Source organism: Trematomus bernacchii, unplaced genomic scaffold (assembly GCF_902827165.1).
Source record: "Trematomus bernacchii unplaced genomic scaffold, fTreBer1.1, whole genome shotgun sequence".
Lineage (NCBI taxonomy): Eukaryota > Metazoa > Chordata > Actinopteri > Perciformes > Nototheniidae > Trematomus > Trematomus bernacchii.
This window is the reverse complement of record NW_022987733.1, coordinates 453,485-514,432: the sequence shown is the minus strand read 5'-3', so window position 1 is coordinate 514,432 and position 60,948 is coordinate 453,485. Positions and strand designations below refer to the sequence as shown.

Below are 60,948 nucleotides of genomic sequence, written 5' to 3'. Positions count from 1 at the left end.
ATTTTAATTAGCATAATGTTGAAAACAGTGAAATATTCACTTAAATTTCAATTTTCAGTTTTTCAACACCAAACTTCGTATACAGCATCGGTGGAGGGTCAGACACATTACCATAGAAAATGAGCATGTTAGGACGATAAATATTGCCGCTGTCAATCAAAACGTACTCGCAAAAAGGCGGGGCTTAGAAAGAAATGCTCATAACTCATCAACAATGTATCAACCAAACATCTCAGATTTTGGTGGATAGGTTCAGTCTGTCTTGGGGAATAGGCACACCAAAGCATTTTCATTTTGGACAATAGGGGGCGCCAAAAACACCACCAATTTATAACTCAAGAGTGGATGGACGAATTTTTTTTTTTTTTTTTTACACATACTCTGGGGGTGATAACAAACTGAGATTTAAAGTGTCGCAACAAATGCAGAATGTGGGCGTGGCCTATACATTTTTTTAAATTGCGATAGCATAAAATGAGCTTCGGACGCAAAACTTGGGACACACGTCAGAGCCCACCACCTTTTCGAGAATGTAAAAAAAAAACGTAATTTTTCAAAAAAACTGCTCACTAGCGCCCCCTATAGTAGTCACATGATGATGATGCGCCGATGAAGATGGCCGCATCGTCTATGTGCTCCTCTCCAACTTTGCCCATTTTCGTGTTTTGTACATATTTCTTTTACTTTTGCCGTTTTACTTTTAACATGGTTCGCAACATGCTAGCCGACCGCACCTACTCTGCCATACAATATAGCAGAGAGGAACTTCTCCAATTGCGAAACTTCGTGGACAATAATAACCCTCCGACAAACAATGGACATTCACCATGGCTACCTGTTGCTGTTCTACCTGAGAGACGCAAGAAGAGGACAAAGCGGGGATCCCGGGCCGGGTTGCTGGTCAGATTGAGGAAACGAGAGAATCGGCCCCCTCTTCCGAGTATTCTTCTGGCTAATGTTCAATCCATTGAAAATAAGCTAGATGAACTCAGAAGCCGGATTGCTTTTCAACGGGACATTAAGAACTGTAACGTGTTAATTCTCACTGAGACTTGGCTCAACCCCGCTATCCCGGACTCCGCTATTGTCCCTGATGGATTCTCTATTTTTCGTCAGGACCGGACTGCTAACTCGGGGAAAAGTAAGGGAGGCGGTGTGTGTGTAATGACTAACAACAACTGGTGCTCAGATGTGAAGATTATTTCATCGGACTGTTCCGCACAGCTAGAGCACCTCATGATCTCATGTCGGGCCTTCCATCTGCCGAGGGAATTCACATCTGTTGTGATAACAGCAGTGTATATCCCGCCGCAGCCACTCGCCGACAACAACACGGCACTCGATCAGCTGTTTGGGATTATTGATAAAACCGAGACTTCACGGCCAGATGCGGCGTTCGTTGTGGCCGGAGATTTCAACACCGCCAACATGAAGAAGGTTTTGCCAAAATATTACCAACACATCAACTTCCCGACGCGCGGGGGAAACATACTGGACCATGTTTATTCCCCTTTCCGGAATGGATATAAGGCTCTCCCTCACCCTCCCTTCGGCAAATCAGACCATATCTCACTACTGTTGTTGCCTGCGTACAAGCAGAAACTTAAAAGGGACAGACCGGTAACAAGGACAGTACAGCGATGGAGCGTGGAGTCAGATGAGGCACTGCAGGATTGCTTTGCATCCACGGATTGGAGTGTGTTTGAGGACAATAACATCAACACACACACGGACACTGTCATCTGCTACATTGGGAAATGCATCGATGACGTGGTACCGAAGGTTTCTGTACGGACATTCCCAAATCAAAAGCCCTGGGTAAACGGTGAGGTGCGCGGCAAACTGAAAGCGTGCACTCTCGCGCACACAGCGGGAGATTTGGAGGAGTACAGGAAGTCTAGGTATGATCTCCGGAGAGCAATTAAAAATGCAAAGAGACAGTACAAAGACAAGGTGGAATCTGACTTCAAAGGCTGTAACACTAGGAATATGTGGGCGGGACTAAGGACAATGACTGACTACAAAGGAGCAGCGGGGGGGTGCTGCGGGAGTGTCTGCGTGCGCATCTCTCCCAGATGAGCTAAACAGTTTTTTTGCACGCTTTGAGAGCAGCCAGGCTGTGGAGGTACAGAGGGACCAGGAGCTACACTGCCCTTTTGTTTTAAATAGGGCAGATGTGTGTAAATCCTTTAAAAGAGTTAACCCACACAAGGCTCCTGGACCTGATGGCATCCCTGGCCGTGTTCTCAGGGTGTGTGCAGTTCAGCTGGCAGAGGTGTTCACAGACATCTTCAACAGGTCCCTGCTGCAGTCTGTAGTCCCCACATGTTTTAAACACTCCACCATCATTCCTGTCCCCAAAAAGACAATCATCACCTGCCCCAACGACTACCGCCCAGTAGCACTCACCTCCATCATAATGAAGTGCTTTGAGCGGTTAGTCAAATTATTCATCACCTCCTCCCTCCCTGAATCTCTGGACCCCCTGCAGTTTGCCTACAGAGCAAACAGGTCCACAGACGACGCCATAGCCCTCACCCTCCACACTGCCCTCTCACACCTGGACCCGAAGAACAGGAACACATATGTGAGAATGCTGTTCATTGACTACAGTTCAGCATTCAATACCATTGTGCCCTCCAAGCTGGCCATCAAGCTCAGAGACCTCGGGCTCAACAGTGCCCTCTGTGACTGGATCCTGAACTTCCTGACGGGCAGACCCCAGGCAGTGCGGGTGGGAAACATCACATCCTCCACCCTGATTCTAAACACCGGTGCCCCTCAAGGCTGCGTGCTCAGCCCTCTCCTCTACTCCCTGTTCACCCACGACTGCGTGGCCACACACAGCTCCAACACCATCGTGAAGTTTGCTGATGACACGACCGTCATCGGCCAGATCACAGACGATGACGAGACGGCGTACAGAGAGGAGGTCGAAAACCTGACATCTTGGTGCCAGGATAACAACCTCCATCTCAACATCAGCAAAACAAAGGAGCTGATTGTGGACTACAGGAAGCAGCAGGGAGAGGGACACGCCCCCATCGCCATCAATGGGACTACGGTGGAGAGAGTCAAAAGCTTCAGGTTCCTTGGGGTCCACATCACTGAGGACCTGACATGGTCTCTTCACACCACCACCATCACCAAGAAAGCTCGACAGCGGCTCTTCTTCCTCCGCAGGTTGAGGAGGTTCAAAATGGATTCCAGGATACTCTGCAACTTCTACAGGTGCACGATAGAGAGTATCCTCACTGGCAGCATGACGGCCTGGTACGGCAGCTGCACCGACCTCGATCGTAAGGCTTTACAGAGGGTGGTGAAAACTGCACAGCACATCACCAGGACGGAGCTGCCATCCATGGAGGACCTTTACTCCCAGCGGCTCAGGAAAAAATCACTACGGATTATCAAAGACCCCCATCACCCCAGCCACAAACTGTTCTTTCTGTTGCCGTCTGGCAGACGTTACCGCAGCATCCTGGCAAGGACAAGAAGATTCAGAGACAGTTTCTTCCCGCGGGCAGTGAGACTGTTAAAAAATTGAACTGTTGAAACAACATCAAACATTCATCTGCTACTCAGTAGTATGTATCTAATACCTAATATATATATATCATTCCAATAACTTGTATATAGACTCATACTGCACTATTCCACATCATAACTTTATTTCATTTTTATAACTATTATTATTTTTGTATTGCTCATGCTCTTATTGTTATTATGTTATGTTATTATGTTGCATTGTTGGAGAAGCCTGTGACATAAGATTTTCAACTGCATAATTACTCTGTAGCTATGTCAGATTGACAATAAAGAACCTTGAACCTTGAACCTTGAACATATAGTTTCTCAGAACTTCACGAATGTTGGCACAGACATTTCTAATGGAATTGCAGACATATTTGTAGATAGCTTCCATTAGCCCCGCCCCCCAGGAAGTCGGCCATTTTGAAAAATGTGCGTTTTTCATGCATTTTAAGCACATTCTTGTGAACTCCTCCTAGGGGAATGATCGGAAAAAATCCAATCCAGGACAAGTTCAGCCCCTATCCAATATGATACTTAATTGCGGAGCACATTTTTGAAAAATCACTCGTGGAGGTCGTAAGCTAACAGCGAATACACCATTTTTGACGATTTACATGTCGCAAATTGCTCCAAACTGCTCGCATATAGTTTTTCCGATATTCATGAAACGCTGTATACATATTGCTATTATGATTGCACACATATTTCAAATTGCTTTTCAATAGCCCCGCCCCCCAGAAAGTCGGCCATTTGGAAAAATGTGCGTTTTTCATGCATTTTAAGCACATTTTTGCTAATTCGTCATAGGGAAATGATCGGAAAAATTCCAATCTAGGACAACTTAAGCGCATATCCAATGTGATGCTACATTGTGAAGGAATAGTTGATCGCTTGAACATGGAGCTCGTAAGCTAACGGAGAATGTACCATTTTTTACCATTTATATGTCAGATACTACCTTAACCTGTTCCACTCTGAGCCTGTTTTTCAGGTCTCAGGCTCGAAAATGACATTCCCAGAACAAATGACCATATCTTCCCTTCTAAAAGGGTTAAATTAATAATCTTTGTTCTCAAAGTAATGATAAACCTGTGAGTTGGATGTAGAAGTGTCAGAATCAATATAAATGTTTTTTATTTTAAAGAAAATTCAGATTTTACATAGTAAAAAACTGTAAATTATAGTGTCCGTCCAAAAATTATTTTTTACAGATAGTGAAAACTACCCTTGGATGATGGGTTAGTAGACTAAAAGCTTTAGGAATCCAAAGTACAACATATAATAAGTACCCTGTATCAAGATTGATGCAAAACAAGTGAAATTTGACCTTTTTAGAGAGATTTAGCCAAAAACTGGGCCATCTGGGGTCATTTGGGTGGATTTGACCTATCTCTGGCCCCCCTTGCTCGATTTGGTTGGTTGACATACCCTTGTGACCGTTAGAGCCAATAGAATCGAAGGGGAGGCTCCCACCCAGACACGTTGTAAAGAAAAAATGTGGTTGCTTCGCGTGTGGAAAACGAAACCAAACTGGAGGAATGTCTCCTTCTGGAGTTTGGAAACTAAAACGCAGTTGTATTGCTTATGGATTATCAGAAATAATTTCAAAGAAGGCACAGACACATAGGATGAACCTATGGATTAACTGCAGCATCGTTTTTTTATCGTTTTAATGCCATTGAAGACCACTTTTGACCAAGGTAAGCCATATTTACGTGTTTAGCTTCTTAGCTCCACATGTGATGATGTACGCTTTCGTTTAGAGCGTCGCGAATGTTTATCACTGAGTGTTGAGGAGGGCACCGGTAGATTCAGTGTCTCCAGGACACCAAAAAAGAGTGGTTGGTTGTGCATCTAGGATAAGTAATAAGGGAGTTAGAGTGAGTTTAGTTGCCTTAGTATGTTACGTTTTTTTCGCTTGAGGCTAATTCAGAGGCTGAGTGCTAGCAATGTGGGTTTTTTTTGAAAAAAAAAATTAAAAAGATCAGTTAGCTGAGTTTCTTCCCGTTACATGGATATAACACATTCATAGTTTTATTCAATATTAAGATTCCTTAGACGTTGTTTCCTGCAAATGACGCGTTTATCCGCCCGGTACCGGGGGGAAGGTGTGAAACAGGTTAAGCTACTGAGACCCGCCTGTCTGCCCGGCACATCAACTCTCACACACACACACAAAAACACACACACACACACACACACACACACACACACACACACACACACACACACACACACACACACACACACACACACACACACACACACACACACACACACACACAACACACACACACACACACACACACACACACACACACACACACACACACACACACACACACACACACACACACACACCACACACACACACACACACACACACACACACACACACACACACACACACACACACACACACACACACACACACACACACACCACACACACACACACACACACACACACACACACACACACACACACACACACACACACACACACACACACACACACACACATCACACACACACACACACACACACACACACACACACACACACACACACACAACACACACACACACACACACACACACACACACACACACACACACACACACACACACACACACACAACCCACCACACACACACACAGTTTGTCCAACAACGCCCTTTGCTGGCGGCATATTCATTACAACAGACACCTATACACTCCATAACCCTACTGTTTATTTGTAGATATCTCCTAAAGCCTACAAATAAAGTGTGAAATGTAGGCCTGTTACATATATTATTGAGCGATATATATTATACACACTGTTCTGCTTTCTGCACTGACCTCAGCAGCTGTTCTCACTGTAAACACCGCGTCTGAATGAAAGCAGTTGTATCAAAAACAAATAGCCTAACATCCAGGGAGATGTGATTAGTGAGTAAACAAACGGTAAAGGGCAGAAAGTGTGATGCACATTTGATCATCTTCAATAACTTATAATCACAACGGGAACAGTTTGCAGAGCTGTGCTTCGTTGACATAAGTCAAAAATTATACAAATGACAAACTGCTCATTTCCGAGGACTCGCGCGCGTCTGCTTGACGCCGGGACGACCGGCCGCCCTCCCCGACAGGCGCACGGACGCGAGGGCCCGCTCATCACTGCGCGCACTTCTGCGACCGCAGTTTTAATTTTATTTTTGTTGTTCATTCATATCTTATTTTACCTAGTTACAATTTATTTATGCATATTTTTGTATCTCTCAAGTTTTAAACGATATTTTTGGTTTACTGTCCTATAGTATACATTGAAATGATTTCAAACCTTTTTATCCCAATAATTATAAAAGGAGTGCCTTGGAAATATTTGTTTACATAAATTGCATTTATCTCTCTTGCTCGATCCCACGCCCACTTTGCCTGTGAGCTGCGGACGCCTGATAAGCCAACACCCCCCACTTTCATCACTTACAGCACCCATCGTACAGAGCAAATGAAAAGTGTAACCGGGGTGAAAAGGGTGTTACATTTACTTAATTATGAATGTTGTTACATCAAGGCTGAAAATTAGGATGAGCGCAAACAGTCAAAAATGTTTTTTTCCCTCCCAGAACTGCCAGCGCAGCGCCCCCCCAGATCTGGCGCCCTAGACGACCGCCTATGTCGCCTATGCCAAAAACCGGGCCTGTACACCATGCTAAATGTATGTCTGCATAAAGCTGAGTTATGATCGGTCATAATAACACAGAATTTGGTGATGATTAAATAGTTTACAGTGAGATTTACTCCCATACTTTTGGCCATACTCACGCAGCCCTACAAATGAATTGCAAGTTTAGCTTTAGCAAGTTTGCAGAGCAGTGTTGATTTAAAAAAACAATTTGAAGGTTGGATATTGGTAAACCTTTTTTTGTGAATATATATTAATAAATTAAGATGTAAATGAATTCCAGTTTATTTGTAGTACTTTCTATTTTTATTGTGACATTTGGTGGCATCAATGTGTGCATTTGATACAGATAATGGAGCAGTTGCTTTAGGGCCACAGTGTATATCCCTTAAGGTCAAATAATGAGATCCTCGACCTCCGCCCCCCTCTCGCACCTCCACACAGAGCCCCCCTACATATCAAATCCCAACTTAACCCCTGACTACACCCCTGCTCACGAAACAAATCACCACTTAATTTCGGGTTAAAAAGTGTTTTAACCCGAAATGATATTTGGGTAATATAATACCCAAATGTCATTAGTAATGTGTTACATAACTGCGTTACAAAAAAAAGTAATACATTACTGTAACTTCATTACTTTTGTAACGCGTTACACCCAACACTGTTAACAAACAGCTTAAAAATACATATTGCCCAAGTGGTCGAATAATTTTTGGAGTTATAGTTGGTATTTATCAATATTTTTGCAATTTAAAACCATTTTATGCCACTGATACAATGATAATATAATTGCCTATTGAAATATCCTTAAATAATGTTGGCTTACTGTACTCTACTGCATTTTTTCTGGACTATACTGTGCACATTATATTATTAAAGAATAGTTTAAATGATCAAATTACATAAAAACAGAATCCTCTTCAGGTCAGTTCACAGTAGAAACAGACTCTTACTTTGTGTCTGAGGGTCCAGGTTCATTACTGAAGTTTAGAGTGTCCCCTTTGGACCGGTCACTCTTCAGAGACAGACAGCTGGGGACTGGAGACTCTGCTCTCTGTCTGTGGAAACAACAAATGTTTAACACATATCATTAGTTCATTCAAAGAGCAGCTTTTGACTTCTGTCTGTTCACCTGATTAAACATTTTTAGACTTGTTCTTAACTTTCAGTTTTTGAGTCATGCTTGTGGGTTTCTGCTTCTACAATTCATTTGAGAGTGAGATGTTTTACATGTTTGTGTTTCATTTGGTGAACCCAACACAAAGTCCAACGTGTCCAGTGTGAGAATGTTTTCACTGTAGTAGATTATTTACTATCGCTGATGATGCCAAGGACTTAAGCGCATATCCAATGTGATGCTACATTGCGAAGGAATAGTTGATCGCTTGAACATGGAGCTCGTAAGCTAACGGAGAATGTACCATTTATATGTCAGATACTACCTTAAGCTACTGAGACCCGCCTGTCTGCCCGGCACATCGGCACATCAAAACACACACACACACACACACACACACACACACACACACACACACACACACACACACACACACACACACACACACACACACACACACACACACACACACACACACACACACACACACACACACACACACACACACACACACACACACACACACACACACACACACACACACACACACACATACACACACACACACACACCACACACACACACACACACACACACACACACACACACACACACACACACACACACACACACACACACACACACACACACACACACACACACACACACACACACACACACACACACACACACACACACACACACACACACACACACACACACACACACACACACACACACACACACACACACACACACACACACACACACACACACACACACACACAGTTTGTCCAACAACGCCCTTTGCTGGCGGCATATTCATTACAACAGACACCTATACACTCCATAACCCTACTGTTTATTTGTAGATATCTCCTAAAGCCTACAAATAAAGTGTGAAATGTAGGCCTGTTACATATATTATTGAGCGATATATATTATACACACTGTTCTGCTTTCTGCACTGACCTCAGCAGCTGTTCTCACTGTAAACACTGCGTCTGAATGAAAGCAGTTGTATCAAAAACAAATAGCCTAACATCCAGGGGAGATGTGATTAGTGAGTAAACAAACGGTAAAGGGCAGAAAGTGTGATGCACATTTGATCATCTTCAATAACTTATAATCACAACGGGAACAGTTTGCAGAGCTGTGCTTCGTTGACATAAGTAAAAAATTATACAAATGACAAACTGCTCATTTCCGAGGACTCGCGCGCGTCTGCTTGACGCCGGGACGACCGGCCGCCCTCCCCGACAGGCGCACGGACACGAGGGCCCGCTCATCACTGCGCGCACTTCTGCGACCGCAGTTTTAATTTTATTTTTGTTGTTCATTCATATCTTATTTTACCTAGTTACAATTTATTTATGCATATTTTTGTATCTCTCAAGTTTTAAACGATATTTTTGGTTTACTGTCCTATAGTATACATTGAAATGATTTCAAACCTTTTTATCCCAATAATTATAAAAGGAGTGCCTTGGAAATATTTGTTTACATAAATTGCATTTATCTCTCTTGCTCGATCCCACGCCCACTTTGGCTGTGAGCTGCGGACGCCTGATAAGCCAACACCCCCCACTTTCATCACTTACAGCACCCATCGTACAGAGCAAATGAAAAGTGTAACCGGGGTGAAAAGGGTGTTACATTTACTTAATTATGAATGTTGTTACATCAAGGCTGAAAATTAGGATGAGCGCAAACAGTCAAAAATGTTTTTTTCCCTCCCAGAACTGCCAGCGCAGCGCCCCCCCCAGATCTGGCGCCCTAGACGACCGCCTATGTCGCCTATGCCAAAAACCGGGCCTGTACACCATGCTAAATGTATGTGTGCATAAAGCTGAGTTATGATCGGTCATAATAACACAGAATTTGGTGATGATTAAATAGTTTACAGTGAGATTTACTCCCATACTTTTGGCCATACTCACGCAGCCCTACAAATGAATTGAGATTTCCACACAAATGTTCTTTAGCAAGTTTGCAGAGCAGTGTTGATTTAAAAAAACAATTTGAAGGTTGGATATTGGTAAACCTTTTTTTGTGAATATATATTAATAAATTAAGATGTAAATGAATTCCAGTTTATTTGTAGTACTTTCTATTTTTATTGTGACATTTGGTGGCATCAATGTGTGCATTTGATACAGATAATGGAGCAGTTGCTTTAGGGCCACAGTGTATATCCCTTAAGGTCAAATAATGAGATCCTCGACCTCCGCCCCCCTCTCGCACCTCCACACAGAGCCCCCCTACATATCAAATCCCAACTTAACCCCTGACTACACCCCTGCTCGCGAAACAAATCACCACTTAATTTCGGGTTAAAAAGTGTTTTAACCCGAAATCATATTTGGGTAATATAATACCCAAATGTCATTAGTAATGTGTTACATAACTGCGTTACAAAAAAAAGTAATACATTACTGTAACTTCATTACTTTTGTAACGCGTTACACCCAACACTGTTAACAAACAGCTTAAAAATACATATTGCCCAAGTGGTCGAATAATTTTTGGAGTTATAGTTGGTATTTATCAATATTTTTGCAATTTAAAACCATTTTATGCCACTGATACAATGATAATATAATTGCCTATTGAAATATCCTTAAATAATGTTAGCTTACTGTACTCTACTGCATTTTTCTGGACTATACTGTGCACATTATATTATTAAAGAATAGTTTAAATGATCAAATTACATAAAAACAGAATCCTCTTCAGGTCAGTTCACAGTAGAAACAGACTCTTACTTTGTGTCTGAGGGTCCAGGTTCATTACTGAAGTTTAGAGGGTCCCCTTTGGACCGGTCACTCTTCAGAGACAGACAGCTGGGGACTGGAGACTCTGCTCTCTGTCTGTGGAAACAACAAATGTTTTACACATATCATTAGTTCATTCAAAGAGCAGCTTTTGACTTCTGTCTGTTCACCTGATTAAACATTTTTAGACTTGTTCTTAACTTTCAGTTTTTGAGTCATGCTTGTGGGTTTCTGCTTCTACAATTCATTTGAGAGTGAGATGTTTTACATGTTTGTGTTTCATTTGGTGAAGCCAACACAAAGTCCAACGTGTCCAGTGTGAGAATGTTTTCACTGTAGTAGATTATTTACTATCGCTGATGATGCCAAGGAGCACAGGAAGAGTTCAATTAAACGTTGTTACTGTACTCTACTAAGTTTCTTAACTGCGATCATTTAAGGTTTAGATTATCAGATAACATAAAAACTGAATCCTCTTCAGGTCAGTTTACAGTATAAACCGACTCTTACTTTGTGTCTGATGGTCCAGGGTCATTACTGAAGAGTAGAGGATGCTCTTTAGACCGGTCACTCTTCAGAGACAGACAGCTGGAGACTGAAGATTTGTCCTCTTCCTCCTCTTTCAAATCACTCATCTTCTCCAGTCTGAGAGATCAACCATTAACACTGGGAGACACACACACACATATTATAATAACACACTTGTTTCAATCAAAACCATCATAATAATAACTGGTACATTTTCAACAAATCAGTCAGACTTCAAACAGGCCGTTCTCCATTTTGTCTGTGCTGGGCTGTTACATGTCATGTAACTATGATGAATCAGAAACCAGGAAATACAAAAAGTGTACAACATTTGCAGGAGTCTCATTGGACTGTAGGACACCGATTTGTAATCAATAAGTAATGTTCTGACGTCCAGTATAACAGAATAAATAGTTAATACACTCACCCTGTTTCCTTCCTCCCGCTCTGTCGAGGTGTAAAATGGAGTCTGGCAGTCTGACTTCCTACTTTCACTTTAACGTCCTCATCTGTCTGCAGTTCCTGCCCTTGTTTTCATAACCACATGTATCAGCTGAACAGGAACACATACAGGGATTATTTTCAGTAAAATATAATTAGACATGCAGCTAAAAACAAACTCGACAAAGTTATTGAGATAAAATAATAATACCATAGTGTGAAACTAACCCAGTAACAGGAAACACCATGCATTCAAAACATGAAGTTAAAGTGTGTGATATGTAAGTGTGAAGGAGGGGGGAGGGGTAGAATTTATGGAGAGGGGAAGGATTCTTTTAAATCAGGTAGAGAGCAAAAGTGGGTAATCAAGGAGCCAACTCCTCAAGTTTAAGTTTTTAACAAAATAATGTGTTCAGGAGAACATAAAAACTTTACTAAGAAACTAAAATCAGAGGTGTCTAAAATATAATTTCAGTAAAAAGATAGTCTGAAACTATTTTTAAAATATAATTAAACCCACTTAAAACAATACAACAATTCAAATGGCTCCAGGAGTGGCAACTCAGTGTCAATCAGCACGGCAGAAGGGGTTCAAATCCGATCCAAACATTTCAAATTAAAAGCATGCAGCAGGAAGTAAAACCAGTTAAAAAGCAAACACATTTCAGAGTAAAAGCACACAATAAAAAGGATATAAAACACACTTAAAAACCTATAGTGTTAAAGGTGGGGTAGGTAAATTTGAGAAACCGGCTCGAGATACACTTTTTGTTATATTCCATGGAATGCTCTTAACATCCCGATAGCAATGAATATCTTAAGTGCTTTGACAAAAAATCCATAACAAAATGTCATCTGTGGAAGCCGTACTGTAAAAAGGACGACCAATCATTTTAGCCGGCCCGGCTAAAATAACTGGATGGCCTACCTGCCTGTCAGCCTTCCATCTGTGCACAAACTTATCTCGTGCCCTCATTGGTCATGTGCGCGTTCGTGTGTGTTGGAGGAGGGGCTCTGTAAGGAAGTGGCAGATTTTCTCCGGTTGTGTATTTTCAAATTCTAGCGATCTCGAGCCGGTTTCTCCGAAATTACCTACCCCACCTTTAAGTTTCAAGGCGTTCAGGTGATTACCAAACACTAATTCCTACATTTTCCCAACACCATTGTATCACTTGCGCTTTGATTTCATTGCATTAGTTTATTTCTCTTAACTTTTATGTTAAGTATATTGCATATTACACTTTAGGAGGAGCCTAAGACCTAACATTTTAATGTTTTATAACTACACTGTAGCTATTACAAATTATAATAAAACCTTAAAGAGGTGTAATGCACTTCACAGCCACTAGATGCTGCTAATGAGACTTTTTATCAAATGTACTTTTTTTACAAATGTTTAATATATTTAGACTCTGAATAAAAACAACATACCATCTGTTCTTGCCTCTGGTTGAGGGCTCCACGTTTTAAAACTACATTAATAAATTACCTTTTCTTTGTTATTCCTTCATACACTTAGTTTCTCTTCATTCTGTGTGGCCTTAGTCCCTTCAGCTGATTAACGAACACTAATGCCTGTATTTTTCCTGCACCATTGTGTCACTTGCACTATTTTTACTTGCACTATTTTATGTATTTGTCTTGTAATGTTAACTATATGGCTTGTTGCATTGTTATAGGAGCCTGGGACTTAACCCACTGTAGCTTGTGTATATCTGACAGTAAACCCTTTGGATTTTTGAATCATTTTTGATCCAACAAGGTGTAATTTACTTTATTTTGTACAAATGTTGTTGTTTTAATGTATTTGGACACAACATGAAATAACCCTCTCTTATAGTCTCTACTCTCTGGTTGTGGCTTTAAAGCTTTAATAATAGACCATTAAATCACTTTTCCTTCACATATAGTTTCTCTTCTATTCACTGCTCTCTAAGTTCTTTGGATTTGTGAATCATTTTTTATCCAACTAGTTTGTATTGAGATGTGTAATTCACATCACCGCCACTAGATGCTGCTAATGGGACTTTTTATAAAACATACTTTTTTACAAATGTTTAATATATTTAGACTCTGAATAAAAACAACATACCATCTGTTCTTGCCTCTGGTTGAGGGCTCCACGTTTTAAAACTACATTAATAAATCACCTTTTTCTTTGTTATTCCTTCATACACTTAGTTTCTCTTCATTCTGTGTGGCCTTAGTCCCTTCAGCTGATTACCAAACACTAATTCCTGTATTTTTCCTGCCCCATTGTGTCACTATTTTTACTTGCACTATTTTATGTATTTTTCTTGTAATGTTAACTATGTGGATTGTTGCATTGTTATAGGAGCCTGGGACTTAACCCACTGTAGCTTTTGTATATCTGATAGTAAAACCTTTGGATTTTTGAATCATTTTTGATCCAACAAGGTGTGATTCACATCACTGCCACTAGAAGCTTTTATTTGTATGCATTCTTTTTTTTACAAATGTTGTTGTTTTAAAGGTGGGGTAGGTAAGTTTGAGAAACCGGCTCGAGATACACTTTTTGTTATATTCCATGGAATGCTCTTAACATCCCGATAGCAATGAATATCTGAAGTGCTTTGACAAAAAATCCATAAAAAAATATCATCTGTGGAAGCCGTAATACTGTAAAAAGTACGACCAATCATCTGAGCCGGCCCGGCTAAAATAACTGGATGGCCTACCTGCCTGTCAGCCTTCCATCTGTGCACAAACTTATCTCGTGCCCTCATTGGTCATGTGCGCGTTCGTGTGTGTTGGAGGAGGGGCTCTGGAAGGAAGTGGCAGATTTTTTCCGGCTGTGTATTTTCAAATTCCAGCGATCTCGAGCTGGTTTCTCCAAAATTACCTACCCCACCTTTAATGTATCAGTCTATGATTTGGACACAACATGAAATAACCCTCTCTATAGTCTCTACTCTCTGGTTGTGGCTCCAAAGCTTTAAAAATAGACCATTAAATCACTTTTTCTTCACATTTAGTTTCTCTTCTATTCACTGCTCTCTCAGTTCTTTGAATTGTGTGAATCATTTGTTCTCCAACAAGTTTGATTTGAGATGTGTAATTCACATCACAGCCACCAGATGCTGCTAATGAGACTTTTTATAAAAACGTACTTTTTTACAAATGTTTACTGTATTTAGACACTGAATAAAAACAAACCATCTCTTCTCGTCTCTTGTTGAGGCTTTCAGGTAAAACTAGATAAATAAATCACATGCTCCTTGTTGTTTCTTCATACTTTTAGTTTCTCTTGTATTATTCTATCTCTGCTCAGTCTCAGGTGATTTCCTCACACATCGTCGCGTTGCAGCTTTCTGTTTCTAAAGAGGAAGAAGAGCGACTCATCATGTGACTCTTTCTTCATAACTAACAAACCAGGAAAACCTGTCAGTGTTCAACAGAGAAGCAGCGATGAGACACACCGATCAAGGCGAGTTTTACACTTTTCATCATTTAGTTTAAGCTTTTATCAAAACATAATACGTTTTATATGAATGATATAATGATATAAAAACCCTCAGTTGGCTTTTCTTCTACTTTCGTTTCTATGTTTGTGACGAGTTTCTTTGTGTTCATGCTGCAGGTGAGGTTATCAAAGTGACGATGAATAACAAACCAGTAGTTAAATATCTGTAAGGTTATTAAACTGTGGTTTAGTGAGTCTGTGGTGATTTAAAAGGACTTTGTAGCTCAGGTTGTTATGGTATTTGAAAACTATAAATGGATGTACTTTTTGCTGCAGTTTCCCCTTTAAAACATGAATTATGTATTTTTGTAAAGAGTGATTTTGGAAGTAATATAAGATAAACAAAAGAGACCATTCAACGAAATCTTCTTTGGATAACTTGGACACACTTAAAACTCACAACAGTATAACAATGACTTCACTGAGAGTTTTTATATTAATGACTTGATCTGCACAAAAGATATGACGTATTTTACTTTAGTTTTACGAAGAGTTTATTTTATGTTCAGGTGTTTATAATAAGATAGTAGGCCTACTTTATTGATCCCGATTTCGGAAACAAAAGTACCAGTCCAGTAGAAAACACAAATAGCAGTAAAGTAGCACTACCAAAACTATTAAACTAGTAGTAACTTTAAAGTGTACTTTGTTTAAGCTTAAGAGACAGCTAGAAGTAACAACTACTACACATTATACCAAGAAGTTCACTTATAATATAGTCACATTAAATAATACAATTTGTGTGCTTTACTCCTACACTCAAACTATACTTGGAAGTATATTGTTGTACAAAAGATTTGGCCAATTTAGTCCCAAGAAGTATTAAATTGATATATGAGTTGATGAGAAAATGAGTGTCCTTGGTAAATACACTTGAACTCTACTTAAGTTAATTATAAAATGTTTTTGAATAATTCTTCTTTTGAGCTTAATGTTAGTGGCTTAAGTGTCTACAGTTCAGATTAAAGTGAACTATCACAAATATTTAAGGAGTAGATTAAAGGTTATATGACATTTTGCTTTTATAACTATTAGTTGTTAAGTGCGTCCGTCAGGTATCAGGTGACACTTGTAATCTATTTTAAGAATAGATTCATCTAGATTTGTATCCTCTACTTATTTTAAAGTGTTCATCATTCTCCAGTAAATCAGATGAAAAGAACCGATACTGACCAATGTTACTGATTAAAACAAATGATTTCTTTGACTTATGTTTACTGCTTTTTAGTTCCTTTTTAAATTGAGGAATCATCGCTCTCGCTGCACACACTTCCCATCATCTGAAGCTGCTGAACAACATTCTCTACATGGTTTTGATTAAACAACAACTGATGTCGATGCGTTTGAAAACATATCTTGCTTGTTTATTAGTTCCAGTTCTGCTAGTTCAATAGCTTTAAATTAAGAGAAGTAATACATAGACTGCTGCTGACCTAACCCTAACCACAAACACGTAAGATACATTTAAGCAGAAGTTACATATTAATAGTCTGTGTGCATTATCAGATTGTCTTAAACCTCCTGATACAACATCAGCGTTATCACAGCCACAAATATATTGGTGAAGAAGCTGAACATCATGAGCTTCACAGTTTGATGTTTTGTTAGATTGTATTAGCGTAAACTTAAGCATAAGGTAGAACAATAAGCGAGTTACCCACTTAATCTAACAGACAGATTTATAATTGATAGTGTTTTAGTTAACACACAAAACATACGATTAAAACAAGTAATATTTATTGGTTAACTTGCTTGTTAATTGCTGAAAAGTGCCAGATTTAAAGAGCCAAAATGCTATATACAGTTCCTGGATATGTGTTACATAGAGTCACACACGACTAGCATGAAATAGACACAATTAACACTTAAACTAGTTGTATTCAAAGCGTTGGACAGGTAAGAATTTAAGTCCAACCTTAAATGACATACAATTATTCGTGAAAGGTATACAGGTGATGTGTCAAGGCCTTGAATAAACAAATAACATGTTAAAAACTACGCAATTTCACAAAGTTTGTTGTTAACTTTTGACTTTTGAATTGACATTAAGGCATAAGACATGACATAAACACAAATAAAACTTGTTTTAATAGAATAGGAGAGGTATAAAATACAAAAATAAAATGTACAGTGCAGTGTAAATTATGAATAGTTGTTTAAATAAAAAAGTGAATGTACTGTTATTATGCTGCGACATACTTCTACCATGGTTGGTTACTTATTTCATTTTATTCAAAGTGTATTGGCCTATTTTGTTCAATATTTTAACTGTTGTCTTTCATTTGCACTGTCTGTTACTGCTTTATTTCTAATGTTGTGTTTCCCCGCTGTGAGAAGAATAACTGAAAAACACGTTGATCCTCTGCGTGTGGTTGTTTTGAAGCGAACACCGCTCGCCTGTTTGTGACTCAAAGGTTTGTTTTCTCGGCAAGAAAAGGTCACACGACATCCTGACTGTGTGTGTGTGTGTGTGTGTGTGTGTGTGTGTGTGTGTGTGTGTGTGTGTGTGTGTGTGTGTGTGTGTGTGTGTGTGTGTGTGTGTGTGTGTGTGTGTGTGTGTGTGTGTGTGTGCGTGTGCGTGTGTGCGTGTGCGTGTGTGTGTGTGCAGGTCTGATGTTGGGGAGCCTTCTGCTCGTCTTCCTGTGTGTCGGCGCGGCGGCCAAGTTTGAAAGCCAGCTGGACGACCTCTGGGAGCTGTGGAAGAAGACGCACGAGAAGAAGTACACAGATGAGGTAAACTCAAAAGAAAAAAGGGATGTAAATGTGTTTGTGGGCGCAAAATCCATAATGTAGCAGTCTTTGACCTTACGCTCTCTTACTGTATATGTCTTTGTTTTGAGGTGGAGGATATGCACCGCCGGGAATTGTGGGAGAAAAACGTGATGCTCATTAGCATGCACAACCTGGAGGCCTCCATGGGGCTGCACACCTACGATCTGAGCATGAACCACATGGGAGACTTGGTGAGAAACTAGTGTTTATAATGAAGGGGAAAAGGTTTAGGGAACTGTTTTTATGATAAGCACATTTATTCATTCATCTAACAACAGTTTTTATAATGGTTAAAGGTCAGAAAGATGCAGCTTATGATTGGTTTTGAACTTTGATTCTCAACAGTTATTCATTATAATAATGTTTTATATATTACTTTTTGAAATATGCTGGAAATTAGCAGGCAACTGGATCTCAAAATCAGTATGTTGACATAATGATATGAATGGAAATGCAAACGAAAGCACCAAATAAGGGCGTAAGGAGTTGGAAAAACTGGAACTGCTACCTCGGCAACCCGACTCGGATAAGCGGGATGTTACGTTGGCCGACCGGTGCAAACATGCAACAACGTCCCAAAACACTTCTATTAGGAGTTGGTGAAGATATTTCTTCATTTGCAGGTCTTTTGGCACATTATACCCATTGAGCCAAAAGCTTCTCACTTATTTGACACTTTGTTATTCTAACAATATCGATCATAGCTGCTTTAACTAATCATTTCAGCTGAAGTCCCGTAAAAGTTCCTGTAATCAGGAAACAAATACCCACAGGCAGAATGTACATTTTTATATTTGGACGCTGAGCATTAGGCTTCGTCTTTTCACCCTTTGGCCCGTCCTCTGGTCCAACTTTGTGTGAAACTCTGCTTTTTCTCGGTTCAAGCCTTTGAGACTGGAGTAATGAGATGATTTGTGCTCTCAGCTCGACCACTGATCCACGGCTCCTGCAGGATGCATTCAGCACTTACTGTATGTGGAGAATAGCCTGCAGTATGTTCTGGGTGTATAATGAGTGTCTAAAGAAACCACGCTGCATACTGGAATATTAACTACGTGGTGTTTGGTTTGCATCCTTTAACCTGCCTCGCCTCAATCTGTGTCCGAGGGTCTTCGGAGATATTCAAGCTGAATTGGAGTAATTGACGCCAAAAAGTACCATAGCTGATTCCTGAGAACTGAACTGAACTCTCACACACTCACACAGTGAAAACATTACTCTATGTTTTAGGCCCCGGCCCCACGGGGACGCATACGGTAAAACGCAAACGCAATCGCAAAAAAGGCTTCCGTCCACACGCAATAGACACCGGAAAGTGTCTGTTCACACGAGACAGCTCCGTTTAACTCCAACTGCTCAAATCGGAGGTGAGCAGGAGAGGTGGGGAGAGGCGGGGAGAGGCGGGGCTATTGCGTCATCATTATCAGAAAATGATCGTATAGGGCGTAATAACGGAGCCGTTGGACCCCCCAGAGCGTTGCGTATGCCGTTCTATCCACCTCGGGACCCGTTATCGTTACCGTAGTCGTTTACTGCCATATTCTGTCGTCCTAGTGTGGCCGAACGGTCTATATGACACAAAACTGTAACGGAAACTACCGTATGCGTCCTCGTGGGGCCGGGGCCTGAGTTTACAATGTAGAAGCTTTTGGGTTTGTATTCTAAACCCCACATTAATCTTCTAACTTTCCAAACCTTTGTTCAAATGTTTTCCAAAGAACACAGGAAATATAGCTGGAGTAAAACAAACATAAAACACACTTTGATCCTGAATTTTCTGTCAATTATAGACCTTTACCTTACTATCAAAGAGTCGTGTGATTTACTAATAACCAAATGTCATTTTGTTTATTTTTTTATTCATGTACAGTACAGTATGTAAATGTGTCAAACTTATCCAAGAGGCTATTTTTCATCTGTAGTCCCTGAAAATATGTTTTAAAGTCACCCTAACAACTAATTATATTTAAAACAACAAGTCAATAAAATAATGCCACATACTAGCGGTTCACAATACAGAAAATGCGAATAAAAACTATTCTTTTTTAAATAATTGGGCAGTGATGAGGATAAACATATTTCTCATTGACTATTTCTACTTTCTACTTGCATCACAACACAGAGACAGCTCAGGTGAAGGTCAAAAGTGACCCCTGAGACAGTTTGTGATACTGGGCTATATTAATATAATTGTATTTGTTGTTCTTCCTGACAGACAGCAGAGGAGATCCTGCAGTCGCACGCCATGCTCACTCCTCCCAACGACATCCAGAGGGCACCCTTAGCCTTCAGAGGGGCTTCAGGCGCTAAAGCCCCCGACACCATGGACTGGAGAGACAAGGGCTGTGTGACCAGCGTCAAGATGCAGGTGAGGGGGACCTCCAGTGGATTCAAGGATTCAAGGATTCAAGGCTTTTATTCTCAGTTGTACATAGCTCTATATACAACCAGGGTTCCCCCCATAGTGATGTATTCTAGTCAGTGGTGTAAAGTAGACTTACTCAAGTAGTGTACTTAAGTTACATTTTGAAGGACTTTCAATTTAGTTTTTCAATGTAATGCTGTTGCACACAACCCAACAGTATTTTCCTGTACATCATGAGCGTCCACCTTGGATGTATTTCTATCAAGATTCAAGATTCAAGGCTTACAGTGTAGATATATCAATGAACATCTTAGGTCTCAGGCTCCTCCAACACAATAAAACAGATAAAATAGTGCAAGTAAATACAAATAAAATAGAAATAGTGTAAGAAGAAGATATTTGCGGTGTTTAAGAGGTTTAAGAACTCACTTTCTTTGTTTGTCTATTATATCTAACATTACATGTCATTTGTTAGACACTTTTATCCAAAGCGACTTACATACATTCAGTACTGTAGACAATCCCCACAGGAACAATTTGTGGTGAAGTGTCTCAGGGACACAACGACATGCTGTCTGCAGTGGGACTAGAACTTGCTATCCCCTGATTCGAAGTCCAGTACACTATCCACTGAGCCACAGCCTCCCTACATGTTGCACAGAACTGAAGTCTTTCCAAAACCAATACTTGTGAGTTTGGTTGAATGATATTAATCTGCACCACTTCTTCCTCTTCAATTAACACAAATCTTATTGACATACTTTAGTTGTATGATACTATAAATAATCAAATGAAGGTCAAAGTTATATTTATTTTATTGGCGGCCATTTAAAGGCTGTATGTACATTTCACATTTTTGTAACTAAGAGTTATTTTTTCAAATCTAGGAACAGTAATTAGGTCAAACATAATTTTGCACATTTTGTACAAAGGTACTTATTATAAAACTTCCCCTTTAAATTCTGATATTATGCACATCAGTTATTCTTCATATATATTTTCCGAAATATTCCTGATGTACTTAATAATTTTTACACATTTAAAATAGTTTTTTAGTTCTAAATGTGATAAGTTTTCTACAGCTTATCTCCTGTGCTTATGTATGCCCCATTATACACCAAAGCTAATGTCTTTTATGTCGCTTAATTGGCCATACACCAATTTTAGATTGTGAATTCAACCTTAGAAATGTAAACCAGCAGCGGTCAGGTGATGAGCTATAGGTTTGGTTTTGGTAATGCATGTGACACATCTTCCACACTAACAACCCAGTTGATGTGGCAATAAAACGTGCGAAACTGGCGGTTGTGGTGACGACTTCCTGTAATAAAACCAACAGCTGCTTACAGAAACTAAAGGAGGACGGTGGGAGGATGACCGTTTATTGCGTCACTGTTAAGACACAGTTCTCTGTTCCTATTGAGTCACTGAACTTTTGAAAGAACATCCATAACATTCATGTTTGCTACTTACACATTATTTATCTAATATATCATATTCCAATTACTTATATATAGACTCTTATGGCACTATGTGTATTCCATTTTTGTATTTGCTTGCACTATTTTATCTGTTTTATTGTGTTGCTCTGTTGGAGGAGCCTGTGACCTAAGATTTTCATTGATATATCTACACTGTAGCTATGTACACATGACATTAAAAGCCTTGAATCTTGAATCTTGATAGAAATACATCCAAGATGGACGCTCATGATGTACAGGAAAATAGTGTTGGGTTGTGTGCAGCAGCATTAAATGTAAAAACTAAGGTGAAAGTCCTTCAAAGTTGATCTTAAATACACTACTTGAGTAAGTCTACGTAGTTACTTTACACCACTGACTAGAATACATCACTATGGGGGGAACCCTGATTGTGTAGACTCTCCTTGCACTATTTCCAACAATTCTTTTTGTATTTACTGGCACTATTTTATCTGTTTTATTGTGTTGCTCTGTTGGAGGAGCCTGTGACCTAAGATTTGCATTGATATATTTACACTGTAGCTATGTACACATGACAATAAAAGCCTTGCATCTTGATCTTGTTTAACACCCAGGGTTCCTGTGGCTCCTGCTGGGCCTTCAGTGCTGCAGGGGCCTTGGAGGGCCAGTTAGCCAGGACCACAGGGAAGCTGGTGGACCTGAGTCCCCAAAACCTGGTGGACTGTTCTGGAAAATACGGAAACCTCGGCTGCAACGGGGGCTACATGAGCAAGGCCTTCCAGTACGTCATCGACAACCAGGGCATCGACTCCGAGGCTTCGTATCCGTACAAAGGACAGGTGAGCATCCTGCTGATGTTCAGGTGTATATCAGTATGTAGTGTCTCTACTTTAAAGAGTCCTCTCCTGCTGATGTTCAGGTGTATATCAGTATGTAGTGTCTCTACTTTAAAGAGTCCTCTCCTGCTGATGTTCAGGTGTATATCAGTATGTAGTGTCTCTACTTTAAAGAGTCCTCTCCTGCTGATGTTCAGGTGTATATCAGTATATAGTGTCTCTACTTTAAAGAGTCCTCTCCTGCTGATGTTCAGGTGTATATCAGTATGTAGTGTCTCTACTTTAAAGAGTCCTCTCCTGCTGATGTTCAGGTGTATATCAGTATGTAGTGTCTCTACTTTAAAGAGTCCTCTCCTGCTGATGTTCAGGTGTATATCAGTATGTAGTGTCTCTACTTTAAAGAGTCCTCTCCTGCTGATGTTCAGGTGTATATCAGTATGTAGTGTCTCTACTTTAAAGAGTCCTCTCCTGCTGATGTTCAGGTGTATATCAGTATGTAGTGTCTCTACTTTAAAGAGTCCTCTCCTGCTGATGTTCAGGTGTATATCAGTATGTAGCTCACATGCTTCAGAAGGATTTGGAAAAGCCATTACACTTGGATAAAATGTGAAAAGGAACTTTTAAAAACCCAAATGTACACACTTGTATACAAATCCAAGTATTGTGGGGTCAAAAAACATGACCTGTTAAAAAACACCTTTACTGAGATGGCAGAACTTCAAATAATAATCCTCCTTTGATAAGCAATCATCCGCAGGTGTGTAGGGAGTTTGATCGAAGTAGAGACCTGCAATGACAAAGAGAAAAATAAGTCAAAACTTCTTTTAGAATAAAGGGTCAGATATCAGATACACTGAATCTGCTTAAGTTCAATTGAAACACAACATGTTGTTTGTATGAATAGTTTCTTTTAGCAAAAATGTTAAAAGTTCACATTTTCCAACTTTTAATGTGCAAAATGTGTGTTCCTACACATCTGTTACAATTAAATGCATTTTGGTTTATGGGTTCGACAAACTAGACTGTACCTCAGACTTAGGGAACTTGTGATCTGCATTAAAGGTGACAATGGTATATATTGCAATTAGCTTTATCAGTCAGAACTTCCTCGACACCGGAGGGGTCTACTCGATGAAGACCTCAGCCCAAAATGAACTTTAAAACTCAATTAGAACGTGGTGTTTTAGGTGGAAGCATTTAGGAGTGCAAACTCAGCTTTACAGTCAACACATTCCTGTATGAGCAAACAATGTGGGTGTAGAAGAAGTTGAGCTCGCCCCTGCAGGCTGTAGACGGCAACACTCGCTTCACTCGTCTGTGGTCCGCTGTTAATGTCTCTTTGGAGCAACAATAAATTAATCTGAGCGGACAGCGTGTTTGTCCTCCAGGCTGCATCTGTTTGTGTGGAAGAGGAGGAGGAAGGAGACTGTTGCAGCCTCACAGAGGTGTTTTGGTTTACCCACAAAATAAAGAAAATGATTGAACATTTCTGGCTCTGGATAGAAAACGCATATATTTAGTGCTTAGGAAAATGAAGAGGTTATCTTTTTACCTGCATGGACGTCACCAGAGTTAAGCCAACTTCAAGTTATACGTTGAGTTGCTTTTCGAGTCCTATCAGGTATGTTCCATCCAGTATAAATCATCACTTTTAACCCCAGTTTGTCCTCTGACTTCAGGACCAGCAGTGTCAGTACAACCCTTCGTACCGCGCTGCTAACTGCTCCAGCTACAGCTTCCTGCCTGAGGGGAACGAGGCCTCTCTGAAGGAGGCGCTCGCCAACATTGGACCCATTTCAGTGGCGATTGACGCCGAACAGCCCAAATTCCGCTTTTACAGGAGCGGTACGTTTCACATCATGAGCTCCACAGGCTCTTTTTCTTTACTAACATGACTGAAATAGATGCAGAAAGATCCAGATATGTTTAGTGAAGGGTGGTGGTGGACTCTTAACAGGTTGCTGAAAAAAGGTCACAGAGGGAGAGTGATTTTTAACACTCATACTTGCAAAAAAGTCAAGTTAACACCCCCTAAAAATCTTGTTTGTGCACACCTATAGTGGGTAAATGTGTCACCTTGCTGCATGTACAGGCTCGAGGACCCAATATGTCACGGTTGAGCGTAGCTAAAGGTTTACCAATGAGGACAGCAAGATGCAGCTTTGACGTTACTCTCCAAGCTTTTTGCTTTAAAGTAAATGCTGATTGCACAATGCAGTTGACATTGATTGATACTTTTTATTTTGAACAAGTAAATTAATAATTACAAAACAAAACAAATGTTGCAGTGCATAGTCATGTAAGAGAAATCAAAACAAAAAATGACATTTACAACAACAACAACAACAACAACACCAACAGCATTAGCAACATAAACAGTCCCACATCTAGTGTTCGAAAAGGAGTGAGAAGAAGTATCACTTATTTAATCTCACCCCCTTGTCCCTAAATGATTTATTTATAATCTGTAATCTGCAATAATTATCATTATTATTAATTATTATTGTTATTATTATTATTAATCTGCTTTACCTGTTGATTGACATATATACATATACACATATGTACATATATACATATATGCACATATACATATACACACCTACATACTCACACATATACACATATAAAAAGGCAACATAGAAGTTTAGATTGGTTCCCTAAATGACTTGTGAAATTCGGTCTGCAAACAATGATGTTCCCCAGGTATCTATCAGTAGTTATCCCCAGTTAAAAAAGTATACATTTAAATTTGTATCCCCTCTAGGAGAAATGGCAGAACAACTAAAGTAACGGTGGAAAACAAAGTGTAGTGTCTCCTGTGAAATGTTAGACTCTGAGGAAAATGTAAAGCAATTCGGTTTTTCTTTTTAGAGCAACTGCAACAGTAATACTATTGAGAAACGCTGTGGAGGCCCATTTGAAAAACTGTCCATTGTCACTTTTAAAGCTTTTATTAACAGGACTCTGAATCCCTAACCTGCTAGAAAAATGAACAAATGTCAGATTTAAATGACACTACTGATTGATTCACCAGCTATGCATACACATATATATAATATGTACACTAATATTGAGAATGATACCATTTATTTAAACGCAATATTTCACAATCAATTCCCTGACCCCTGCTGTTTCAGGGGTGTATGATGACCCAAGCTGCACCCAGAACACTAACCACGGGGTGTTAGCTGTGGGGTACGGCTCTCTGAACGGACAAGACTACTGGCTGGTGAAGAACAGGTGAGACCTTTTTCTTATACATTTAGTTCATATAAACACACTGATTTATGACTTACTTACGTACAGTAGTTCCTGTATGTTCCGCCCCCATCTGAGTCCCCGTGTGGTGGAGGGGAAGTGAAACGGGGAAGTCAATAATGTGCCGGAAAGTACACGGTTTCAATAAGCAGAAAGGGTTTGGGTATTCTGCTGACACGAGTTTAGTGGTTGACTTAAAAGTCCACAAACAGCTGCCTCTCAGGCAAACATTCACTCAAACGGCAGTGAAGGTCTTAATCAGACGACGTCAGGAAATCCTTTGTGTGAAAAAGAGAAGAAGGAGTTTCATTTTTACATGACATGTTCTTTTTGTTATTTCTCATTACTGTGTGAAAAACATTTTAATCCTCTTGATATGTCTCTGCCACACAGTGACTTATTTATTTATTCCTCCTAAATGATTTTGATGTATAAACCGTGAGATTGGCCGTTTAATTTAGAGTTTAAGTAACCCATGAAACACCTTTAACGCCAACGTTTTCCCAGTAGATTATTGTCTATATTACATTTTGAAAAGCCTTTTGTGTAGCGTCTTCACTCAGGTGTTGTTAAAGTTGAAACACATGGATCTTTGATGTAGAATCACGTATGTTGGGGTTGGGTTTAGGCAACAAAGCCACTTGGTTTGGCTCTGAATAACAATTATGCTTTGTTAGAATAAGCGGCAGATATCATGTTACTCAGTGACGTAACATTACATGACATGTCGCCCGGAAAAATATCTCAACATTTGGTTTAACATGAGATACGAATGCGTGTCTCATGGCTAAATGTCGTGTGTTTTTTTGGACCCAGCAGACTTTCGGTCTTTTAAAACCATGTCCATTTCTCTAAGGTGTTGATACTGGAGTTAATTACAACGTGTCTTTACTTGTGTGTCAGTATCAAGACACCAACAACAAACAATGTCTGTATTTGGAGCTATCACTGAGTTTGTATTCTGCACTTCTGATGCGTTTCAATTAACCAATAGGACTTTCATTGAAAGTAGTTGTTATTCTAGCTTTACACTAATTCATTTTCTTAATTTCAAGCTCATTATAATTCCAAGAATGAAAATCGTGCATGCATGGGGGCGCTATTGGTCGACTTAATGCATGTGGATGACTCTTCTGGTCATGTTCTAATCACTCAACAAGGATTTCAATAATATAAACATGATTATATTTTCATTAACTTGTTTCTCTGCTCTTTCTGTCCAGCTGGGGAACGTCCTACGGAGAACAGGGCTACGTCCGGATGGCACGCAACAAGCAGGACCAGTGTGGCATCGCTCTGTACGCCTGCTACCCCGTTATGTAGCTGCAGAAGAAACAGGCTGGATACTTAACGTCCCTTTCAGTTTTATATATCCACTATTTTTAAAGTTACATTTTATAATGATCATAACAGTTTTCTTCAGGTTGGGTTTTGGGAAATTCCATTGAATGCACCTTCGAAGGGGAAAAGCCAAGAACAGGAAATCTTTAAATACTACAGTTTTATCATTTATCTTGTCTTTACTGTGTGCTTGAATCTTTAATAAAGAGACATGTACTGTGTAATCTTGCCCTTTCAGATCTGTCTTCTGTGCCGTAGACGTGATGACAGCGAATATCTGATTTTACACCGGCTGTTTCAGGTTTTTCACTCTGTTAAATCGGCCATGAAAACTGCCTGAAAGGATTCCATTGACTCTTTGGGAAATTGGCTTGTTGGTCAATTTAGCTTTTACATGTTACGACAGAAGGAACGCCAAAATCAATACTCGGCCGTGTCTCTGGTAAAAATCTCTGTCCTGTGCACATGCTGATGGTATAGCATGACATAATGCAGCCTGCAGGCAAGTTACATTGTCTTGAAGTAGAACAGCTTTCTGATATGTTGTTGGTGGTTTTTTTGCACCCTCTCATCAAACACTTAGCCAAGTCCAAGCAGTCGGTTGAAACTGTTTGTTATTTTAAAGCTTATATGCTTTTTAGAATTTAAAAAAGGAGATACACACCACTCTCATAATGTCGTTTAAATTTGAAACTAAATCCAGGATCTGGGTATCCAGGATAACAAAATGTATCTATCATTAGAAAAGCAATGTGTTACTTAACGGTATTAAGTAACACAAAAAACTCAACTGTAGAGAGTGCAGTTTTACGACGCACAGGGTCGGGTTGCAGTCATTATGCTAAGCTAACTTGCTTCTGGGTGCAACTTCACATTTAGCATACAGACTTCTTGGCAATAAACTGAATATCTCCGGGTACAATAGTGATCCGAAACGTATATTTATATAAACATGTCTATTTTACAAACCTACCAAGCATTGTTTGAACCCAAAAACATCTAAAACCTTCAAAAAATACCAATACGTAAGGCTGAATTTGGGTACATTTCATCATTTTAAACCACAAAGCCAAAGGAAATTGCATTTTGATGCTGAGGAAAAACAAGTATCGGATTGATTGATTTTATGGAGAACCATAGAAGGCTAAAAGAAGCAGGTATTAAATATATACTGCATACTTTAAAGGCAATACCAGCTTTTATGAGGGTTATTCCTTTCAGTTTGATTGGATGGCTAACATTTCATTCAAGAATACAGTATATATATATAATATCATTGTCAGTATTGCCCTTTAAAAGCCGAGAAAGATTCCCCGCTAACACGTCCAGCAAGGTCAGAATAAAGTCAACAGAAAACAGGGTTGGGTTACAAATGAGTCATTTTTATTTTTTTAGTGCAACATCACAACAAACAATTTTCACATGAGGTATTCAAAGGGATTTTCTTTAGTTGTTGATACAAAATGTCCCACCATGATTGACGTTTAAAGTGTTGTGTATCTTATTTTTTTTAAAGCCTTTGGTTGGTTAGCCACATTCATTAGTAAGTCTAACACATGGACAAGAATGGCACGATAAAGCATGGTGGGTCGAGTCCAAGCTGAGGAAACTCAGACTCAGTCAAATATAATATTTCCCTCAGCTCTTCCCCGTTTAAAGCTTTTGTATGGATTTCATTAATTCCTACTTACAACAGTGGGATCGAACAGTATTTCAACTACACTAAACATTTTGGAAAAAACAGGGGTGGGAGGGGTGGCTTACAAATGTGGAAAAATAGCTTCTGTCTCCTCCGACCTTTTTTATTTTTGGATGAGCGCTTGATTCTTGGGCTTTTTCTGTTACAGCAAGTCACATGATACTAGTTTTTTGGAAAAAAAAGGAATAGGCAACGTTGATTACAGCAAGATCCTCCTTGCTTGGATTGTCACCTCCTTCTTTTTTGGTCTTGAGAATGATTTTATTTATATACAGAACATGGATCGATGGGACACTAGCATACTGTACTTAAAGCTTTGGCTGGACGGGGGCCGCGTTCGGCTCCTGTTACGGATTGATTCCAGCACATTTGGTTTGAAGTAAAAGGCATGAAGAAGAGACGGATGGACAGACAAGATAGATAGATAGATAGATCGATAGATAGATAGACAGACACCCTGACAGGATGGATTCTTTGGTTAAGGAATATCTTTGCCACACAACATCTCACACAGTTGAGGTAGATGGGTAAAGTCTTCATGTACACACATGGGGGAGGAGGGGAGGACAGACAGGGGGACACTGGGGTTCACAGAGTCAAAAGACTTCCATCTGAAGACACTGCCTCATGTCAGTTTCTCAGTTCCAGCTCAACATAATACTGTTTTATGCAACATAAATATTCAGCACGCGGAACCCCACTGGTGCTTTTTGAATCCTCTGAGTGCTACGGTAGCTCTGATAGGGAACTGCTAAAACTACCCATGATACATAATGATTCAGCAGTTACCCATCAATCTTTGGTTGTTTTTTTGGTTTAAACATTATCAAAAAAATTACCTTTTTTTTTTCATTTTTTCTTTTTTTTCTTGAAAGTATACATTTGCTTTCAGTTCTTCTATTTCATTATTTACGCTCTCCTCAGACTTGCTCTGCAATGGCCTCGGCTGCCAGACTTGCTTCAGGGTCAAGTTTCTAGTAAAGCCACTAGGGGGTGCCGCAGGCTAAAATGGCAAAGCTGATCACCTGCAGCAGCAAACTGGTTCACTTCCCCCTCCCTCCTCCCTCCTCCCTCCCTCTCTCCTGTATCTGTACAGAAAGGGAAGAGCTTGGCTGCTTGACACGAAGCAGAAGGTGGCTCAATACAAACAGCTCTGTCTCCATTTTAGGCTCCCAGTCAGACGGACAAAGGGAAACCTGAAAGGTGTCACCTCAGCTTTGATACAATGACAGTAGTGAGCAGGGGTCGGCAGAGCCTCAAAGCTCTTTTATTTTGTATCCCCCCCCCCCCCTGTACAGACACCCCTGCCACCGCCCCCCTTAGCTCTCAGCATGCTTACAATTGTTGCTCATTAAAGTTTAATTCAGCTCCATGCCCCACTACTCCAACACCTCCTACCCCTCGTACATCCTCCCTCCCACCTTTCCTACACAAACACCAGTACCACCCTCCTCATTCTGGATGATTCAGCCTCCTCTCTGATCTCCCCCCGCCCCCCTTTGAATGCCCCCTAAGGCCCACAGGTCTGGCCAAGAGCGGACCCCAGACCAGATACCCAGAGAGGAGACGGGATGAAAAAAGCCTCCCCTTTGAAGTCAGCGAAAAAGTCGATGGCCTCTTTCATGACCGCCCGTCTTTCAAGTGCACGCTGTGAAGGGGGCCCGGCAATCCGCCCCCTTCTACCGTTAAAGACAGAAAGAGGGAGGGGGAGAAAAGGTGGGAAAAGCCAAGCTAACCTTGCCACTCTTTGGCACGGCAGCATTTACACAGGTGTCAGATCTTTGGTGTTTTTCTTGATTTAATCATTCACAACATAAAATACTGGAAAGTCAAATCACTTGTGCCTGTGCAAGTTGCTGGGGGGACCCTAACAACCCTAGAAAACCTGGAACAAACTACAAAAAAACCCAGATGATCGTTCTAAGAAGCCTTGCAACACAATCTAAAATCACTGATTAGGCCGGCTTCTTAGGCCAATAAGGGTCCAGGGACACATCTTACAAGCACTAAGAGGGCTTCACATCCAAAGGTGAATGCCAAGCAAATAAGGAACAAACCAAAACAACCCTAGAAGACCAGGAACACACTCGTAAGACCTTTAGAAAACCAAGGGAACCAGCATCCAAGATCCCCAGAAGAAGAGGAATACGCCCGAAGGACTGAAATGTCCAGGAACGAACCCTAAGATCTTAAGATCCCCGGTAATCAACTCCCTAGATCCCCAGAAGAAAAGGACCACACCTGAGGATCCCAAAAGGTCAAGTAACGAACCCTAAGACCTTTGGAACCCAGGGAATATAAACCCAAGATCCCTAGAAGACAAGAAACACTCCTGAAAGACCCCAAAAGGTCCCGGAAGGACCCTTAAGTACCGTCTGGGAACTGAGACAACTGGCAGAAGGGCTTGGCATGTGGAGGACGGTGAGATCACACTGAGTTGGACATGGACAGGAGAGTCTGCACTGCACCGGGGAGGGGGGCAAGTGAGGGAGATGTCGGGGAGGTCACAACCATGCATTTCCCCAGGCAGACACACAGTATGCATGTTTGCATGTGACCCTGAAGGACTTGCACTCAATGAGGCTTTCAGACGGCGCTTTAAGTGGATCCCCAGACACTTTACACACTCCGCCAGATGGCATTGGTCTGAACACAACTTTACAAGCAACCTGTGAACCAATGGGATGCCACATCATTGTTATTATTATTATCATTATTGTTATTATTCATAGTATTAATAATTATAAATATTATCACAACATTCAAACAAGCTTTGGCCTTGGCGTTAAGAGCTGACCGCAGAGACATTTGCAAGAGTAAAGAAATCCCCCGTTATTCTACAAAACAAAAACAAAAACAAAGGCCTGGCCTTAAAGATAGAGAGAGATACGCAACATCACTGGGTGGGTCGGGCTGAATCGGGTTGGGGTCAGGACGGGGTGGGGTACAGGGTTTGGGGATTCAGGCCGTACATTCAGGGAGGCAATGTTAATCTTTGGTATTACGATGGGATTCTACAGCTAAAAGTGCCCATCAGAAAAAGTCTTCAGTTTCACACAGACATACAGAGCATTGTTAAATAAATACTTACAGTATATAGATAGCTTAAATAAATAACCAAATAAATAGAGAGGAAATGAAAAGGGAACAAAATAAATACACAAATGCAGTAATAAATACATTGATCAGATCAGCAAATTGCATTTGAAACGTTCTTGGTTTGATTTATCTATTGGCTATAAGGAGGCATGTTAAAGCCTTTCCTTTGTGGACCAAAAAAATGACCTTGTACGTCAGCAGGGCTGATACAAACTGCCCCACTCCTCCATCGTGTTTCTATAAATAGAGCGATGTGCTTGAAATCTGTACAAAAAGGGCTGAAAGAATCACATTCCTCCATTTTCTAGACATCTGTAAAAAAAAGATTTCGTAATGGAGTAGAGGTGTGTACAGTTGTTTGGTAATGAGTGGAACAAAATACTACAACGTCACTATACATTGTGTCAGGTGTAGCTCTTCCCCGTGGAGCCTTTGTGTTCAAAGGTTGTTTTTCATTTTTTCTTTTTTTTGGCTTGATTTCGAGTGAAAAAATGGCTGTTGAGCTTTCATCTGGAAGCTCAGTGAGAGTCTTAAAGCTAGACAGTTGCACCAACAAGTCTCTTTCTGCGTCCTACTTGTGTTTATTGATTCTGTCCCCGGCGTACGGCGAGAAGCACCGCTCGTTCCCCCCTCGAAAACTCTGATTCATTCAAGGCGGGACCATCTTCACAATATACAGGAAAAGGCTCCTGTGGATGGTTAATGATTGACAGCTGGGAGTCGCGGACGCTACAGAAACCTCCGGATAAATCCAGGCTCCGAACTTGGAACAATGCCATACTAGTCCTGGGAACCATCACCATGGAAACACATGCTAAGAAAGGAGAATAAGGTTCTTCAGAAAAAATGGGAAGTAACACCAAAAAAAAAGCCTTTTTCTTCCTCGTTCACCTTGATTCGTGAGGAAGAACAGGACCATAAGAACATTGGGGGAGGGTTAACGTCTTTGGATGGTGGTGAACACTTTTGATTAAGAAAATTACACAATGGAGCTCTCCACATGTGAGCAAAACGGCACCTCTTGATTCTTCACGTTTGGAGAGATGACTATAGATTAGAAGGTACACCCTCATTATGTCTAATCTAGATAATCAAAATAATGCAATGAGATGGTGTCTATGTAAGGGCGTGACTCTTCTTTGAGTCAAATCATCTTTGCACCCTCGACTGTACAAGCAGGACCTCACATCCTGCGATCATATCACTCTGGGTTTCGCCCCCTTTTCTCTATTTCAAGGAGGCGATCAACTTTGGTTTTGGGAAAATGCTTCATCTTCATAAAATCATCTATAATAGCTGGCTCCGTCGCTCCTTCTGATAACGAGGAGGACATTTATGACGGCTGATCTCTGCCTAGACCAGTCTATGTGCCCCCTTGCTCCCTCGGCGCCTTCCCCCAAAATCGGCGGTCCGTCATCATGCCGTGCTGCAGGAAACTGCGGAGGAGGAGACGCTGGAGCCCGAGGAACCCGTGGAGGAGGGACGGCCCTCTTCGGCCCACTTGTTGACGTTGCGTCGGCGGGCGTTCATGAAGAAGTTGCTGACGGTGGTCAGCTCCAGGCCCAGCTGCTGGGAGATGGTGATCTGCAGCTCTTTGGTGGGCCGGTGGTTCTCCCTGAAGATGGCCAACAGGGTGCGCCGCTGCAGGTCCGTGAAAACCAGTCTGGTGCGTTTGGGGCCCTGGTTTCGCTCCAGCTTGCTCTGTTCCTGCTCCTTCCTCTTGCAGGCTGCAGGCACATGGATACAAAAAAAAGACACATTAAATAAAGGGGAAAGGGGGGGGACAGAGGGTAACAGATCGGATGGCTAACTAGGACAAATGGATTAAGCCGAGGGAAAGTGGATTTGTTGAAAGAAAACAGATTAGCGAAGCAACTTTGATTAGTTAAAAGAGATGAATCAGCAACTTGTTTCATTGTGCACTAAAGGAATCAAGATGTTCAGCGTCTCACATGGTGTTGCCAGTGAGCTGCTGGAGGCTGCTGGGATAAAGTACATCCAGGCCAAAGCTCGCCATGCTTTTCACTATGCTCTTTTTTTCACTTTTGGAAGACTGCATCGTGGCCTGAAGACAAAGAGCTAAATCTGCTGTTTTCATCCAATAATAAGGTCTTCCAAAAAATGTCTAGTGCATTTTAACACATCAATATATGCACAGCAAAGCTCTTATTTTTGCAAAAGGACACGTGAACTCATTATAGGTCATCTTTTTTCTTTTGCTACAATAAAATGGGTGCAGCTTGTGTGTCCTAAAAACGATGACAGTATTGATGGGTGCTGGGTTTTAAATATTAAACTGCGATTTACAAGCACAATAAAAAATGCTACTCAGGCTAAAACAATACAAAACCAGAAACATTCAAATTGAAGACGAGTACAACACTATTAAAGAATATGCATTAGATTTTTCCACATTTTGTGACTGCACTTAAAACTTCCTAGATGTATTTGCCACATTTTATACCACAGAGGACAAATTAAGCTCAATGTCACCACTTTCCATATTATAGCTTTTGAAGCAGTCATAGGGGCGATCAAGTCTTCTGGTAATTTGTTTTTTAATGCCAGTCTTGCTTACACCAACCTCCAAATAAAAACGCAGAGTCCGGGTTAAACACCGCTGTAGCTGTGGCAACCCGTCCAATTATATAATCAATATTTCCTCATGAAAAGTCTGAAATGTATTTATTTATTTTGAAAGAAGACGGTTTTGTTCAGTGAGGAAGAGCCTGATGTGTGTGGGTTGAGCTCAGATCCATTTTGAGAGTCAGGCGAGGCATTTTGAATGGCATGTTCCCGTTCTGCATATCCATCGCTGAACCCTCCACCTCGAACACGCTGTCATTCTGTATTTACAGGGAACACAACACCAACCTCTGCCTTTGTGTACCGAGCCAACTCCCCCCCCCCCCTCTTCCTCCCCCCTTTCTCTCTTTTCTGTGTCCATCTCCTTCCACTACCTCTCCTCCCTTTCCCTTAGTGGACACTTCAACATCATTAGTTTCTCATAAAAGTCATTTACATGTGGCGGCAGTGAGTGAGTAATAATCACTTTAGGGGGGAACTAATTTATTTTCTATTAAAGGCGGGTTACGTCAGGGGTGAGTGAAAGAAGCAGCGTCGGCATGGCCCTCGGTGTTTAGAAGCCTTAAGTGGACTAAAACATATTTGGGGGGAGTCGTGCAATTACCTAAATGCACACTTTTAAGAGGTTTCAATCAGCACTGTGCGGCTGAGCGACTGTTTTGCTGATGGTATCAAATGCTTTTCTAAGTGTAAGCATTGGTGTATGTGCAGACTACACAAATACACACACACACACACACTCAGGGAGGAATAGGTGCAGACGCTGGACTGTGCTGGCCTTTAAGCCTGTAAACAGAAATGCACTTTCTTTCGTTTTTGCTAACTAATGTGATTGCACTGTTATTTTTTCAGTATTAAAATGATTCTTTTATTTGGTGGATTTTTAAATTGGGACTTTACATTGAAATTGGGCATATTTGACCTGCTGTATTAGAAAGTTTAACACCAATCGAAGAACACAAATGTGGGTTTAACACTTGGTCCGGAGACTTCTCATAAAAAAAAAGAAAATTATAATGAAAATAATGTATAAAATAAATATAATAATAACAATCCTTATGCAAACAAATCATTTTAGTTTTGAAAAAGTCTAGAATGACTAATGTGTACACATTCAAGAACAATCTAATGATGTCAACCTGTTTTCTACTCAAATTAGATTAGTATTTCTTTAGAAATAAAGCAGAAATGCAGCGAAGAATAACTCTTGAAACAATCTGTCTTTTGTTGGAAACTTGAAATAAATAGTAATCCTGCTGCACTGGCAGATTTCTTCACTTGTAAACAAGCTCTATAGTACTCTATTATTGACCGAAATGGCTTGATTAAATAAAAATATCAGCTAGCAATAACCTTGAATTCCCACATAGGAAACCCCTAACACACACACACACACACACACACACACAGAGACACACTCACACTCACGACAAACATACATTCTATAAACCGAAGAAGCTGCCTTTTGCTCTCAAAACAGCGCTGACACGTTCGATTGATTGGCTTAAATCTTCCCATTGAGAAACATCTCACACAGCGAGGGGCCGATGTTGACTGTATGACCCGCTCCTCACTCCTCAAACTCACAGCTGCAAATTCCTCTCATTAGCACAGCGCTTGAGAAATAAGTGTGACCTTACTGCCGTTCTGTTTCCACACGAGTGCCAACACAACAGCAGTGTGTGTGCGCGTGTGTGTGTGTGTGTGTGTGTGTGTGTGTGTGTGTGTGTGCGTGTGTGTGTGTGTGTGTGTGTGTGTGTGTGTGTGTGTGTGTGTGTCCTGCACCTTTGATTGCTCTGACATCCAGCTGAGTTTCTGAAACTTAAGCACTTGAATGGACATGAATAAACCTCGCTGTGATTTCCCCCCTTTCTCCTCTGAAATCATTATCCGAAAGGAAATGTTTTGACTCGGGGATGCACTCTTGTCAACTCGAGATTACAGGTGCCTGTTATCTTTTAGGCATCCGTAGCTCGTTTGCATTTCTGAGAGTTATCGAACCCTGTCTCATTAAAAACCTGAACAGGCCCAGATGTCAGCGGCATGTCAATATCACTACAAGTGAAATTATTATTATTTTTCACTCCAAATGCTACATTTTTCACGGGCGTCACACCATCCCCAACATCAATATCTCTGAGCCGGGGGTTGGGAGGTATCTATGGAAAAGGTATATACAGTGGAGCACTCTCAGCTCGTGTAGTAATGAAAGGAATGACATGATAGTGCTGGATAGCTTGCTTGTAGCGTGGATTTATGGCTTGTTGGAGTCGCGGTGTCCTCCTCCTCCTCCGCCTCGCCTCCATCCCATCCCCGGCTCTCTCCCTTCCTGACGATCATAACGCCGGCCATTAAGTAAATGCTTCCTTATGCTGTAATCATGTGTAAAAGGCTCACAATTACCATGCTATAAATCCTTTGCGCCGGGGCTACTCCTGCAGACATAAATATTCCCCTATAGGCTTCTTATGATCGTGGGAACAGCCCCTAATCATGATGTATGCCCCTGTCTCGTGTTGCTGAAACGTGATCGAAAGCCCTTTCCCTACCCCCCGGCGTCTAAAACCTACACCCCCCCTCCCAGCCAGAACAACCACCCACCCCCCCCCCCCACCACACAACGCCCCCACCCCGCAGCCCCCAGCCCACCCCCTGCTGATTTCTTGGGCCAGGGGCTGATAGAAATTATTGATTAAATCTGTGCAGCTCAGACTCCTCGACCCACAGAGGCTGGTTAACCCCTTCAGCGCCGGAGTGGGGGGAGCTGCAAGAGCAAGATAAAATAAACAAAAACACAACCAAAAAAAAACAACCGTGTTTGCGTCAGGTGTTGCGCGGCTAAGGCCTGTTTACAGTTCCCGATATGCAAATGGAATCGGCGTTGACCTTTGAGCCTCGCTGGGAGAATGTGAACTGTACGCAGCGCTGTGGCTTTCATTACTGTGGGGGTGGTGCAGGCACTGAGGCCGACACGTAAACCGCATTGACCTTTCTTATTCATTTAGACCTTTAGTGAAGGGCTTCGGCCATCATCTTTAAAGTTATAGTCTGTGATCCCCCCCCCCCTCCTTGACTTTAAGTGTCAGCGCATGGCGGTGTGGTCTTTATCCTGCCTTCTTCTCCGACTAAATCCTGATTGCCTCCTCCACAGCCCGAGGTTGGGCTGCAGATGCATCTCATATACAGTGCAGTAATCCATAAAGCACACACACACACACACACACACACACACACACACAAACAAGATACTGCGGATAAATCCCAGGGATCACCTCCTCCGTGTTTAGCAAAATGTCTCTGCAGAAAGACAATCATTGGAAATTTGAAAAAGACAAAATGGCAGCGACTTGGTTGGAGTGATTTCTGCAGCCCTGTGTGTTTCAGAGTTATTGAAATAGCTCAGTGGTGCTGGCTGACACTGAAGGGCCTTCTGTATTTAAGCGAGTGCTGCATTAAGGAGGATCATCTTAAAACTTGAGGCGTGAAGCAGAGAGCACTTGAGCTATCTTCAGACTGGGAGCACAGGGCACCACGCATTCTAATTCCAGTCTCGATTCGCCGATGCGGCCGAGGTGTGTGTGGGCAAGGCGTGCTGCTCTTTCCCATGGAAATCAATAGCGGCTTGTAATTAAACAAAAGGGGGTTGGCCAGTGAAGGCAGGGGGGGACAACAACCCCCTTCGGAAAGTAGGTTATGTAGAAAAGTGCCGAGCTGTCCAAATTGTGGCTTTGCCAAGAACTAAATATGCAATTTCAGAGTGTGTGGGAGAGAGAGAGAGGGAGAGAGAGAGAGGGAGAGAGAGAGAGAGAGAGAGAGAGAGGGAGAGAGCAGCATTGTCAAACATTAGCACACTTCTCTGTGTAGGGACTTTAATTTTTTATGAGCCTGATTGATCGGCTCTCTCAGACTCGGAGTCGTTAAAATAATGTTTGTGTTGGTAAAATCAAAAGACGCGGAAACAAAGATGCCGCTAAATAAAAGAAAGAATGATTGATGATGAAGAAATCTGCTCAAAAAGAACAAAGAGCCGTTTGATCACGAAGGAAAGATTAGCTGTGTTTTTTTTTTGGTGTGACAGGAAGAGGCGCTTTGCATACAGAGCGCTCACACCTCGCAGGATTAGATGCATTTATGTCAAATTGCAGAACAAACAGATAACTCATCTTTAGATAAGAGGTTTGTCTGTGATTGCTGTAACGTTGTGCTGAATGGAGGATGTACACATGTGCTCTCAGAGCCCAACAATCAAAGATCAATAATTGTGAAGGGATTGCAAGAGTGCACAATCATTACCTATGAACTCCATTGTGTTGTTGGGCTTAATCAGTCGAGCTGCTGACAGAGAGCGAAAAGCACTGATCAACTGGGCAGGCTCACACACACGTCCTCGTCACAGACCCCTGCAGTGAGCAGACCACTCGCAGATACACACACACACACACACACACACACACACACACACACACACACACACACACACACACCAGACACACACACACACACATACACCAGACACACACACACCCACTCGATGTCTATGCCCGTCTCATATTACTGTGTTCACTTGGATCTCTTTCTGTGCTGCGTGTATCAGATGGGCCTGGGTCCCTGTGGAGGGACAACACTGTAACACGGCACTGTACAGCGTGCTGTCGTGTCTTCCATCCACATCCCCAAAGAATATTAAATGTCAAGCAGCAGATTACAATGTGCCTTTCAGAAGAAAAAAAAATCTTTACCCTGTGAAATCTGTATAAATAATACCAGGCCTGCAACTAATGATTTTTCCTGACCATCGATTCTTGATTTCTTTCCAAATAAACCTACAAGTAAAGTTTAAAAAATGTCAGAAAATTGTGAAACATTTAAAAAAAATCATGAGTTCTCGAAAGCCTAAACTAACACCTTTGAAATGTATTATTTTTAAAAACCCCAAAATGTTGAATTTGCCAATAATATAAAAAAGAAAAAGGTAGCAAATCCTTGAGAAGCTGCAAACTAATGTTTAGCATTTTTGTTGGATAAGTGACTTTTATGAATTGATTATGAAAATAAATGTCAATTAATTTCCCTGTTGTGCACTGATCGATGCTGCACTAAGGATTAGACGCTGCTCCAGTTAAGCAGTAAGCTCGTGTTTCCCAGGTATGAGGAGTCTCACACACACGGAGCAGCACAACATTTGTATTTAGCCTCGCAGTAATTGCCTCGGTGACGACGTTGATAAAAGACGTCTGGCAAAAGCTCAAGTCTAATTTGCATCAGCTACCTTGCCAACTCAACTTCAGCCGCACACTGAGCAGATATAAATCACTGCTAGGATTAATCAATCGCTCCAGAGTGGCATATCTGCACAAATTATTTTGTGGGCTCAAAAGCGATTAAATTGCCAACCGCTGCTCACGCTGATCTTCATGGTTCATTTAAGAGGAGGGCAAATGTCTGTGGCTTTTTTATTGTTGCTACTGTACAAATCAATAGAAGCTGTTTGGGAGCAAAGTAAACAAAGGAATGGCACATATGGCCCTTTCTGGCTCAAACTGTCCTCAATGTGCTGCTAAGTTCTCAGTATCCAAGACAATAGACGGACCAGTGCTACATGCAGGGTGGTGTGAGGAAGGGAAATATCAGTGTGATGCTTTTCCTCAACCCTGAGCTGCATACTGATTGCTGGAGAAGAGGATTTTTTTTTGGAAGACATGGAGAAGGAAGGTGTTTGGGGAAAACAAGGTGTTTGTTGTTGTGGTTTCTGTATAAGTGTGTGTACATGTGTGTGAGGCAGATAGAGCAAAGCCAGATCTTACCCTCCAGCCGAAGTGAAGCCATCCTTTGAAACTCGGGCTCCTGCAGCCAGCGGGACATCCTCTTAAAGGTCTCGCGGCCGGACTTCAGCTTGCCCCAGGGCTTGGGGTTCCTCAGGAGGTCGGACAGCGTGCCCTGTGACCGACACAGGACCCTCTCGGCGAAGATGGCCTGGGGGATGCTGTACCTCTTCAGCTCGGTGATGATCCTCTGGGCCACGTCCCGGGTGTTGATCTCCTCTCCGCCTCCTCCTCCTCCACCCTGCGAACCCCCCATCATGCTCTCGTTGGGCGAGGACAGGGCGGAGGACGTGGAGAGAAGGTGTTCGCCCATCTTGGAGGCCTGCTGCTGGCTCGGGTGGTGGTGGGGCTGGTAGTGCTGGCTGTAGATGTGCGGGTGGTGGCTCTGGGCGTGCTGGTGAGCCTCCATCTTGTTCAGCTGATGCCCCACCGACACGTCGCCTCCGCCAAGACCCGGCGGCGACATCTCTCGCCCGAAATCTGACGTCCGGCAGAAGAGGCTTCCCCCGTGGACGTCGTATCCGGCGTGGAGCATCTGCCCGCCGTTTCCATTGGGGCTGTTGCCTAAACTTCCGTACCCGTGCATGGAGGAACCCAAACCTGATCCCGTGGTGGGGGGGGACAGGGTCTGGGACAGGGTCTGGGACATGGCCAGATCTTTGCCATAGGGGTTGTAGAAGTTGGTGCCGAGGCCCCGATCATCACGCATGAGGGTGAAGCTCCCGATGACGTTGCTCACCGGCAGGCAGGGGTGGTGGTGGTGATGATGGTGGTGGAACTTGTCGTCGAAGGGCTGCAGGGGGGTCAGCGTGGTGTAGGTGCTGCCGGAGCTGGACGGGGAGTCGCCGCTGTATCCCAGAGCTGACATGGAGTGATCGAAGCCTGGGGGACGGGGCTCGGGCTCCAGAGACATGGAGGGGCCCCCGAGGGAGGGCCGGGGGAAAGCAGCCGAGAGGTCCCGCGAGTGGAGCATGGCCCTGCCGTCCTGACCCAGATCCGAGTGGAGGGACATCTCCCCTAGACCCCCATCCATCATCAATCCGTTACAAATAAATGTGTGGCCCCTGCGTGTTGTTGCTCTTCTTGTTATTGTTGTTTAACAGCCGGGCTAAAAGTCTGGAAGCTCTCTTGTTACACCAGACTATGGATTTATTGATTTGTGAATTAATTGATTTCCGGGCTTATGGGGTGTCTAATTAATTATCTGATAACGTTAAGTACTGTCTTCAAACTCCCTCAAACTCCCAGAAAACCGGTTTGCAACAGCATCCGGAGCTTTTACTGTGATTTTATTCGCACTTGTGCATCAGCACTCCGCTCTCTTGTCTCTTCGGTGCTCAGCTGCTCCTCGGCAGATGCCTGGCTTTTGTGCCTGCGTGAGACAAGACAGGCTGTTACATTTAAACTTTCATCGCTACAGGAGAGGAAAACAGCCAAATAACGTGTGTCTCATCAGTAATAAACACCAATTATCGCTCGTGCATCCCAAATACCAACAACGATAGACACATTTTAGCACATTTTACCTCACGCATCCAGCGAAACACGCGAGAAAACACCCATATCAGTGTTTTTATCACTTTCGAACATGGGATTTCTCCTTCTTATGCAAAGTTATGAATACAGAAGTAGTGCGCATGCATTAGGTGTGCTTATTAGGTGCGTTTGCACATTTTTACGCCACATGTAATGAAGCCAAACGACGCGTTAAGTAACTGACAAACACGACGGCGGTACAGACACAGAAACCTCGACATGTGTAGCTTTACGCAGCTTGAAAATCCTACCTTTTTTTATCCACTTATGAGAGCGCGTCCGCGGCTGTTGTCCGTCCTGTGCATGTCTCCGATTGTGTCGCCGAGCAGCCCTGCAGATTCACACAATTGGTCCTACATTCACCGAAACCAGAGTGCCAAAAAAAAAACCCATCTGCGGTTCAACAGACGAATCTCTCGCGCTCTCTTCGTCCTCACTCTTTGTTTTCCCACTCCAAAAAAATCTTGCCTCGTTTTTTTTTGTTGCTCCACACTAGCAGCTCTCCTCTTTTTCCTCTTTCATTATCTCGTGAGATTTTCCTCCTCCTCCTCCCTCTGCCTGCCACTTCATCGATCTCAGCACCAACTCTTTCTCCTTCCCTCCTCCTTCCCCCCTTTGCTCACATTGACTCCCTGCTTTCAGTGCGTCACGGCCTTAAAAATCTGACAGATGTGCGATGAAATTCCTACTCCAATTAACCCTTTCTCTCCGGGGGGGGAGGGGGTGTGGAGATGCTCCCTTGCTCATAACCCCACTGCAGGTTAAGGCAGATGATTGCATGCACATCTTCTGAATTATGTGCGCACATCCTGGTCCCTGTGTATCTGATTAATGGTTTCACAAGCTGCACATAATGTCGTTTTGTTCCTTTTTGTATCTAACAAGTGCTGCTATTGTGACTGTGAAGAATGGTCTGTAACATGGAGATAGAATGGGAAAGATAATATACAGGAATTTCCTTATTTTCTTGTATTTTGAAGATTCTTTTAATTATTTTTTGAATTAGAGTAACATGTACTTTGATTTATAATTATAATATCAGTGCAGGAATATATTGTTGGGGCTGCTATTGTGACTGTGGAGAATGATCTGTAACATGGAGATAAAATAGGACATAATAAACAGGAATTTCATGTTTTTCTTGTATTTTTACGATGTTTTATCATTTTTTAGAAATAAATCAACTTGTACTTTCATTTCTCATTTCTAATACCAGTACAGGAATAGATTGTAAGGCCCTGAGGGGATTTTAAAAAACGAATTAAGGGTGAATATGCAATTATGTAAATCGCCTCACTAACTTATTGACTCCAGAGAAAAAAATCTATGCGTTTCCACTCTGCTGTGCATCATCTCCACACCAGGCCACATCCTGCATTTCGCTGTTTTTAGCACCAAACAACCTAGATATATATATTTGTTGTAATGTCCTGAGTCCTCTTGTCCCACCTTTCAGGGATAAAAGCTGTCAAGTGACGCTCGTGTTGATCCCAGCTCTTAATCAGCACTCACAGCTCCAACACTTCAGTCTGAAAAGTCCCTCAACAGGATCAATGCGACCCCTTTTTCCAGAGGACCCTCGACCTGCTGGCTGCTGCAGCACGAGCACATACTGCAGGCCTGCTGGCAGCGCGTGCCCATTTGCACGTGCTAGAGTGTCCAATGAATGTAATTTTGTGTCAATTAAGCGTGCCATATGTACGCTTGGATGTGTGTCTAATTTAGGCGTGTGTGTTACGCGTGTGCAAGGCTCTGTGTGGTCACTTATCCTAGGCCTATGAGGGCGTGCATGTGTGCGTGCATGCAGCCAGGCCTATATTGTATGTTGTGCACAAATGTGCGTTTGGTGCACATTTGTGAAAGAAGCAGTGGTGGAAGAAGTACTCAGATATTCTACTTCAGTAAAAGTAGTAGCTAATACTACATTGTGAAAATACTGTACAAGTAAAAGTCCTGCATTCAAATACTTACTTAAATACTTATACTGTAAGTATCACAATTAAAGTACTGGGTGAAAGCCCATTTCAGAATCATATATTAAATGACTAATGATTGATTAATTAATGTGTCTACAGCTGGTAAAGGTGGAGCTAATTTTATATATTTTTTATTGTTTATTTGTATTTGGTGTTAGATATATGGATCTATAAAGTAACTTAAACTGTCAAATAAATGTAATGGAGTCAAAAATACAATATTGGTTTCCAGATAGTGGAAGTACAAGGATAATGATGCATTACATGGGAAAGTAACTCGACATTGTACTCGAGTAAATGTAGTACTTGATTACGTTTCAGCAGGAAAATAAAAGGGTGGATATACATCTAGTCTGCATGTGTCTCCGAGAGCACAGACAGGAGCAGGAGCGCATACTAATCATATGTGTCTGTCAGTTTAATTTTCAGAGATGAGCAGTTTGGAGACTGTGGAGCTGCGCGGTGTGGGACCGCCGGCTTCCCGGAGCAGATGCTGCCCTATCGATCCGCCTCGCGCTGCCGCAGCACGGAGGGATGCGCGTGTGTGTGGATGGCGAGGAGTAGCTGGAGGTAAAATGGTCAACGGCTACAGAGCGAGAATAAAAAGGTCCTTTTGGAGGTCGGGGTGAAAGTTCACCTTCTGTGGCGGAACAATCCGAGCCGACACTGTAGCTGCTGCAAGGCCCAACTCTGAACACTGCACATTCATATTATTATTTATTGAGTATGTTCATGTTATGCTAATTACTACTCAGTACTATTTTGAATAAAATATTGAACTTTTTACTCATTTATTTGACAGGTTTAGTTTCTTATTCATACACACATATAATTGATATAGATGATAATTCATTAGCTCCACATAGCAGGAACATGTATCTTCACACCAAATCCAGTGATATAAAGGATTCTGCATAATCCAGATTCACATTACTGTATTGTCCTTTAAACTTACATAACATGGAAATGTGTCTAATAGGCACTGGGAAAATAAAACATCCCTCACCAGAACATTCATACACCATGTAAGGAAATTGCATCCTGAAGTGACTGAGTGTGGTTTGTTCTGTCCTGGGTCCAAGAACATATCATTTGTATTCAACATAAAAAATGTAATATACATAGGTGATGGTGTTGGAGTACGTTCTGTATTCACATTGATGTGTATTGTGCTTTTACTTAAGTATAATTTGAATGCCAGACTTGTACTTGTAACAGAGTATTTAATACCCTTCTTTTACTCAAGTAAATTACTTCTTCCACCTCTGCTTATCCTCTATTACTGTACACATCCTGTATTCCTGCAATGAGGAGTTATGACAACAAATATATTCACTTTCCACCTGTGCAACTGATGATTTGAACTGCACAAAAAGCCCATTTTATATAAGATTAGCTCATATAAAAAAATACTTTATTAATCCAAAATTAGTTTTCGTTGCAGCAGCACGTAAAAAAGACATTGTACATGAAATAGAAATAAAAACACAATATACAGAATAAGTTAGAAACACTACCTACTTTTAAGTAAACTATAATCACATTGTAACGTGTGCAAAGTGTCTGCAGCTTTGACTAAAACCACTGAGGCCATTTCCATTTTAAGCTTTAAGCTCCCATCAGGAGTCACTTTCCTCCGAGCTGCAGCAGCATCAGCAACATTACAGCCAAAACATTTGCATTTCAGCCATTTAGCTGATGCTCTCAGAGGGACCAGTGAAGCGCCTTCAAACCCTCCATCACCAACACAGCTATACCTATAACGAGGAATACTCACAAGTCTTGCTGTATCTCTCCCGCAAAGTGACTTTCAATATGGTGGGTGCAGAATAAGCTTTTAATCTAAAGCCAATATTGAACGTGTTTAGATTTTAACCATTTAGCTGATGCTCTCATCCTGAGGGACATGTATGGCTGCCTCGAAAGCCTCCATCTCCAATATTACAAGCAGCCAATAGCGAAGAGGTCAGGGGTCAGGTGACATTGCTGTGACCTTTAAATGACCATGCATGTGCTGGAGAATAGCCAGAATGAGCACAAAAAATAAATGCAAAATGTATTTTCTGCAGGGAAAAGGGTGAAAGGAAGGAGGGAGAGCATAGCAGATGAGTTTGCAGGCAGCGAGTGACATGTCAAGATTCATAAATTCATATTTTATTGGGAGAAAATGAAGCAGTGGTGTTTTCTGCAGCCAGGGACGTGCAGTGCATGCTGGTCCACAGAAGGCCTGCAGCAGCACCAGGAAACAGGAGGAGGAACGTGCAGAGCCGCATTATTCATCCTGTACTTCACACACAACCCCCAAATCTGCTGTTTAATCACCGAGTAAACGTGATCACTTATTGGTAAATCATAATGGATGGGGCGCACGCGCGGGGATGCAGTTTTGAACGAGATATTGACTCCTTGTTTGCAGCAGCGAAAAAGGTGGAAAATAATCCACGTGACGTTTTTTTTACGCAGCGTCCATCAGGGAGAGAAATACAACCTGAAGGATGAAAAACAGCAGCTTCTTTCTGTTTCTGATCACCTGTGTGTTTCCCAAATCCAGCTGTTGTATAATTATACTTATTATATAATGATTAAATGTGTTTAACTTCCAAAAAAATATAGCAATAATCGTCGTGTTTTGATGAAAGACTGATATTGCTGTTCTGACGCTAAATGGGTCGTTTTGTTTCCATCTAATCTGGATATCCCATGCATTATTTAATCAGCGAAACACACAAACACACACACACACACACACACACACACACACACATTGTAATGACTGGTAAACATGACATCTGAAACTGAAATCCTGCATGTTCTCTCGCTCTCTCGCCTGTGTGTGTGTGTAATTATTATACATGCAGTAAAATACCCAACACATACAAAGCAGAAAGACACAACTTGATTTACACCGGTATTTATTATCATCATAATAATACAGTAGGCCTAGGCCTATCGGACAGTCAGCATCATGAGCTCTTTTTTTGAAAATAAAACCTGGTAAAAACATTATGTAAGACTATTTAAAAAAGCGTATTAAACACCTTTGTCGACAAAAATCTATTGAACCACAACACACAAACACACTGGAAACGAACTTCAGCAGGAAGAACAAAATACACATTGTTCTGAAAAAAAGTGTGAATCCTGCGTTACGTCTCAAACGTGCAGTAAATGGCGTTAATGTGGTTGCTTTTCATCAGTATTCACGATCACATTTACATTGTGTACTGCTGTAGTTTAACGTTTTATTAATTTCACTGCTGTCACTATCACCGTGAACGTTTCCTGTTTTAGCGTAACACCACTTTATGAATAGTCTGTTCTGAATAACCACTGTTTTTTTTTAATAAAACTACCGTGATATTTTTGGAAATACGTCAGTTTAGTTTTACTCATGATGCAACACATGAAAGTAACACTGAGGGAAACAGAGACAGCTAACACACTCTCCATGTTCCTCTTTCATTTCCTCCACCTGTAGTGTGGTATAGACTCCTACAAATTTAAATGTGAGTTGACTTGCTACTGTAGATGTCAGACAATAGCATTTTCCTCAACATTACACTTCATTTTCTATATGTAACTTTTATTAGAAGGAAAAGTCAGACGGAAAACCAGTCGTCTCTAAAGTTGTATTTACTCATTAATTATATTAGTATTTAATAAAGTTCACAGCCTGTGGTGTTAAGTGTCATGTATTTAGTTTTCAGTTTTTATAATAGCTAATTTTAAAGCAGAACACTTTATGGTGAAGATTGCTGGCGTGAAGTTAAACTCTACAAATCACCTACGAACATTTTCATTATTATATTGTTGAAAACACCTTTACAATAATAACTGTATGTAATAAAAACATTATGAAGACACACATAACGCTGGTTATTATATTACTTGTATATCTGTGTTAAGAATACAATTGCAAGTACTTCGTGGCATTTAAAACGCATATTCTGTATACATGAGTTTCCTTTTTCTATTTAAAGAGGACCAGTAGAGTGCTATTTATTTATTTAGACTGTTATTTATCATTCATATTGCAATGGAGACTAATCTAAATGAGTTATCTGAAAACAAACAACCATATATTTCGATTTAAAAACCAAGAGGAAAATGTAAAAAATGTTTTTTAATATAACTATCAATATTTAAACGGAAATCTCATTATTTTAACCATATGATGTGACAGTGTGAATGTGACACTGTTCGGTTTTCCTCTTCCGGTTTCTTTTCCCTTTTTATTTCCCTCCCATCTCTAACCAATCGATACAATCAATTATTACCACGAGACCCGGCGTTACACACATCGCCATGTGAATAATCGATAGATAACCGAATTAATCTGCCCGGATTACATCTGAAAGAAAAAAAAGAGACCATATTAATAACAATGAGGATAATAATAATAAATGGATAAATTATTAATGTATTGACTCGTGCTCATTTAATAATGCACGCTGCAGCACTGATTGTGTTAAAAAAATATATAACATTATGAGCTAAAAGGTTTTTTTTTATACAGTGTTATGCATCATAAAAAATAACAATTATTAATATGATTATTTTGCATGAATTGTATTTTTTTTTTAGAGACGTGATGTAAACACACAGGCCTTCAGTGTGTGCATCAACAGCGTGTGGCCTGCTGCACACACACACACACACACACACACACACACACACACACACACACACACACACACACACACACACACACACACACACACACACACACACACACACACACACACACCTGAAAACACACTGTTAACAGCTCCTTAAGGCCCTTTACTTCACACTATAGGATATTATTTACATGTTTACATCAAAATAAAGCATTATTTGTCATTATAGTATCTGACAAATCCACAAATGGCTGATTTTTATATTATTTTCACCAAAGCCACTACTAGATTATGCTTGAAAAACAGATGCTTTTCTTAAAAAAAAATAGATGAAATTAAGAAACCTCCCAGTGTAACCCCCCGCAGCTCCGAGCCAGCAGTGAATGGATGATAATCAGATTATTTTTCCTCTATAATTTGCAGATTTAACTGCAGTAATGATCGTGTACGCCATGATGTGGAACTTGACTTCGCAGCGTGAATAATGTTATTATCGATCATATGTGGATTAATGCAAATGCTCTCCTTTAATTCACTGGTTTGGCCTCGTGCAGATGAACCAATAAAGAGCGAGAACTGGAGGCGAAAAACAACTCTTATCACCTGCAAGAATCACACATCATGAGGGGAAATCATGTGGAATATGTTACATTATTTTTGAATATTAATCGTCTAAAATATTGCTGCAGGGATGTTTTGTTTATAATAAAAATAAAAGCTTTTATTTCATTATTTATTACTCATTTAGAAATGTTGTGTGTGTGTGTGTGTGTGAGAGAGCGCGCTTCCGGCGTCAGTTGAGTATCGATCCGTGCATTTTAAGCAGCCGTTCCCTTTGCCCTACAACTATTTTTCATATAAAATGTAAATATGTGTCTTTATAATTGGCTCCGCATTCTTTATGCAAATGAAATTATCTGGTGGCTCGGGACGCGCAGGGGAGGAACAGTGTTTTTTAATTTATGCAAAATGAAGCTCAAGGGGGTGCAAAGGTCGATGAGTTTCAACTTATCTGAGTTTATTTTTTTTCCCTTTTCCTCTTCTGTCTCTCTTTTGGCTCGCAGTCATGGCTAATTAGAAGTTTTACAAAGTTCTTTAGTTGGAAAATCAGTTGTCTCCACCATTAGTCAGAGGAGTAAATGAAGGCCTCTCTTTAATTTACAAGTGGAGAGAGACTTTAAGTGAAAAATAAATGTCACTTTCTCACAGTGACACGTGTCCTGCAAGCTGTTGAACCAGCAGGAATTCTGCTTGTATCCATTTAATTGATTGAGGATGCATTTCTGTTTTATTTTGCATTTAATTTGATGCAAAATATTACTTTTTAACACTCAAATAATTCATTTACTCAGATTAGTTCTTTTTTCAGGGCTGCTAACCCCAGACTGTTGCATAACATATCAAATCAGACCCTTTTTTACCCTCATAATTATCTATATTTATTATATGCTGCACACAATCAGTCCTGTCACTCAGGTTATCTGACATTAAATGTGTTGGTAGCCAATATGGCTAATTTAAACATATATTATTATTATCATTATTGATAATACAGTCTCAAAAGATGTCTCCTGTTTCACCGTGTTAAATTAGCAAACATCTAATAATGTTTCTACTTCAAATTGTGAATGCTTGATTTATATATGGTCTCTTTTTTTCAGCAAATGAATCTGGGGAAAATCCACATTTTTTAGGGTCATTTTCAAAGACTGTTCAATTCAAATAAAGTAGGTACACCGGTAAATAAAAAGGAGAAATCAGTGTTCGTCTATACAACCTGAGGATATACAATATGAAGTACAACCATTTTCTAATTCAAGACGTTAAAAGTGGAGCAGAGTGAGACATCCCTTGAGCCAATTTCAAGAAAGAGGGTTTGCATCAAAAACACACACATCATACTTGGAAGAAATGTGCTCAACACAAGGCCTTCAACACACACACACACACACACACACACACACACACACACACACACACACACACACACACACACACACACACACACACACACACACACACACACACACACACACACACACACACACACACACACACACACACACACACACACACACACACACACACACACACACACACACACACACTCTGAGGCCTAGTGTTATCACTGCAGGATGCACACCCTTCATCTCCACATTAAACACAGCATGATTACAACAACTGCCACCAATGACTGTAACTACAATGAAACTAAGACGTTGACCTTAGTTAAATGTATTATATCAACACCTTTCACATTACTGTATTATGTTACTTGAAACCAATAATATTAAGTTGAACCTATTTGTAAACTTAATATTATTGCTTCAACTAACCTAATACAGTTATGGGACATTTTATGACATGATACATTTAATTAAAGTCAACATTTTGAGTTTTTTCAGTGCACTCTCCCTCCAAGTCAATTTCTGATCTGATGCAAATATTCCAACATCCCTCCTTCTCAACCAAAAACACACACTGACAAACATTCAGACACTCCCACTCAAACACTTCAACACAAACATACAAATAAACAAGTCTGCATCTCCCTGCATCTCCCCCCTCCCCCCTCTCTGCATCTTGCCCTCCACACCTTCTGGTCCCTCTCGGAATAAAAAGATGCCTTTCTCGGAAAACCTTGGCGTGCATTTCAAGAAATCCCTCACCGCGCGTCTGCTTAACACGGTCGCTGTCTGATAGAAGTGCAGTTTAAAAAGCACCTACATATTGATCACGCAAACACACACACTGAGCTATTTTCTCTTCACGATAATGCATGCCTTTGCCTTGGCCTGTCAGCCTCACAGCGTGTGCGTGTGTAAGTGAGGATGCAGATGTGTGTGTGTGTGTGTGTGTGTGTGTGTGTGTGTGTGTGTGTGTGTGTGTGTGTGTGTGAGCTTGTGTGTGTGTCTCACAGCCGAAAAAGTGTGTGTCAGTCTCTCCAGCCAGTGTAACTCGGTGGGGGATCAAAGGCAGCAGGGCTTCTCTCTTTTTGCTTCCTTGGTTTTCCAGTCAGGTCGCCCCCCCACCCTCTTTGAAACCCCCCCCTCCTCCTCCTCATCATCATCATCATCCTCCTCTTCCTCCTCCTCCTCCTCCTCCTCCTCCTCCTTGTCTCTTGCATCTGGCTTCCCTCTCTCCTCCTCTTCCCAATGATTCCCTGATTTTCCTTCCTCGCTCGGCTGTTAAATCCACTCTGCATCCTAGTTTCCTCCTTCTCGTCCGCGGCTGCTTTCTTCCTCTCCGTGGCATCCATCCGAGGCGAGGCGAGGCGAGGGGTGTGTGTGTGTGTACAGCCTCGTCCGACTCCCTTTCACTCCCTCTGCCTCCCTCTCCCTCTCTCTCCCTTCGCTCTTTAATCAGCATGTTAATAAGAAAGGTAACTAATCAATACATTCAATGGCCTGGCTTGGCGATTGATACCATCTCCATCCACCTCCCCCTCGCTCTCCGCTGCTAAACATACACACACACAGACACACACACAGCTGGAGCACTGCCATGGGTGCAGGGGCCCTCAGTGGTCATTTAGTCAAGTCACTTTATTTAGAAAGCACATTTGAAAACAGCAGCAAAGAACACCGATGCAGAACACACACGGCGCTGTGGGGACGCAGGGCCAAACACACAGGATTACAAATGACATTTAGATGCAAGGACTTGAGGATTTGAAGTGTGGACGCTCTGCTCTGAGAGAGGCTGTTTCAGAGGAGACAGCAAAGGTTTGATTCCCTTTGCGTTTCTCTTTGCTGCAAGACTGTCGTCAACAGAAAAACAGCAGCATTGGTGGTTTGTGCGAATGCCTTAAAAGCACCTTGTGTACCAGACAAGGACATCTTGTGGCCATGCAAGTAATGGCAGAAGCAAAGATGGAAGGACTGGATGATGCAGCTTCTTCATGGGAGTTCTGGTTCGATGGATGTGTCAGAAAGGCGAAAGGCTTTGGTGTAATGTTCAGTTTGAACCAGGACCACTGACACCCTGACCTTTGGCCTTTAGATGGTTGCGAAATCATAGCAACAATGCACCACATATATTTAATACTTGTCCAACGATTCAATACGTCATTCTCTTTACCTCAAGTATTGTTATGGCAGCATATTATATTATTGGCAGTTATATACATCATTTTTTTGACTATCTTTTCAGAAGGAGCTGACAAACGAAACATGTTGTCTTTTTGGTTTCTGTCTCAATCATATAAGTCTTCATAGAAGTAGCTTATGGTGCGTCGAAGACCTTCTACAGGGGAGTTTCCATGAGTCAAAAAACAGAACAAGGCTTTGATATTGTTCTCTTTCAGTCAACGCTGGTTTCTTTGGACTATAACCTCTCTCTTTCCCTAACGTCAGACCTGAAGAAAGATACTCAGAGCCACGATGCAAACAGTTATTTATGACGTTCTTCCGTCCTTAACATCAACCAAATAGTTGTTGTGGCAGGAGATCATATTCATCAGTTTGTAATTGTTTGCATTGACAAACAAGAGATTTAGTCTTTGAGGAGTTTCTGGTTTCAGTCTGACACAGAGAAGTGGCGTATGGTAACCCAAACCTTGGTTCAAAAACAGGACAAGGCGTTGACAATGTTTTCTTACGAAGAGTCAGACGCGGTTTCTTTTGATGACCGCTGTCCGACCCTTACCTGAAGAAATATACTCCTGTCCTCGATGTAGGACCATAATGTAACACTTTACCAACGTTTCAACATAACAGTCTTCTTTCCTTAACCTCAACCAAATAGTTGTTGTGGCAGCAGATCATATACATCATGTTTCTAAGTGTTACTGTTATAGAAGGAAATGACAAGAGGTTTTCAGTATGTGGAACAAACTAGGATTTCTTTGTTCCTACAGATTGTGGACGGAAGAAAAATACTTTGAGAAGATTTGAAAGGTTTAAAAGGTCCGAAATATAAGAAGATTCCTTTGAAAATCTAAAAAACAAACAGTACCATTTTAAAATGAATCCTATTCCACAGGCCGGGTAATGTGATCTTTTGTTTTGGTGCAAATAAGAAGTCAAGCAGGTACAAGAAAGACTTCCAACACCAATATTCTGTTATGCTACATATAGAAATCTTGGGGCCACAGGATAGACTTGATTTTGGAAACTGTCCACAGCTGAAGGGAACTGGATCGAACTGTCAAACAGATTTGCTTCTCAAAGCTAAGATCCGTATCAAAAATGACACGAGATTTTTGGCAGAAGAGGTAACAAACTCAGCCAACTTGTCAAGGATTTCAGTTCCTGCCATGTTTGAGTCCTTGAGGCCAAACATACGAATATTTCCTATCAAATCAAATGTTTAGGACACATTTGGGTTTCCTTTTATCTCCTCTTTCTCTGTTTCTCCAGCCGTGCAGACCTTAAATCTTTCCATTTGAAAACCTCGGTTGCCAGTTGCTGTTAAAGGTATGTTGATATTTGGCCAGGGAGGTCCATGCAGCCCTGGAGGGCGAGAGATAGTTTGAAATCACAAGGGACGGGAATATTTAAGAGCTGAATACTCGCACAGCTTAGGGCTGCAAACACAGAAACATCTCGCCTTGTACCAAAGCAAACATCCACTTCTATCTCCCTGTCTCTCTCTCTCTCTCTCTGTCTCTCTCTCCAATATTATTAATAGATAGGATGGAGGAAAACACACAAGTGCTCACAGAGACACATAAGTCCTCCCTCCTCGGGATATGGAACTCCAGCAGACATGAAACCGCTCCTTGTGAGGAGGACATGAGAGGCATGGCACGGGATGAAGGGAAATCCTTCACACGGGAAGAACACAAGCAAACGCCAGAAAGCAAGGTGGCCTTTCAGGGTTTCTCCCCGTGACCCTTAACCCCCCCGACACACACACACACACACACACACACACACACACACACACACACACACACACACACACACACACACACACACACACACACACACACACACACACACACACACACACACACACACACACACACACACACACACACACGCACACACACACACACACACACACACACACACACCTCCCACCCCCTTCTTTTTTGTGCCTTCTGGTAACTTCTCTCTCTCTTCTTACGGTGTGATGTAGATCTTTTTACATTTGTCTCCCAGTTTATATCCACCCCCCCCCCTCCTACTCCCCTCTTCTTCTCCTTCTTCTTCTCCTCTTTTGCCCTCCGTATCATTTTTCACTCGCACAGTGGAACAATCGATATGTAGAAAAGCGCGACGGTATCATGTATCATTGTGGAATATGTGATATAGATTATGGCCAGTTCATGTTTACAGTATTTTTCTTTTGTACGATGCCAGATCACCGACGGGTTGTGAGAAGCCTGCATTCAGGGAGAATTTATTCTGCTCTCAGATTGAAGGCTTAAAGTGTTTTATAATTTAACAGAGAATATTGTAGGACTGAAAATATATATTCTTTTACGAGGAGAGGTCTTGTCATGAGTCATACTTTAATAAAAAAGCTGTAAAAATGTACCACTTGCTGTAATCAGTTCGTCACCCGAGGTGTCATCTTTATGAATGTGTGGATATGTCATCAAGAGGAATAAAGCACGTTATTTCATTCATGTGAAGTGGCATAAATGAACAATTTCTCTTCTTTTTACGAGCCCTTAAAAGTCATTACAGAATATTTTATCTTGACAGAACTATGACAATACATTTCATTTGAGTAAACTGCTTTGGTCGTGTGATGAGAACCGCGGTGTGTTGTAAAAACTCCACATCCCTCATCTTCAAATTTAGGCAATATGTTTTGGGGCAATGACTATTTGAATAGCCCCTTTGTTTGCCAAATCAATATGTTCATATATGGTGTAACGGCCCCTCTGAAATCACATCGGTGTCATAAATATTTCTCAAGGAATCTAATTTTTGAGGGAAACTCCACGTCCTGAAACCCTCACATGATCTCGATAGAAAACCAATCAATTTGTCTGTTTTCCAATTCCACCTCGCCGTAATGCATGTCATAAACATACATAAAGCCGCGATTCGCAGCATTGATCAGAGGCGAGGAGGAGGAACAAAGATGGCGGACGGCTCTCTCCTCTCCCATATTATCTTTCTTTGCCTCCCTCTCCTCTCGCTGGTCTCTCCCTGCGATCGGAGGTCCAGTTTCATCGCATTATCTGCATGTCCGGAGCGTCCCAGAGGGGCTGCAGATGACCAGCTGACCCTCAGAGCTGCTGTCACCCTTCATCACCCCACTCTCCATCTTGGATGATGTGGTCACCTAGCAACCGGGGCCAGGGTTCGCCGCTCGTGGACCAGAGGCTATTGGGAAATCAATCGATACGCCTCGGCCCAACCTAGCTGCCTTCCTGGCTGCCTGGCTGGCTGACTCCCCCCTCCTCCCCGTTTCCTCCTCTCACACTACACCCCACACCCCCCCCCCCCTTCTCCCTTGTTATGTCCAAATGAAGACGATGCAGTTCTCACTTTTCCACACCTCGCTGTATGTGGATATCCTGTTACAGGGTAAGAAATGCCTCTGCTTGCCAGGGGGCTCGCAGTTCTCGCGGCTGATGTATCTGTCCTGTCAAACCGGCCTCCATTTCCACCAATGTTTGGATTGAGAGGCGGAGAGACAGCAATTAATCAAATTTCAGAAGAGGATTTCTTTCCTCCATCGCCGTATCGGCCACGAAGAAGTGCTGACCAAAGATTACACTGGTGCGCAATTGCAGCCCAGCCCATTCCCTCCGCCACGTCTATGAATTTCTTTCAGCACATTGTGGAGCACTCTGGTAGTTTCAGAGCAATAACTCCACCACTCCAATCCTCCCTTGGCTCATCCGTTGGATCATATCCACATGGGTCTATGTGAATCTAATTAGAAACCTATCAGACATGAACGCAAAGATCACTTTCATTAGCAGAACAATGATAAATGTTAAAGGGATTACAAAATCAGCCCCAAAAAATAGAGACCGAGATTTATTTTTAAGCTCGTAGAAAACATCCAGAAGGTCAGATCTGTTTATTATGGAGGTTCCCCCCACAACCTTTACAATCAGGCTGGGGTCAGCAACCCTTGATCCCCCCTCAGACCACATTGGGAGGAGGGGGGAAGAGGAAAAAAAATTCGATCACCTTAAACAGTTTAAGACAGAAGGCACGGGGACAAGGAGTGGATGATGAAAGGATGGGGGAGGAAAGTGGGTGGAGGAGGAAGAAAGGAGGGGAGGAGAAGGAGGAGGGGGTGAGGTTAGCACTGACAACAAACCAGTGCTAATCTGTTCCCCGATCAGAGCCATCAAACTGAACGGCTCAGCGAAAAGAGAATCTGGTGGTCCATCTGGACTGCCGAGTGACCCCCACTGCTCCTCTGCACCTCTAAGGGAGTCCACTTACAGTACAACAGATATTCAGAGTATAGTCATTTTCTGTATGGAGATTGAGAGATGGCATCAGACGGGGGGCGATCATTTGAAGAATCAATGAGTGGAGTAACTGTGAGATTGGCAGAGAAACAACACTTTTAGTTATCAATGTATCACTTTTTTTTCTATTACGCCTCTTGTGGCACTTTGGGATTACTTTTAGCAATGAAAGGTGCTTTACAAATAACATGTATTATTATTATTATTATTATTAGTAGTAATGCCAAACAAACTAAGGTTGAAGCTCCTCAAATGTGAGTTCTTGCTGATACTATTGGTTATCGGACGGCTAGTTGGACAAGTTAAGACGTTTAAAGTTGTCATGTTGACCCCTGGAAATTCATTTTTTTTCTACTTTTCCGGACATTTTCTGAACAGAATATCAAACTGTAAAGAAATAGGTAGCAACCATCAGCACAACCCAAACTACAGTAACTGAAAGATGCATATCTGCAGTCCATCGATGAAATCAGAGCATTTGTTAGGTGCAAGCTCTGCCCAGCATTGCAGTAAATTAACGAGCTATCTTTTTAACTTAGCTTGTAATTGTGTCACTGTTCATGTTCTATTGTTTCAACATATTTTAATTATGGTCCTAAGGGCTGCGTCAAGCATGAAAGGTGCTATATAAATAAAGTGTATTATTATTATATAACAGCAGCTGCCCGATGCACTTGATGCCAAACAACAGGCAGCTGCATTACCCCAAACCCCCCCCCTCCTTTCCAAACTCTCTGCAGATCAGCCTGACAGATTTCTTGACTTTGTGTTGTTGTCCATCCCTGTAACTAAAGAAGAGGATCCTCAGATCCCCAGATGGTCGTCCAGCACGTGGCTGGAGGTGGGCCGTGAAATGACCCCCCAGCTGGACACTGTGGCCAGGTCACTGATCTCTGAGCCTCCCCTGACCCCCCCCCCTTCTCCTCCTATTTTAGAGCCAGCTGCCATCGCTGCACTCCTATCCTAATGGTGTTGAATCACCCCCCAAAAAACTCCCCTCCTTTACGACCCCCACGTCAGCGGCTAGTGTCCAGCTGCCCTCCTTAGATCTTACACTGCACTCTAACTTTGATTCGTGTGTTTTTTATTTGAATGTTTCTTTGCTTTGTAATGCCATTTTCTTAAAGGTCCCCTATTATGCTGTTTTTCATCAATATATTACAGGTCTCAGATATATCCAGAGCCTGTCTCTGATTGGCTGAAACACCAAACAGATCATTGCAGCATCCCATAATCCCCTCTGTTTCAGCCCTGTTTCAAAAGTGCTGATTCTCTGTCTGTTACTTCAGATGAAAATAAGGAGCCCCTCCCCACGCCCCTCTGAGAGAGATTTGGTTAAAAAGAACACAATGGTGCTCTAGGAGGAGATTCAGGTGATAAGGTGGGGGGGGGGGGGGGGTTACCTTGGTTGCTGATTGGCTAATGGTTACACAAGCCAAAAAATCGTTATGACATCATCAAGTGACCAAAATCTGATCAGCTCATTTTCAGACAGGTTTTTATAAAAATGGATCAGGACAAAAAGAGAGAGAATCTTTGTTCCTGAAACTTTCAGAGTCTCTTTCCACAGAGGGGACACATGTTGATGTAGAAGAGACATGAAGAAGAGAGGACACATGTTGATGTAGAAGAGACATGAAGAAGAGGGGACACATGTTGATGTAGAAGAGACATGAAGAAGAGGGGACACATGTTGATGTAGAAGAGACATGAAGAAGAGGGGACACATGTTGATGTAGAAGAGACATGAAGAAGAGGGGACACATGTTGATGTAGAAGAGACATGAAGAAGAGGGGACACATGTTGATGTAGAAGAGACATGAAGAAGAGGGGACACATGTTGATGTAGAAGAGACATGAAGAAGAGGGGACACATGTTGATGTGAGAAGAAACATGAAGAAGAGGGGACACATGTTGATGTAGAAGAGACATGAAGAAGAGGGGACACATGTTGATGTAGAAGAGACATGAAGAAGAGGGGACACGTGTTGATGTAGAAGAGACATGAAGAAGAGGGGACACATGTTGATGGAGAAGAGACATGAAGAAGAGGGGACACATGTTGATGTAGAAGAGACATGAAGAAGAGGGGACACATGTTGATGTAGAAGAGACATGAAGAAGAGGGGACACATGTTGATGTAGAAGAGGACATGAAGAAGAGGGACACATGTTGATGTAGAAGAGACATGAAGAAGAGGGGACACATGTTGATGTAGAAGAGACATGAAGAAGAGGGGACACATGTTGATGTAGAAGAGACATGAAGAAGAGGGGACACATGTTGATGAAGAAGAGACATGAAGAAGAGGGGGACACATGTTGATGTAGAAGAGACATGAAGAAGAGGGGACAATGTTGATGTAGATACGAGAAGAGACTGTTAAGACACTGTTGATGAAGAGAGACATGAAGAAGAGGGGACACATGTTGATGTAGAAGAGACATGAAGAAGAGGGGACACATGTTGATGTAGAAGAGACATGAAGAAGAGGGGACACATGTTGATGTAGAAGAGACATGAAGAAGAGGGGACAACATGTTGATGTAGAAGAGACATGAAGAAGAGGGGGGACACATGTTGATGTAGAAGAGACATGAAGAAGAGGGGACACATGTTGATGAAGAAGAGACATGAAGAAGAGAGGACACATGTTGATGTAGAAGAGACATGGAGAAGAGCGGACACATGTTGATGTAGAAGAGACATGGAGAAGAGAGGACACATGTTGATGTAGAAGAGACATGAAGAAGAGGGGACACATGTTGATGTAGAAGAGACATGAAGAAGAGAGGACACATGTTGATGTAGAAGAGACATGAAGAAGAGAGGACACATGTTGATGTAGAAGAGACATGAAGAAGAGGGGGACACATGTTGATGTAGAAGAGACATGAAGAAGAGAGGACACATGTTGATGTAGAAGAGACATGGAGAAGAGAGGGACACATGTTGATGTAGAAGAGACATGAAGAAGAGGGGACACATGTTGATGTAGAAGAGACATGAAGAAGAGAGGACACATGTTGATGTAGAAGAGACATGAAGAAGAGAGGACACATGTTGATGTAGAAGAGACATGAAGAAGAGAGGACACATGTTGATGTAGAAGAGACATGAAGAAGAGGGGACACATGTTGATGTAGAAGAGACATGAAGAAGAGAGGACACATGTTGATGTAGAAGAGACATGAAGAAGAGGGGACACATGTTGATGTAGAAGAGACATGAAGAAGAGAGGACACATGTTGATGTAGAAGAGACATGAAGAAGAGAGGACACATGTTGATGTAGAAGAGACATGAAGAAGTGGATTTTGCACAATAGGTTCTTTTATTTTTGTAAAGCACTTTGAATTGCCTTGTGTTGAAAGGTGCTATATAAATAAACCTGCCTTGCCTCTACCCCTCCTCTCCCTGAATCCACTGGCCTTCCACTGGACACAGGAAAGCCTGGGGGGGGGGGGGGGGCAGAGTGTAAAAGGATGGGCTTGTCTGATTCCCCCCCCCCCATTCCTGTAACAGTTGTGATTTATCATGTCTGCATGGACTGGAATCAGAGGTGGAAGAAGTACTCAGGTCTTGTACTTGAGTAAAAGTAGAAGTACTCAGGTCTTGTACTTGAGTAAAAGTAGAAGTACTCAGGTC

The 60,948-nt window shown here is 41.7% G+C and overlaps 2 protein-coding genes and 1 long non-coding RNA gene across 4 annotated transcripts; 1 reads left to right on the top strand and 2 right to left on the bottom strand.

The window, feature by feature from the left end:
* Positions 1–11,152: 11,152 nt before the first annotated feature.
* Positions 11,153–12,276, bottom strand: LOC117494843. Its single transcript, XR_004557128.1, has 3 exons — positions 12,052–12,276; positions 11,607–11,762; positions 11,153–11,192 (listed from the first exon to the last, which is right to left on the bottom strand). It is a non-coding gene; the product is annotated as an uncharacterized LOC117494843 (long non-coding RNA).
* Positions 12,277–15,411: 3,135 nt separating this feature from the next.
* LOC117494842 (cathepsin S-like) lies at positions 15,412–27,794 on the top strand. 2 transcript variants are annotated; one of them, XM_034145831.1, is made up of 8 exons: positions 15,413–15,513; positions 18,158–18,282; positions 18,390–18,512; positions 20,537–20,689; positions 22,743–22,967; positions 24,644–24,809; positions 26,105–26,207; positions 27,449–27,794. In XM_034145831.1, exons 1-8 carry the CDS (start codon positions 15,495–15,497, stop codon positions 27,546–27,548), a joined length of 1,014 nt encoding a protein of 337 aa, XP_034001722.1. In that variant the 5' UTR covers positions 15,413–15,494; the 3' UTR covers positions 27,549–27,794. The 2 variants fall into 2 exon arrangements, with proteins under 2 accessions (XP_034001723.1, XP_034001722.1); XM_034145832.1 differs by lacking the exons at positions 26,105–26,207; positions 27,449–27,794 and adding an exon at positions 24,887–24,944 and having other exon boundaries at positions 15,412–15,513; positions 24,644–24,855.
* Positions 27,795–33,628: 5,834 nt separating this feature from the next.
* onecutl (one cut domain, family member, like) lies at positions 33,629–42,928 on the bottom strand. Its single transcript, XM_034145895.1, has 3 exons — positions 42,560–42,928; positions 40,755–42,144; positions 33,629–34,091 (listed from the first exon to the last, which is right to left on the bottom strand). Exons 2-3 carry the CDS (start codon positions 41,806–41,808, stop codon positions 33,781–33,783), a joined length of 1,365 nt encoding a protein of 454 aa, XP_034001786.1. The 5' UTR covers positions 41,809–42,144; positions 42,560–42,928; the 3' UTR covers positions 33,629–33,780.
* Positions 42,929–60,948: the final 18,020 nt, after the last annotated feature.

Coding starts and splice junctions, on each gene's coding strand:
- onecutl (XM_034145895.1), bottom strand. CDS start 41,808: ATGATGGATGGGGGTCTAGGGGAGATGTCCCTCCACTCGGATCTGGGT. Junction 34,092..40,754: donor GGCTTCACTTCGGCTGGAGG/GTAAGATCTGGC, acceptor ATGTGCCTGCAG/CCTGCAAGAGGAAGGAGCAG.
- LOC117494842 (XM_034145831.1), top strand. Junction 20,690..22,742: donor TGACCAGCGTCAAGATGCAG/GTGAGGGGGACC, acceptor TTTAACACCCAG/GGTTCCTGTGGCTCCTGCTG. Junction 26,208..27,448: donor TACTGGCTGGTGAAGAACAG/GTGAGACCTTTT, acceptor CTTTCTGTCCAG/CTGGGGAACGTCCTACGGAG.